This window comes from Engystomops pustulosus, chromosome 5, assembly GCF_040894005.1.
Source record: "Engystomops pustulosus chromosome 5, aEngPut4.maternal, whole genome shotgun sequence".
NCBI lineage: Eukaryota > Metazoa > Chordata > Amphibia > Anura > Leptodactylidae > Engystomops > Engystomops pustulosus.
In genome coordinates this window covers 74377443-74449531 of record NC_092415.1, presented here as the reverse complement: position 1 = coordinate 74449531, position 72089 = coordinate 74377443, and positions in this window count along the sequence as shown.

Here is a 72089-nt window from a genome sequence, read left to right as displayed (position 1 = left end):
TCATATTTGTATGCCGGAATTAATTGAGAGTGAGATGCGGGAGGCAGAAAGGGAGAACAAAGAATGCTTTTTGTCAGTTCTTCCAACTGACAGGGATAATTAGATATATGAAATTGAAATTCCTCAGCAGGGGGTTTCTGTTGACAATGAATTTTCTTTTGATTCCATTATGTTATTCTTTTATGCTGTCATCTGTGGCAATTTGTTATTCAGCTTGAAGCTTAAAAAAAGCAAAGCATTCTGCTTTTATGAGTAGATGATGTCAGTTTGTACACTGCTGGGAAATAGATATTAAATGTAATCTTTAAAGTGAGAAAAAAAACACACTTAAAGTGACAGTGTCATGTTTGCAATATTAACAAAAACCAAAAAGTTCACAGAAACTGAATAACTTTTTACAGGTGGCTTAAAAATCACATAACTAGGAATGAATTCAAAGTACTTAAAACTATTAGGAGACTAAAAAACTAATTAAAGCACTTATACTTTATAGAAAACTTTTTGGGTCACATTTATTGGGTTTTCTAATTGCAAAAGCATTGTATTAGGGTATTAATAAAAGTATTGTAAGCCTTTACATACATATTTTATGCAAGTTTAGTCCTGATAAGACTCAATTATCTTTGGTAAAGTTTGTTAAGTTGCAAAATCATATGTTTTGCCCAACTGCATGTTTTGTGTGGTCTGCATCCTCAAAGGTGGTTTTTCCTCAAAAAATATTGCTTGTATTAAAAATTAGGTTTGCCAAAAAAATGTTTGGGATTTGATAACTAAAATCTCATTGATAAGTTAAAGACCAGAGCACTTTTAATCTTGGGATCAACAGGTGTTCCAATGGTCAAAGTGTTAATATGTTTGATTCGTAAACCTGAGCTAAAAGTTTATTATCCACCTGCCATGTGCCTTTTACCTCTCAAATCACCTGCGTCAGCTCAAAGAAGACCACTGCTAGACCTCATGTCCTTAACCAATGCTGAGATCCCCCTATGGATACGTACAGATATGAGACTACTAATTAGCATACATTCAGACAGGAGTATTTTGTGTATTTGCAAAATAAACATCAGTTTCCAGTTCATTTTGTGTCAGTATTTTATCCGCATTCATTTTAGAGTTTTATGGGACCCATGAATCATTTTTTTTCTTGTCCACAGTAAAAACTGATGGTTTGCAAAAATTAGAAGGCAAAACAGCTGGTTCCCCAGCATCATCTAAGAAAAAAAATGGACATAAATGTCATCAGCTTTTTTCACAGACCCATTGACCTCTTTTGAAGCCCGTGGTCCACTAACATGAAAAAATGATGCATTCTCCAACTTTCCTCCAGTTGGCCACAGGTCAGTGAAAAAAAGACTTGTGACTAGCCACACTGACAATAAAGGGTCAGTTTTCTATCAGGGATCCCTACTGGCGTGAAAAATGGATGTGTTAAAAAGACCTTAGGCTCCTGCACGTGTATGTAACCCAGATTGGCCATGAAAAAAAGATGTTAATTGCAATTTTATTCAGTCTGACATCAATTTTTCACGGATACTTATGAACTATAGTCTATGAGTGATCTGTAAAAAAACCTGTTCTGACTAGGTCATGCTCTTCTTTTTAACTGAACTGTCATATGATCTGTAAAAAAACATCCTACAGTAAAATAATGGGGCACAATCCTATTAAAAACTATTGCTGTCTTATCAAAAAACGGATGGCACACAGATGATTTTTCACTTTTGTGTGCATCTGCCAAGACAATAATTCCTGGAGTAATCGAGAGGCCGCTTGCCCACGAGAAAGTTTGATGCGTCAAACTAGCTTAAAACTCACATCGTCTGCTTGCTACAATGTCCGGCCGACACACTCAGACACCAGAACTGAACTGACGTGCTGACTTTAGTTCAGGTTTCTAAGTGTTCGGGCTGGACATTTCCGCAAGCACACAATGCAATCAAACCTGCGCGTGGGCAAGCGGCCTAAATCAGAAGCATTTAGTATTCAGTAAAATAGAGATTCAGCACACAAGGTATTTCAGACTGTAAAAAAAGAATAAATGACTTACCACTGAAATAAAATAATCAAATTTTGCTATTTAATATCAAAATGGATGAAAACATTGTACACTATTTTTTCATTTGGGACATTCATTTTTTAAAGAGTCAGCGGTCAAAGATTTTTTTCTTTTCATAGGAGGCAGCCAAATATTGTTCTCCTGCTCTTATCTGAAACAAACATTATGTATATCTGTAATTTTATAAAATTCCCATTGATATTTAAAGGCTTTAGAAATAAAAAAGCATTGCAGTCTTTTACCCATCAGCCCAGGATGGTGGCATATTTACATATACAGCATCTAGTGAGAGTATGTAACCATTACCATCCGTATCATTCAATGAATTGTCCAATATATTAAATGAATTAGAGCTCTCCAAATCTTTTTGACTATGCGAGCTAATACTGAAATGTTGAAGATTGTCTGACTATGTTACAGGGCATTTTAAACTAATTACAACTACTGTTTATACAACCTAATTTTGCAAGGAAAATGTAGTAAATTAACTCATAATGTCAAGGTTAAGATCCCCCAATATGGTTTGTTTTAGTTTAATTGTTACAAATTGAATTCATTACAATTGTCACTGATGCTACAAGACACAGAAACTGCTTCCTTGTCAGAGTCTTTAAGCAAAAACTCTTTTGTTCTCCTATATAATCAGCCTAGGAAAAATATTTAAAGCAGCAGGGAATTAGAAGACACAATTCTTATTTTCAAATGGGAAACATCTAGAACATCTTGTAAAGCAATATGCTTAATGGGAAAGAGACATTTGTGAACTCTTTCACATTAGTACTTACCTAAAGCATACCTCCTAATTAAAGGGAATCTCGGGGCAAATTGCTGACACCTAAATAATTTTTATTTTCCAGAATTGTCACATAAGCTTTGTTTTCTACATTTACTCCATAATACGTATACAGCACCAGGGCACTTTAACTTGTGTGTAGTTTAGTAGCCACTATTGTCATTGACTTACATAGCTGAGAGTAGCTGTCAGTTATTGGATACAGTAACTCTATATTGTTTTATTATTAAAAATACTGCTGATTTGGGTAAATAATGGTGCCTAGAAAATATGTCAATATTACCCCAAAAACTCAGTTTCGGTTTGATTTTTCCATTCTACTATTTGACCTGTTGATTTGACAGAATCTTGCATTTGTAATGAAAGTCAGAATTCCTATATATTTATGAGAATTACATTGTCAGGCACCAGGGGTAGTGGACCCACTGGACCACCGGGGACAATAACGTAAGCTGACAACTGGTAGCGGAGTCTAAGTGGCATCCGGTTCTCAGCAGAGCCCGCTGAAAAGCAGGTTGGACTTGCTGCGTCATGGTACCACCAGTTTGCTCCACAGGCAAGACTTTGTCTGTGGTGGCAGCCAAGGCCTAGTACAAAGGGGTAAGGCAAGATTGTGGTCGAGAACAGGTAGGAGGTCGAGACAGGCAGCACAGGATCAGAGTCGGGGATGTAGCGGAAGGTCAGGACAGGCACCACGGGATCGAAGTCAATAACGGAACCAAGGTAACAACGGGAATTTAGAATATGAGCACATAGAATGAGACAAAGCTTTCTCTAAGGCTGTGAGGCACACATATCTGGCAGGGGGCAGAGGAAGATGCAGTTCATTTATTAGGGCAGAAGGCCAGCAACACCAATTGGCGGTGCGCTGACCCTTTAAATCTCAAGCAAATAAGCGTGCGCACTAAAGAGCGTGGACGCTCGGGCCAGAGCACAGAAGATGCCGTATTAGCCGGGACAGGTGAGAGAAGCCACGGCCGTGCTGCTGGGATATGAAGGGGCACACGGATGCGCCTGCAAACTGAGACATGGGTTGCTGGGGCACCTGTGACAGGCATTAAGCATCTCAGAAAAGAACTTGAGTTGAGAATCTGACTTCTAATACATTCATAAATGACTGTATAATTTAGAGGGTCAGAATTTGGGTCACATGGTATAAGAAAAAGACCAAATGGAATTTAAAAATATAGCATTTGGTACATTTTTGATGCCAATTGCTACATTACAAAACGGAAAAAATTCTATTAGTGAGCCTATCAGCTTGCAATCAGCTCAGAACAGCTGTCAAGAAAGGAAAGAAGTGCACGCCCCCGCCACCTCTGTACCTGCCTACCTGTGCTTAATTGCAGGCAACAGCTGGGCAGTGTTCCATACCCTGGGTTCTTGCACAGAATAGTAATACAAACAACTAAAAGAGGCAGACACATTACATGGTGTAAAATCTGTGCCTGCATCATCGTCTGTCTGTAAAGTACAGGTGAGGATGTGCTCATAGTAGATGAAGGGAGCCATAGCACCAAGGTAGTTAGGTTCCAATAAGTCTTTATTAGCACATCATCCAGGCATAAAAAAAGCAACATTTCAATTACCATTGAATCTTTCTCAAGCATAAAAAAACATGGTCAAGACAAACATATATATATATATATATATATATATATAGAGAAAACCAAAGTGACATAATTTCCCTTTGTGATGAAATAGCAGCTTCACATTTGTTATCCTTACACAAATTTATATTACAGATAGTACATAGTAATCCAATCCACGAGTATCAGAATATAGTATACATATCAGTGTAAAATAAATAACCGTTATAGTAAAAAACACCCCCACATGTGTATATTATTAGTATAACAAGCCTGTCTCCTCATTGCGGACCAACTAATCCAACTACACATGCATAGTAGTTGTGGTTGTCATGGCAGCCAAGTTCAACCCATGATGCTTCCGGACTTTGCGCCATCAACCTCTGTTCCGATCATGTGATCTCTGTTCCAATCATTTGATCTCTGTTCCGATCATGTGATCTCTTTGTTATTACCATGAGAAGATGGATCTCCACTAGAAAAGTATCAGATCTAAAAAAATTTAAAAAATGCAAAAATATATATTCGGAGGTCCATGCATTCATATTTAACACACATACTTAGCCTCAAGTGGTATCAGGGGGGTGACATAGATGGGCGATGCCACGTGGGCTGATCGGATTGAACGTAAAGGGCATATCCCAACGCTAATGCGAGACTTATCCGGACAAAATCAGTGCTCAGGTTTTGTGCCCACGTATTTGTACAGACATAAACGGCCACATCACCAAATGCCGAAGATATAGCCATGATTGCAGTGAGATAAGTCCCCCTTAAACTTTAAACTTTAAAGTTTAAGGGAGATTTCTCTCTCTGTATTAATATACTGTCAGTCATGTCATCACCTATTTTTAGGGGAACAGATTATTATACACAATATGGACACATCTGCCCTGAATAGAGCTTTTCATACCCATTAGATATCTTGATTAAGGGTGACCGTGACAGCTAAGTATGCAGAACAAGGGGGGAGGTTTCCATCTGTTGCCCCCATGTTTCCCTGCTGCTTGATCTTGGGAAATTATAAGGTTGCTTTTTGAGCCAGAGAGCAGCGATGGCAAACCTTTTAGCTGGCGAGTGCCCAAACTCCAACCCAAAACCTCCCTTATTTATTGCGAGGTGCCAATAAGCAGTAACTTATTGCTCCCTGTTCCTCAACAACATTCCATCATATTGGCCTCCTCAGGACAAGATGGAAAATTTGCAACATTTTAGCTTCTTTCCAGTGTCCCTCTGTACTCTGAGAATCGTGGGGCCAGCAGAAGATCCTCCTGTCTACTCATTCTTCCTCCTACATTCCCAAGTTGCAAAGTCAGTATCACTTTAATATATGACTGAAATCAGCATCCTGTAAGTTGCTTGGAACTGCAGGAAGATTCTTTGAGTCCTGTCCGGTGTGCTTGGGAGATGGCCTGGGTGCCCACAAAAAGGGCTCTGAGTGCCGCCTCTGGCACCCGTGCCATAGGTTCGCCATCACTGCCCTAGGGGGTCTGAAAAGTTGTAAAAAAACCTAAAAAATACCCTAAAAATTCAAATCACCCCCTTTCAATAGAACTTATATAAATATAAATAAACAGTAAAAATCATAAACATGTTAGATATTGCCACGTCCCAAAATGTACAATCTATCAAAATAAAATAACGGTTATTCCCAGCATTTAATCCTGTAATGGAAAATAACACCCAAAGTAAAAAATTATGCTTTTTTGCCATTTTGAAAAATAAAAAAATTCAATAAAAAGTTCTTAACAGTTCTTACAATCCTAAAAATGGTAGCATCGAAAACATCAACAAAAGTTGCAAAAACCACACAAAGCTCTATACACTGAAGTATGAAAATGTTAGCGCCAGAAGTTGGCAAAATGAAGAATTTCTTTTTTGTACAGGAGGTTTTCATTTTTGTAAATATATGAAAACATTATATAGATTTGGTATAGCCGTAATTACACTGACCCAAAGAATGAAGGAGGCATGCCATTTGGGACGCACAGTGAAAGCCGTAAAATCAAAGCCCACAAGAAAATGGTGCAAATGCATTTTTGCACCAATTTAGCTGCATTTGAAATTTTTCCCCAACTTCCCAGTACATGACATGGAATGTTAAATACTGTCACTACAAATGCAATGTTACGCAGCAGAAAACAAACCCTCATAGAGCTCTTTACATGAAAAAATAAAGAATTTATAGTATTTTGAAGGTGGGGAGTGAAAAATTAAAACACAAAAAAGAAAAAAAAGTACAATTTGTTACACAGAAGAAAACAAGGCCTCTCCCAGCTCTGTAAACAGAAAAATAAAAAAGTTAGAGAATTTTGAAGTTAGAGAATAAAAAATAGATTTGTATAAACAAAAAAGGGCCAAGTGGTTATAATCCCTTTCCCTCATTATCAATATTTTACACGAAAATAAAGCCATTGAAAAATACAACACTCCCTTATTAAACAAGTCCTCAAATAAAAAAATAAAAAGTTCTGTTTTGTGGAAGATGAACAAGAAAATTAATCACAAGTATTTTGTCCTGAAAGCCCAAATAGGTTGTTTCCATAAGGTGTTAATAATAATAAAAACTAATATATCAATAAAAGTAAAATTACATTTATTACAGATTTTGACATTTTTATAAAAAAGTGTATGATCATGATAAAAAGTATCATATTTTTTGTATCTAGCAAGAGATTATAAAGCAGTCTTTTTCTTATGATGCTCCTTTATGAACATGATGATTGTTCCCTAGTTATCCTTCCACTGCTATACTTTTCGTCCTTAGAAAACAGTGCTATTTTTAAGCTTTTAAAGTGTGACCCTTTAGCATATATCATCTTACACAGATTGAATACAACAGTGAAGGACAGACTGTGTGGTCAGTGTTTTCAATATCCCCCCTGCAAGCCATTACATCATTCAGCTACTCTCTAAGAGGATTTTCAGCAGGCTTGGCTTCGTTATTAAAATAGTAATTAATTTTTTCCTCTTCACAAAACCTGAAGACCTTCAAATGGAGGCCTTAGAACTGGGGCACTTTTCTTTTGAAAGTGGGCTTTCTGGGAGCCATAATCGGCTCTCCAACTTTACAGTACACATGTTCCTAAGTAAATGTGATTAAAAAGCCATACAAAAAACCCTTGCAGAAAATTAATTCAGTTTCCAGAATAAAAAAAGTTTGATAAAGTTGTGCAATGCTTCGATGACAGCACATAATAGAAGTGCAAAGTTCTATCCCCTTTAAGGATAAATGAGCGGCCAAAAAGGTCTGGTAGTTCCCAGAGTAAAAACATCTGCTGCAGCTAATTCACTTTAGCTTTTGATTGTAAAATTCATTAGCCATATCAGGCAGCTGTAGCTTCAAACATGTTGCTGGAAAGAGCATTTTTACAGGCTCAAATGCCATTTAATCTGCTGCTAAAGAAAATGCATAAAATGAATGTCTAATGAAGTATTATTCTATAAATTCTGGGTTATTTTGGGTAGGTAACAAATAGCAATAATAAATTAACGATTAAAATAAATTATTAGTGTAGAACATCATTTAAACCTAAAATTAAAAAATGGCCCATATTTCTATACTACATAGCTTTATTTGTTTTACATAAAACTTTTGTAAATACTGGACACTAATTAAAGGAGTTTTTAAACATAAATTAAAGTAGGATATTCCTTTTTTTGCCAGTAATATGTAGAATTAAATGGTGCTTTTGGGGTGTATGAAGAGACACCAGGAACTGTTTTATTGATTGGAGGTCATCAAAGGGCCAGGCATGGCAGCCACGAGAGCTATATAAAAATAAATAAACCAAAAATCATATAGGTACCTCTACATGCTGTATCTAAAAAACATTTATTGATATATCAAAATAATCATCTGTGCTGTAAGAGGCAAAAATATCCAAAATGTTATATGCCTTTTATCCAACCCTAAGAAACTTGATTTAAAAAGCAAGTTAAAATTAGGTTTGGTTAAGGTCTCTGGGTAAAACTTTTGGCTAGTCTCTCCATGTTGACTGCAGTTTTGTGTAACTTGCATCAGTGAGTCTGCAGTGTAGTGCTAACTCTGTCACCAATCAGTTTAAAGTCTATTCTAAACCCTGATTCTAGCCAATTCACAGGCAGCTGTATATGCTGCCACCAGGCAGTACACAGTCTAGTTTAAAAGTTACTATCAGTGAATCCTCACTATAGTATAAATGTTTAAATCAGTCCATCTTCAGTCTAGTATAAAAGCTAATTCCTGTCTCTTCTCCATCTGCAGTGTTATTAACTGCTGAATGCTGATACTAGACAGTCCTCAGTCTAGTGTATAGACTGCAACCAGTCCACAGTACAGATGAATCTCTGCCCCCAGTTAGTCCTTAGTCATCAGTCTAGTTTAAACACTGCCACCTGTCAGTCCTCTGTCTAGTGTAAATGCTATCATCAGACAGTCAGTATAGATTGATCACTACCACCGGTCACACCTCACTCTAGTATAAACACTTCTAACAGTCAGTCCTCAGTCTACTATAAATTATTCTTCCAGTCAGTCTACGGACTAGTGTAATCGGTCAGCATTCAGTCCGCAGTTTAGTGCACTTGCTGTCACTAGTCATTCCACAGTTTAGAAGAAATCTGCCACAAGTCAAGATGGCTGAATACTCATGGGGAAATAGTAGGTAAGCTCAGGGGTTCTTTGGAAACAGTTGGTTGATTGGGGCTAATGGGGAGACAGTAGGTGGGTGGGTGTCCTGGTACAAGCCTCTGCAGTTTTAGGACCTTTTTCCAGTCTGTACATAAACAATACTGAACAGGTCAGCACCACAGACCATTATTCACTAAGTATCAGCTTGGATTAGCGATGGTGTGTAATCCGCAGTGTTGCATAATAGCAGGAGGCAGCTGTACTGTATAATGATGCTACCTTATGGACATTAAAGTGAATGTCCAAGACCACCACAAAAGTTGCATCTAGAAAAACAAGGAAAAGCCCAAATCAGTCAAGCAGTGTTCAGACTCACATGAAGGAAACAGGAAAATTAACCAGCACCTGACTTAGGTCTAGGTTAGAATTTATTCAGTTAGTAAACAGCTGAAAAATATAAGTTGAGTGATCTCAGATTTGTGATCCTCTCCTGGCTCTCAGTGTCATACTTTCAGCACAATAGGAGCTCCACCAAAGCTACAAATTTGACAGGAAGTCAGTACTACCTATTAAAAAGTTCTTGATGCCAAAATATGAGAATGGAGGCATCCGGGGGATAACAAGAGGAAGTCCGGCGCTCAGTGAATCCTCAAGGGACAAACGTTAGTTAGGCTTTAGCGCGTCGGCTCAGTACGTGAGCCTTCGTCAGACATAATCTTACATGGTTGATGGCGTGCTAATATACAAGCTTAATGACAAGTACAACATGATTAGCCCGGGAAAAAACACTTGAATTACGTCATTATTCCTCGTGAGGACTTTTACAGATAAAATCATTTCAAATATACAAAATTTTATAAGGAAATACCATTATCAGAGTAATATAAAAAAAAGTCTACGGACTCCAAAAGGCACTGTTGTGTGTGAATACACACCAAACGAACCTTCTAAAAACTCCAGGTGCACGGTCCTCTGAGAGTACTTCTCTTCTCCCAGCAAACATAAACTTCAGAACAAATGAGGTCGACACTTTTTGCCCAGAAATCTTGAATCCTTTATTCATTTATGGTAACACAGCCAGTTACAGTTATTAACACATAAGTGCAGGAAAAAACATCATCACCGATAAGGTCCTTATGCCCCAAAAAGGGCATAAAAAATGTGGCCATAAGAATGCCCCTGTTGCGAGATGATACATTTTGGGATTTCATCCTTCAAATCGTTCTGCACCGGAGAAACTTTCCAAATTAAACAGGAGCTTTCTTGTGCTTCTGATTTTGTCATCTACGTAATTAACTGTACATGCGGCCTACGATATGTATGTGCTTATGCTCATGTCAAAAGGTGAGCGGCTTCTCTGCGGAATTATATTCTCTTCACGTTAACAAAACATACCTCACGAGGTCAGCGCCTCCTGCCTCTCTTTTTGCTCTCTTTCCATATTTGTTAGCCATATCAGTCAACATCTGAAAGCTCCAGAGAGTAGTGTTCCTCCAGATCTTAGCATCAAAATATGAGAATACAAGGAAATTGATTTCCAAATATTTTAATTTTGTTAAAATCCTAAAACTGTATGAAAGCATAAAAATATAAGCATTTGAGATCTCCCTTATACTTTTCTTACCCAAGGAAAGGAGATATGTTATAAACTGCACATTTTTAAAACAAAACAGGTAAGAAAATAGTGTAATATTTTTTTTTGTTTATTCCACTTGAAATGTTTTATCAGCTTTGTATGGAATATTCAAAACTGTCACCAGGAATTTGAAATCAGTTGGTTTTCTGTAAATCAATGAATAAAATAGTTAAGGTGTTTTGATGGCTCGGTTAAGTGGAAAGTCATAACAGTCTGCAGCATTAAAGGTGATGGCCACTCTTTAACATAAATTGATTATGTACTTTTACTGCCTTAACCCCTTCAAGCTAAGCATCCAATATATATCGGACACTGAGTGCAGTGACTTAGCGCTCAACATCCAATAAATCAGACGCAGAGCCGATGCCAGTTCAGCTCAAGTTCTGAGCAGAACCGCCATCGGGAAACACGGGGTTCCGGCTGTGACTGATAGCCGACACCCCAGTGTAACACCCGCGATCGTACTGGGCTCCGATTGTGGGTGTTTAACCGGTTAAATGCCGTGGTCAGTGCAACTGCTGCATTTAACATGCCTTTGGGGGGTCTTTCCCCCACGATCGGCCCCCCTGCACCGGGGTTCCGGCCTATCATTGCTATGGCAACTCTGGGGTTCGATCTGGACCACAGAGTTGCCTGTAAGAACTGCCTGTAAGATGGCGTCAGTGACATCATCGTACAGGCACAGTGTCAACCTATGCATGTGCATAGGCTGACACTGCTAATACCCTGCAATACATCAGTTTTGCAGAGTATTATCATGAACAAGCAATCAGATGATTGGTTGTTCATTTCTCATGGTGGAAACTGTAAAAAGTAAAAAAAAAAGTTTTTCAATAAAAAATAAAGTAAGACATCAATAAAAATGCCCATAAGCCCCATAACATATAAAGAGACATATAACGCAAAAAAAGGCTAAATCATAACACAAACCCCACATATATAGTATCACCGCGTCCATAACAATCCATAGAATAACAGTAAATAATTATCGAACTGCACAATGAATGGCGTTAAAAAAAAATGCTATAAAATTTATGATTTTACCTATTCAATCCCACAAAAAATGCTATCAAAAGTGATCAAAACAACATATGTATTCTAGAATGATACTGGTGCAAATTACAACATGTCCCGCAAAAAACAAGCCATCAACCAGCTCTGTAGCCAAAAAATAACAATGTTATGCCACTTGTGAGACTGCAATGCAAAAATGATAGATATTTCCCACATTAGGGTTTTATTTGACAAATTTATTAAAACGTAAGAAAAAATATTCATGTATGGTATCCCCGTAATCGTACCGACCCATAGAATAAAGATAACATGATTATTAGGCTATACGGTGAACACCAAAAAAAAAGTAAAAAATCCACTACAGAATTAATGCTTTTCTACTCCTGCCCTCAAAAAAAAGTTCTTAAATTTTCAACAATAGGGGATACCAACCCCAAAATGGTAACACTGGAAAAAGCATCTCATCCGGCAAAAAAAAATGCTGTCAATATGGCCCCACTAACGCAAAAGCTAAAATTTTATGGCCTACAAAATGGGCCAATGAGGAAACTAAAATCCTGGCAGCTGCAAGGTGCTCCTTCCATTCTGTGCCTCACTGTGCCCCCATAAAACAAGAAACAAGCACATGAGGGGGGTCTCTGTACTCGGGAGCAGTTGTAGAACAAATGGTGGGTTTTCTCTTTTTGTCTTTTGGAAATGTGTAAATTTTAGGGCTAAATGAACGTGTAACCGTCAAAATTTCACCTCCATTTTGATTCAATTATTAACTCAAGGGGTTAACAATCTTCCTAAAAGCTGTTTCTGATAGCTTGAAGGGTGCAGATTTGAAAATGGGTTGATTATATAGGGGGTTTTGATGCTAAATATGTAAAATTCCATTCAAAACTGTATTTATCCCCAAAATAGTCAATTCTGAAAATCCGGAAAATCGATATTCGATTTGTAAGCCGCATGACATCAAAATAAATGATTTCAAAGATTATGAAAATGTAAAGTAGACATATGGGAAATGTTATTCAGCAATTTATTAAGGTGGTAAATCTATCTGCCAGAAAACGCAATGATTTTGAATTTCAAAGATGGCAAATTTAAAAAAAAAACCTTTTTCTTTTTTTTGTAAATAAACGCAAAACTTATTAGCCAAAATTTACCACTAAAATGAAGCACAACATGTGGGGAAAAAAACAATCTCAGAATCGCTTTAATAAGTAAGTGTTCAAAACCATATAAAGCGACGCTTTCAGAATCAGAATCCAAAAATGCTGAATAATAATGAATGTTCACCAATAGCTTCAGTGCTATATGCAGACTCTCTGTACACTCTGTAGGATGTTTGTTTACATGTCTGAGCACTGATAAATAGGAAGGACCTGTAGCAGGACATTATGACTCATACTACTGCCCCCCTTCCCTCTCCCTGTGTATGTCATTGAGATGGACTGAGAGGGTGGCTGGATCGGAGGCTGCCATTAGGACCCACTGAAGGAGTGAGAAACAGGAAGTTGTGTAGAGATGTAAAGTGCAGCATGTGGAGAACAGGGAAAGGCTGAAGTCATCAATATGGGTTTTATTTTCCATCTAAAGTTTTAAATATTGAAGTTGTGTTTAGTCGCTACACAAAGTGATTTTAACCCCTTATCACCGACACTAGTTTTCAGCTCAATGACCAGACTCGATTTTTCAAATCTGACATGTCTCACGATAATTGGTTATAACTTCGGAACGCTTTAACATATCCTGGTGATTTTGAGAATGTTTTCTCATGACACATTGTACTTCATGTTAGTTATAAAATTTAAGTGATAAGTTTTGCGTTTCGTTCTGAAAAAAGTGAAAATTTGGCAAAAGTTTGTACAAATTCTTCATTTTCCAAGTTTGAAATGTTCTGGTTTCCAGACAGGAAGTAAAAATACCCAAAAAGTTTGATAATTAACATTTACAGAATATCTGCTTTATGTTGGGATGATATTTTATGCTTCCGGTCATTTTTCTAGGATGTTATGAGGTGCAGAACTTTAGGTGCGATTTTTCTTATTTTCATGAAAATTGCCAAAACTCACATTTTGAGGGACAACTCAGCTTCCAAGTGACTTTGAGAGGCCAAAATAATAGTAAAACCCCACAAATTACCCCACTATAGAAAGTTCACCCCTCAACATATGTAAAACAACTTCTATTAAGTCCATTAACCCTTTAACTGTTTCACATGGGTTAAAAAATATGGACCAGCGATTTAGAAACTAGAATTTTTTTGGAAAAATTCATTTAGGCCAAAACTGACATTTTCAGAATAAATTAAATGATGAAACGCACTGCAATGCTTGATGCCCAATTCCTCCCGAGTGTACTGATACCCCATATGTGGTGGTGACTGCTGTACGGGCGCACGGCCGAGTATAGAATGAATGGAGGCGCCATTCACAGCAGATTTGTATTGTCACATTGTACGACCTATACATTTTTATTTTTTTTGGTAATGCGATCATATGAGGGCTTATTTTTTATGGGATGAGATACAATGTATAAATAATTTATTTTGGGAGTCTAAAGCTTATTCATGAGATTTTATTAACTATTTCAAGGGGGACACAAACAAAATCATCAATTTTTATTTTGGATTGTTAGCATTTTTTTTCCCCCCGCTCACCGTAACGTAAAAATAATATTTTATCTTTATTCTCTGGTTTACTACGATTGCGGTGATACCTCATTTATATAGTTTTTCTTATTTTTGCTCAATTTTCCTGAGCAAAACCAATATTGGAGAAAATCGCATTGTTTTTACCATTGACAACTTTTCAGGGCCATAACTTCTGTATTTTTCTGTTGTCAGATCTGGTTGAGGGCTTATTTTTTGCAAAAACAGTTGTTCTTTTCAGTCGTATCATATTAGGTAACTTAACTTTTTTGATCACTTTTTAGAACATTTTTTGTGATGGTGTTTGATGAAAAATTGTATATTATGGGAAGTTTTTCGAGTTTTTTTTTTACGTAGTTCACCGAGCGGGTTCAATATTGATTTAGATTTATTGTACAGATTAATACGGACGCGGCGATACCAAATATGTACGTGTTTTTGTGTTTTATTTACTTTATTTGCATTTTATGTGTTACTGGGGAGATTATGGGACTTTTATTTTATTTATTTAATTATATTATAAAAAGATTTAATTTTTTTTTTTTTTTTTACTTTTTTACATTTTCTACTTCTTGGCTTGAATAAGCGATCATCCGATCGTTTATTCAAGCCTTTACACTGCAATACACTTGCTGAGCATGCTCAGTTACATACAGCCGGGTCCTGCCAGGAAGGCAGGAGCCGGTAAGAAGAGGAGCCGACAGCCCCGGGTCACACGTCGGAACCTGGGGCAGCGGCAGGAGGGATCGGATCCCCCGGTAAGCACACCGGGGGGTCCGATCCACGGGGGACACACTTGCACGCCGCGGTCATGCTTGACCGCGGCGTGCAAGGGGTTAAACACCAGGGATCGGAGTTTTTCCGATCCCGGGTGTTAGTGCCGGGTCTGGGTAGTGATATCACAGCCCGACACCGGCACCAGCGAGACCCGGTGTCCCGAAAACTTCTTCTGATGCGACGCCTTTCTACGGCGTACCCTTAATGAAGTACCCTTAATGACCGCCGTAAAAACCCGATAGGGCGGTCATTAAGGGGTTAACAACATGTTTTTTACTGGAAAAATCTAAATTAATGATGGGACAGAACTCATTACTATATTAAATTCAAAAGGGTCTCCTGCCTGTACTCAGTCATTCTCTCCTGCTATGTTGAAAGGACACAGTTTGCTCACACAGTGCATGTTGGCTGCTGCTGCCATGCTGCAGGTTTGTGGGATCTTAGAGCCAATACAAATGCTACTTATTAAGCAAAATTCCAATAATTGCAACCATTTACCACATAATGCTAGCTTCATGCCATGTAGGTGACCATTTCTGCCCCTGTCCTGCATACTAGCCATAGACTTTCTTGGGAGAAACTTTGACACCTTTATCTGGCAGTTGTTTTGGGGGAATATAATGAAAAAAGGGTGCATGAGAATGGAGAAGTTAGTTTTGTGGAGCAGAACTGAGGTGACGGTCATTTGGAGAGAATGGAGAATGGGGGCATGGGGTTTCTGAATAGAGAAATATGGGGTATGGGAGTGCAGAATGGAGAAGAGGGGTATTGAGTTGCATAATGGATAAGGATGGATGTGCAGAGAGGAGAAAGGGTGGTATCAGGGGTGCCTAATTGAGAAATATGGGGATGTAAAATTGAAAAAGATGGGTTATGGAGTTGCAGAATGGAGGAAGATGGGGCATGGGAGTATAAATGGAGAAGGGGTACAGAATGGAGAAGCGGGGGCCATTGGGGTTGAGAATGGAGAAACAGGTTTTGGGGTTGTAGAATGGAGATTGGGGAGACACAATGGAGAAGGTGGCATGGGAATGCAGAATATAGAAGAGGGGCATGGGGTGCAGAATGGAGAAGGAGTGTATGGGTGCAGAATGGAGAAGGGAAGCATGGGGTGCAGAATGGAGAAGGGAAGCATGGGGGGGTATAGAATAGAGAAGTGGAGAATGAAGGTGCGGATTGGATAAGAGGAGCAGAATAGAGAAAGATGAGGGTATGATGGTGCAGAATGGAGAAAATGGGGGCATAGTGGAGCAGAATGGAGAAAAGAGGACATTGGGGTGCACAATAGAGAAGAGTGGGGCATGTGGTACACAATGGTGAAGGGGAGCATGGGGTTGCAGAATGTAGGCGAGGAGCATGGGGTGCAGAATGTAGAAGAGGAGCATGGGGTGCAGAATATAGAAAAGTAGAATGTGGTGCAGAATGGAGAAGCGGACCACAGGGGTATAGAATAGAGAAAAGGAGCATAGTGGTGCAGAATGGAAAAGATGAGCAAGAGGGTGCAGAATTAAAAAGATGAGTAAGGGAGTGCAGAATGGCGAAGGGGAGCATGAGGGTTCAGAATGGGGAAAAGGAGCATGGGCGTGCAGAATAGAGAAATGCAGAATGGAAATGATGAGCAAGGGGAGCAATATTGTGAAGGGGTACACGGGGGTGTAAAATGGACAAGTGGACCATGGATGTGCAAAATGGAGAAGGGGAGCATCGGGCGTATAATGGAGAAAGGGAACATGGGGTTGCAGAATGGAGTAAAAAAGCATGGAGGTGCAGAAGGGAGAAGGGGAAAATGGTAGTGCAGAATGAATAAGAGAAGCATGAGGATGCAAAATGGAGCGTGAAGCTTTGTTTAAGATAGATATTGCTGAACCCTGGGGAGGTAAATAACCACTGGACAGCAGGTACTGGATTAAGAAATGTAATTATAACCCTGGTTTACAAGAACCCCTTAACCTCTTCTCTACCAATGATGCTATTGTGAAGAATTGATTTCTGAGTGGAGACACATTTTTTCCTGTCTACCAAGAGCACCAAAAATCCTTTTCCCGGCCCCAACCCCATCCCTGTTATAGCTACCTTTTTTATGACATTGGTCTGTGTTGCGTTTAGTTTTACCCACTATGCTCCCCTGTGTAATAGTTAAATAACTGTAGGTGGTCTTTGTGTATGCTGTCTGCTATGTGCCGATATATATAGTTGTTTTGTGCTGTAACATGTATATAGTACAAAAAGAAAAATATAGTTGTTTTGTGCTATAACATGTATATAGTATAAAAGGAAAAAAAAAGTTAGCACATTATTGATGCCAATGCATTGAATTTACAAAATATAAAGCTTATCTAACCTTTCAACAGAATTAAGAATTGAATTTTAAATGGAACTTCCCTGCCAGCACTCCAGAACCCATATATACTAAGAGGCTTTGGCCTCTTAGTAGATCAAGTGTAAACTCTGCCAGTTCATACCTGTGGACAAGGGCTCATCTGGTGGAGTTTTGTGCTATTGTCTTCGAAGGTTTTCTGTGACTGAGTTTACTGTGCTCCTTCCATGCTGGAAGTAGACATACAAGCTCTGACTCACTTCTCCATACAACCAACAGCTTCTACCTGATCTGTTTTGTTGCTAGCAAGACAGAACTCAAGCAGATTAAGAAAACGAAAAGAGAAACTGAGGTAAGTGTTTTGGGACACATTATTTGTAAATTATTTCACAAAGCTTTTCTATATTTTCATGTAATATTCATTTATGCAAAAAAGGTTACATTTTGATGATTATTTAAAGCTGAAAGATGGTGGAATTTTTGTTTTTCCACTTTTGCTGGGAAAGAGTAAATAAACATAAATAACGAGATTATAATTACCTAAAAATAGAACCTGCATAATGCAGTAACTCAAACATTTGTTTTAAAATTGAGCTTTCCTGAAACATTTAATTATGCCTAGTCCTGAAGTATTATAACCAAGATAATAATCTTTCCTATAATGTTATATTCAAACATGTGGCAGCCTGTTCAGACATACTGGTAGATCACATCTGGCTGGAGACTGCATCTACATACTATGGGTAACAACACCAGGGAACACTTTTATCATGCATTTTCTATAGGCCTATGAAATGCTACCAAGGAATGACAAGCAGGATGGCTACATGAAAAGTATGCCCCTCACTCGCATAGAGGTCCAGACAGGAAGCGGGTACCAAATGCCTACAAAACAGGAAAACCAAACTTTTTATAACAACAAGCACATAAAGGAGCAGTTTGGCCCTATAATAATAATAATAATTGTCATTTATATAGCGCCATCAAATTCCGTAGCTATGTTTTCCAAGCACATCAGGTAGAAGCACTTGCATAAAAATTGGGACACATTTACTTACAAGTTTACTGAAAATGCATTGTCTATAATGCAGAGTGCGGCGATTCACTAAGATCAAGTGCCAGAAATCATTAATCTGTCGCTTCCCCGCAATGGTCCGACAGAGTTCACCATCTTTTTTGCGGGCACCTTTAACATAGGGCATACGACAGAATTTGAAAGTTAAATACGGCGCTCGATCCGAATCAGTGGGATTGTCAAATGGCACGCCCCCTAATTTGTGTTGCATAGAAGGCAGCGCAGCCAAGCCACAAAAAGGTTGTGGGCAACACAATCCCAGCGTTGACACTTCTTAAAAACCTGTGCAAGCCGTTTTAGCCCTGAAGAACGTGCACAGTCTGACTAATGTGCAGCGACCCTAAGTAAATGTGCCCCTATATCTTGCTTTCCAGTGTACCAAACGTAGCATGTAGGTATTTATATGGGTGGGCAGAAACAGGCTTACATGGACTACAAGCAGGCTATTTATATCAGTGATATGGACCTGAGGGTTGGGAAATTTTTCTATATAAGGAAACATTAGTAAGGGTGAGGGTACCCCCAGGAATTTGAGTGGGACAGTGCACCAGGACAAAGCAGCGAGGCTTGAAGATGCAAAGTCTTTGTAGCCAGAGAGATTACCATGCTCATCCTGTGCTGAATGTAAGTTGGATTTGAACTAAGAGATCAGTTAGGGTTAAAAGGAGATTGTTTACAAGGAGGTATATTTTAATTCCCTTGATGTCAAGTTTGCTTCTACCTCAGGAGGCCCAAGGTTTTAGGACAGTAGAGGAGATATATAGAAACAAAGCATCGACTGGAGTCTCTTGTAAACCTAGATTCTCCCTAAAAACAACCTTTTAGACCTCTTAAAGAAAGTTTACCTCATCAGCCAGACAATCATAAAATGTTTGAAGATGGAAGTTCATGTGATCTTTAACTGTCCATGGGTAGGGATGAGCGGACCAATGTTTGGGATCGGAGTTTGGGTTTGACTCTTTTCTCCAAGCATCTTCTACAACCCTTTATATATGCTGCTCATTTGTATACACATAGATACATATTTTAAGAAAATTTACAGAAAAAAATATATATTTATGTTATATATATTATATTTAATATTTATATGGAAAGCCAGTATGAGCCTATTATCTTCTGTCTACCCTATTTAATGACTTGATGGATAACCATTAGCCTAAATAACTCTATGCAACTACAGAATTTACAAGGCAGCTATGATATGACTTTAACCATTGTCATTTCATCTCTTTTACTTATAAAACTATAATACACTGCCTTTTGTAAGAAACACTCAATCATCTTAAACACAGTGTAAATTATTATTGCCTGTGGATGTTTCTACTATTACAATAATGATTGCTAATTCGTTAATATAATGAGTGAGGACAATATGCTTCCTAGCAAGCTCCGTGCAACCTTCTCCATTTAAACTGAATGATTATCCGCACTTACCTGCTTGAAATTCCTCTAAGTGGTTTGAGCATGCAATGAATACAAGCCCATGAACAAAGATGAAATACATAATTTGCTCTATTGTAACATAGATACCTCTTATTTCACAGCATCTGAAGGGAACATATAATCCCCTTCAACATGTAAGAAACGCTGAATAATTCATATTTTCTCTCTAAACAGCATTTAATTGTTTGAATACCTTCATAAAGGAATAGACTTATTCGGCTGTGTATTTACAAAAACAGCGTTTTTCATTCTTGGGCAAAATAACCCAAACTCATTATTAGAAAATTATGAGCTATAACTTCTACAATTTGTAATACAAACAATGTTAAGTATCGAATGCTACTAGCAAAGTGGTACTGCAAACATAAGAATGGCCTTAGAAATTAAAAATATTTGGAGCTAAATTACAGAAAAAAGAACCATTGTCACCAACTTAAAACATATTAGGTAGTATAACTTAACTTGGAGGAAGGAGACATGTATTAGACACTCAATTACCGTATGGCTCACGCTATTCTTGATTTAATCTTATTTGAAATTTAAATGTTTTTCCGAGACCCTAACATAAGAGGAGGGGTCATGAGTTTACAATACACGCATGCTTCTTGTTACTTACACCCACTTTTACCCACTTTGGGCAGGATAAAATATACCTTATTTGAAATTATATAGACCTTTTTTCCCCCATCACTGTTTTGGTCAGTGATTTTTTTACCTGTGATTTTACACCAAAATCTTAAATTATGTGAGCATTTTTTGATATATTGCGACCATATTATCATCTTGCAAACCCTTGTTAAACATTTTAACCAAATTGCTGGATGACTACAGACTTGGACCAAAGCTAAAGACTCATAGATTAGATAATATTTAGCATCTGGGTCAGATAGTGTCCAGAAAGTGTTTTTAGCCCATCAAGGTGAGCAACAGGCCTTCATAGGGGTGGTTGGGTATTATGGGTGTTAAATAAAGGAACAAAAAAACCCTTCATACTATATAAGAACCATGATTTGAAAGGATAGAGAACTGAATCAAGAGATGGCCACAAGAAAGTGATGGCATGTGCCTTGTGGAAAAATTTTGATAAGCACAATTACTGACCATAAACTATTTAAAACTCATTGCTGACAAGGGAAGGATGATGCCTTTTGTCTTCACTTTATATATCAAGAAACCTGTGCAGAACTTTTCATAGAAGTACATTAGTAAATTACCTAAACCACCCCTCGCCCACTTTCATATACATTACAAAATACATGGGGTAAAGTGGCCAACCCCTTGATGTTCCTAAATGTGATAACACATTCTTGCATGATACCACACACGCATGATATCACACACACACACATCAAAATCACACAAAGGATGACTGGAACTGTTTGCTTTATAGGTTAGATGTCATGTTAAGCAGAGCCTGCAAAGCAGAAAAATTATAATAAAGATACGGTTCAACTCATAATATCATACATAGTGTTATTCTTCATGTAAATCACTACAATTATATTCCCGCTTACTTCTTCTTGGCTGGAGGTGATCAAATATTTTAGTCTACGTGTACTATATGCCTATTTTGTGAGATCCTCAGTAGTTTAGACAAGCCAGGTCAAACTGCTTTTATAGTATTATACCCATTCACATGTTGCAAGGTGAAACTATGTCAAGCAAAGGTACATTAATGAGTAATTTTATTAGGTTAGAGCGGTAGTGTGATTGTGGATGTAACTTGTCATTACGTGACTCCATTCTATGAATGGTTATGAAAGGTTCACTGCACTTCATTTCCTTGTGTCAAATATATTGATAAAATTGAAGTGAAAAGCATGTGGGAGATGATTTTTTCCCAGGCCAAAGGATGTGCTTCTGATTGTTATGATGGCTCCTCCTATAACAGGAATTCCCACAAGCTGCACAAACAGAAGCACTCATTGCCTCGACTGCTTCGATAAACTAAACTGCATGTGTTTGTGTATATATCATATCAGAGAAAGGATGCAAAAGGAACCAGATAAACCAATTCCAAGAGCTTAAGGAGTGTGATGATGATAAGGAGGACATGTTATGTTTTTTGAAAAATTTCAATTGTTTCATAATAATAATTCCTTTATTTAGATAGCGCACAAAGATTACTCAGATTGCACAGAGCTTGCAAATTGTTTAAATATTATTAGAGAATAGACAGACTAAAAAATGTCTTTCATTTTTACGACTATCAGGCTATTGAATGAGCAGATGAATAATAATGAATAGAAGTATTTTATAAATCAGTTCAAACCACATTCACACAGAGAAATTTGGGTTCTAAATAAAACACAAAGATGACTTTTACTACAAAAAAGCTAAGAATTAAAAAACTGCACTGCATGAACCTGGTCTAATGGTGTCACTAAAATACTGCATCTGCTTTGGTAAAGTTTAGCAAATAATGTTTATCTATTGCATGATAAATATTGTACATATCTTCTAAAATACTAGTGTGCTTTCCTTGTCCTAAGCTTTCTATATATATTCTTGCAGGAATATACAGATGTGCTCTTCCTTACCTTTCCTCTACAAATCAGATATGGGATTGAGTGACACAAGCTACTTTTGCATTACTCTACCTAAAGGTACACATGACAAAACGGCATGTGCCGGATGGACAGCATGGACCTTTGCTGCACTATTTGCAATTCTTTTTAATGCCTATGGCTGTTATTTTAACAGGTTATATGTTTGTTCCATTAGAAGAGCATGTCCTAGTCTGAACCATTTCACAGAATGGGATCACTCATATACTATTGTTAGAATAGATGCCAGAATGAAGCAAATAAGCCATAAAAAAAGGAATATAAGATCTGTTTTTCATTGCCAGGAATCTACTTTAATCCAGCTTTACTCTGTTGGGCATGTAAGTAATGATAAAAAGTAAGAATATTTCAGAAGTCTGGTGTAAGGGGGTATGAAAATACTGGTTTTAACCCCTTATCACCGACACTAGTTTTCAGCTCAATGACCAGACTCGATTTTTCAAATCTGCCCTGTCTCACGATAATTGGTTATAACTTCGGAACGCTTTAACATATCCAGGTGATTTTGAGAATGTTTTCTCGTGACACACTGTACTTCATGTTAGTTATAAAATTTAAGTGATAAGTTTTGCGTTTCGTTCTGAAAAAAAGTGAAAATTTGGCAAAAGTTTGTAAAAATTCTTCATTTTCCAAGTTTGAAATGTTCTGGTTTCCAGACAAGATGTAAAACTACCCAAAAAGTTTGATAATTAACATTTACGGAATGTCTGCTTTATGTTGGGATGATAATTTATGCTTCCGGTCATTTTTCTAGGATGTTATGAGGTGCAGAACTTTAGGTGCGATTTTTCTTATTTTCATGAAAATTGCCAAAACTTACATTTTGAGGGACAACTCAGCTTTCAGGTGACTTTGAGAGGCCTAAATAATAGTAAAACCCCATAAATTACCCAACTATAGAAACGTTACCCCTCAACGTATGTAAAACAACTTCTATTAAGTCTATTAACCCTTTAAGTGTTTCACATGGGTTAAAAAATATGGACTTGCGATTTAGAAACTATAGAATTTTTTTGGAAAATACATTCATTTAGGCCAAAACTGAAATTTTCAGAATAAATTAAATGATGAAACGCACTGCAACGCTTGATGCCCATTTCCTCCCGAGTGTACTGATACCCCATATGTGGTGGTAAACTGCTGTACGGGCGCACGGCCAAGTATAGAATGAATGGAGGCACCATTCACAGCAGATTTGTATTGTCACATTGTACGACCTATACATTTTTATTTTTTTTGGTAATACAAACATATGAGGGCTTACTTTTTTGATGAGATACAATGTATAGATAATTTATTTTGGGAGTCTAAAGCTTATTCTTGAGATTTTATTAACTATTTCAAGGGGGACACAAACAAAATCATCAATTTTTATTTTGGATTGTTAGCATTTTTTTCCCCTGCTCACCGTAATGTAAAAATAATATTTTATCTTTATTCTCTGGTTCATTACGATTGTGGTGATACCTCATTTATATATTTTTTCTTATTTTTGCTTAATTTTCCTGAGCAAAACCAATATTGGAGAAAATCGCATTGTTTTCAACTTTTCAGGGCCATAACTTCTGTATTTTTCTGTTGTCAGATCTGGTTGAGGGCTTATTTTTTGTGAAAACAGTTGTTCTTTTCAGTCGTATCATATTAGGGAATGTAACTTTTTTTGATCACTTTTTAGAACATTTTTTGTGATGGTGTTTGATGAAAAATTGTATATTATGGAAGTTTTCCGAGCTTTTTTTTTACGTAGTTCACCGAGCGGGTTCAATATTGATTTAGATTTATTGTACAGATTAATACGGACGTGGTGATACCAAATATGTATGTTTTTGTGTTTTATTTACTGTATTTGCATTTTATGTGTTACTGGGGAGATTATGGGACTTTTATTTTATTTATTTATTTAAATATATTATAAAAAGATTTAATTTTTTATGTTTTAACTTTTTTACATTTTCTACTTCTTGGCTTGAATAAGCGATCATCCGATCGCTTATTCAAGCCTTTACACTGCAATACACTTGTATTGCAGTGTATATTGTAAGTAACTGAGCATGCCGAGCATGCCAGGAAGGCAGAACCCGGCGGGGAGAGAAGCCGACAGCCTCGGGTCACTCGTCGGGACCCGGTGCAGCGGCAGGAGGGATCGGATCCGCCGGTAAGCACACCGGGGGGGTCCGATCGACGGGGGACACACTTGCACGCCGCGGTCAACCATGAGGTTAAACACCCGGGATCGGAGTTTTTCCGATCCCGGGTGTTAGTGCCGGGTCTGGGCTATGATATCACAGCCCGACACCGGCACTATAATAACCCGATGTCCCGAAATCGTACGCGTCAGAAGAAGTACCCTTAATGACCGCCGTAAAAACCCGATAGGGCGGTCATTAAGGGGTTAATAGATACCCGCCAATGTGTTTTGCTCAGTTGTGTGTTTACACTTATCAACTGTTCACTTGGTAAAAAAGGAACGTTTAAGTCTTTCGCCCAGAATGCTTTTGCATTCAGTTCCACTCTGTATTCGACTGGGTAGGGCTTCACATTCCCTATCTTAGTTTCTGCCTGGGACATGCTCACATAACATGACTCGCCGATGCATCAGTGAGAAAGTAAAATATTGAGCTATAAAATATTGAGTATTACAAATTTATTTCTTTTGTTGGGCTTCAAAGCTATTTCTAAAAAGCCGTTGTTGAAATACAAATTACATTTTCTAATTGCCTATTTAATTATTTGCCCCATTTCAGTAATTTCAAAAAACCAAAGAGAGCATATGAACAAATTACTAATGTTACCTAACATAGCTTACTGAAATGTGTGATCATCTTGATGCTTAATCTTTATTGGCACCTTCTCATAAACACATTAATGATGTCTCAAGTTATTACCTATAAAAACTGCAATCAGTACAGAGGCCATAAAACATTTGTTTCTGCCATACATATTTTCCCTTAGGCCTTGTTCACACAGTGCAGTTGTAATGCAGGCTTTTGTCTTCTTTAGCTGAAGTTGGAATTAATTATATTAAATAAAGACATTTAAGTAATATTATTATATCTGTGCTATCTTTAGAAGTCAGTCAGGCACCAAAACTGAATACCTAAACGGAACCTACTACATAAATTAACCCACCCTAAATAAATACTTTAAAAAACTATGATTAAAAAGCATTGCATTTAGCCATAAATGTTTCCTTTCCATGGATGCAATGTTAAAAAATCAGTTTGTAAACTTATATTCAACTCACATGCGGTGAGTACAATGATATTAATGTGGTCCTGCATATTAGATTTTACTTGCGTTGCCCCTCCTCCTTGTTCCTTATTGACAGGTCTCACTGCTAGGATATGCTGCTGTATGGGATTTGTACTAGGAGGCTGTCTGCCAATAATCAACTACAGACATATACAGATCTGTTCACTTATCATTAGAGGTAGAAAAAGCTATGTCAAATGTTTTGCACAGTGCCTTGTTGGAACATTGAGAGAGAGTTCTGTTAAATCATTGAGCACTTCATGTCATGTGACCAAGGTGATGTCATCTTAGGTCCGTTAACCAGTAACATTTGCTTTCCCCAGTAACATTAACCCTTACAGTACTCAGCGCTTTTTCATTTTTGCTTTTCTAAAGAAGCTGACTGGTGTCTTCGTGGATTGATTATATGCACATTTTTAACTGATTTTATTTGAGTGGAACCAAGAATAAAAGGTTTTTACTTGTTGAAAGCATCTATGCTATGTCAATACTTATTTCCTCTGAATAACAAAGCTGAATTACAGAGGATATTTGTGGAAAAAGAACTGCAGCAGTTTCGTGTCTGAACAGTTTATTCCCAACGAAATCTTTAGTTGGAAATATCTTCATTGACTGAAGGAAGACATGCACATTATATGCACATTCATTGGAATAGAAGATTAAAGCAACTTTGAGCTCTGGTCAGATTAAGAAAACTTTTTAAAATGTGCATGTTTGATGCTTGGTGGGTCCATCTGGGACCGTTTTTATTCGCAGCTCTTAATTTGTTTTTGGAAGGTGCAACATCTTTACTATTAAAATCTACCAGAAAGCTGGAAAAAAATGTGTAAGTTCAGTGAAATTTCTGGCATTTTCTTGTGGGCTTTGTTTTTACGGGTTTTATCTTGTGCTCCAAATGACACTTTCTCTTTATTCTTTGGGTCAATACGATCACAGTGGGTCTTATTAGGTTTTAATAGATTTTAAAAAAATTTAATCTTTGGTACACAAAATATAAATTTATATCAAATTGGGACCTACATTACCATTTATTTTTTTATTCAAATTAATTTTTTATTCAACTATTCATGGATGGAAAAATGGGGAAAAAGTGTGGATTCCGACATTTGGGCGATATTTTTCATTACAGTCTTCACGGCTGAGAATAATCTTTTTATACTTTGATAGAATAGGCATTTTGGGGCGTAGCAATACTTATCATGTATATGATTTTTACTGTTTTTTATTTTTATATGTCATCTAGGGAAAGGGGTTGATTTAAAACTTTAATTCTTTTACATTGTTTTTATATATTTTTTACATTTTTACATTTTTTTATCATTATTTCAGACACACCAGGGTACTTTAACCCTGCAGGGTCTGATTGCTCATGCTATATACTGCAATACAACTGTATTGCAGTATATAGCAATTTTTCTGCTGATCTCTAATAGCCTGCCATTTGCTGGCTATTAGACATCATCCCACATGGCAAGCCTACAAGTCTCAATGAGACTATAGGCTGAAATGTCAACTGATTGCCTTCCTCAAATGATGTTATAGGGGGGGAACGGCAGTCAGCTATCCAAGATGACAGCACCCATGAAATGGTAAGTTAGGTGTGGGGGTCGGGTTCGACTGCAGGACTTAACAGGTTAACTGCCACGATCAATGCCAGCACCGACCACGGTAGTAATAGATGGGTGTCAGCTGTCTTATTATCATGGGGAAGGGAAAGTAGAAGGGAAAGAGGTGAGCATAAAATATCAATTTTATTAAATATCAGTTAAAATGAACACTATCAAGTTCTTTGTGTTGCGGAAAATTATCTAAACATTAGGGCACTAAACTGTAGGTGGGTGACATTGAACACAGGAACTGTGGGAGGCGAGGGGAGTCCCCTTTAAGGATATTAGTAATATCCCCTCCAATCCCAACATGCATCTATTAAATTGATCCATGCACATTTCATATAATTTGGTTATCCATAGTCCATGTAGAATATGCCAAAATTTCAAACATTTAAAGCATGTGAAATAATTCCAATTTACATGTCAAGACAGGGTCCGTGAAAAAAAAAACTTCCTTGGCACCTGCCCTGGACCAGGTGCAGAATTGTGCCTAAAAAGTTGCAAAAATAAGCAAAAAAACTGAAACATAAGTAAAAAGTCACAGGGAACATCTGGAAAATAAAGATACATAGGCATACTGCACAAGGTTCAGAACAAGGTGTACTTTAAAAAACGTTTTTGATCCTATGCTGCCTGTCCTGACCTCCTGCCTGTCCCTGACTACGATTTTGCCCAACATCTTTGTACCTCGCCTTGGCTGCCACCAGGGACAAAGCCACACCTGGGTTATGACCTGGTGGCACCACGCCATAGCAAGTCCAACACGCTTTGCGGCGAGCTCTGGTGTAAACTGGGTACCACTCAGATTCCGGTCCCAGGTGTCGGCTTGTGTCATTGTCATCAGTGGTCCAGTGGGTCCACTACACCCTGGAGCCTGACAATTATGTCTATATATAAGAAACAGTACACTATTGAGACATTGCACCTACAGTACATCACTAGAGGGGTACCATATTTTGACCAAAGCCTGCCCTTTGTTTTCTATCTAGCAGGACTCTTTAATTTTGATTGATATGAGGAAAATAAGTTAGCAGTAGCAAGTGGTCAGAAGATGGGTGACAACCAAACCATAAGACAATTTGCACTCTTGACTCTAGACTCGTGTTAGGGACTGTGTTTCTGTGCAATACTTCTTGTATGGGAGGGTTCTACTGCTCTACCCAGGGATAGTGTACTAGTGTAAACTTAGGTTAACAAAACAAAATAAAAATTTTATTACATTAAAATATTTATCATAATTCTAAAACAGATATAAAACATGATTGAACATGTTGTAAAAGAGTATATAAATGGTACATTTATATAAAGCTGTAGGTTGGACACCAGACTCAGGCCTTTGGTGGCACAGCAATGTCACTAGCCATTTACAGTAGTCCCAGTTGACCACCACCAAATAATTTATTATATATACTGTATTTTTCCTGAGTCTTTTTGATCAGGAGGGAAATGTTCACCTCATGTTATAATCTCTGGGATTGGTAATTGAATTGGAGTCCTAGGCTATTGCTAGTGTGATCCAAGACTAATTGTTTCTTATGATCTAGACTTGGAGACTGATGTAATCCAGTAGCACATTCCAACAAATAAACCTTATTAAAGACAGATGCTTTTTGTTGCCTATAAAATTTTGTAAACAGGTTGAATTTATCTGTAAACCATGTGCCTCATAATTATAGCCAAGGTGAGAAAGAGAAAACTCTGCAAGTGACTATGACTACAAGAATTTTATTTTACTTCTAGTCATGATGACTGTTATTGGGAGTCACACAGTGTCTAAACGGAACTCTTGTTAAAAAAATCAGTCTCTTAAATAAGTCAGTAATGATTTGTATGTGAAATAAAAAGTGAGTTGTTTTTTAAGTTTTCTCTCGCAAACTAGTTGGTTTAAGAAATTCCTGCTATCCCCAGATTGCTCACTGTTAAGCATGCAATAACAATGTTATCTATTGAAATTAACCTAGAAGAGTAAAAATTGCACCAATGATTACTATTGATATTATTTATTAACAAGAATTAAGTATTTTCATGGGTCTTCCATCTGAAGTAAAACTAATACTAAGCTATGCACTCAAAATCCTGCTGGCTCCTTTTTGCCTGCTCTCAGACCTGGCAGCTAGTGGATATTATTGTTTGCATCGCACATATTAGTAACCTGCTGGCTTGTCAAAGGACCATAGAGTGGACCTGTGGTCAATGTGGTTCGGGCTATTTAAGCTACCTAAAGCTATTTATAGGATGGTGCCTAAGCAAGAAGGTACTATTATACTGCAATGGTGCACTTTGACCATCTTTTCATATCTTTGAGCTCTGCGTGTATTACATTACTTCATTCATGTTTAACCTGTCTGGACCTTGGTCTGTTCTTTGACCATGTCTATGTCCCCCCCCCCCCCATGGATGCCTTTCATTCCATTTCTTGACTGGCCTAGTTCAGCTTTCCTTAAACATACACCAAAAGGTAACCACCAGGTGTTAGCCCTGCTCTGAAGCCCAGATCCTCATGTGGGCTTTAAATGCTTTATACAAAGGGGCCATACTGACAATACCTTTAGGAGCAGCCTCCAATAAAATAGTAGGTCCTCACAGACAGTAAAACTACATTACCCCCACAGACACAGAAAATAATACGTGTTGCACAATTATAAATTCTATGCTATGCTTTAGGTGACCACGTCACAACTTTTATTTTTCAGAAAATTGAAAATGAGTGTATGAATGTATGTGCACATGAATTTTTGTAAATGTGTGTTTATATAAATATATTTAAATGTATGTGGGTTTATAAATGTGCATATTCACGTGTAATTTTTTTTTTTAAGTTTAAGGGGAAGAGGACCCCATGCAGAAGTCCTTCCTTTCCTCTCCTAGTTACGCCCCTGCATGTTACATCTATGAACAGAACCATGAGATAACTACAATATGTACACTTACTTTAATAGCATCATAGTACATAAGGCTACAAAAAGACGCAAGTTCATCCAGTCCAACCTTTAAAAATTAAACAAATGTTTTTTCCTCATAACCCTTGATATTTTTGCCCTAAATGTACATGGAGACCGTCATAACAACCTCCTGCGGCAGAGAGTTCCATAGTCTCACTGCTATTACAGTAAAGAACCTTTGTCTATGTTAATGGTAGAACCGCCTCTCCTCTAGGTGTAGAGGATGCCTCCTTGTACAAAATTTTACATAATTTTGTATAAATTTTACAATTTATATATTTTGCCCCTATCTTTCATTTTACATACATCTCCTCTTTAAAATTTATTCACTGGGCCCCATCTTTATAAATTATATACTGTGACCCCTCCATATGATTTATATGCTGTGCCCTCTCCTGATGATTTTATGTAGTGTGCCCATCTTCTTATGAATTATTTATTGTGCCCCCCTCTTATGATTTACGTGCTGTGCCCCCTCTTAATAATTTTATTCTGATGACTTATATACTGTGGCTCCTGAACTTTGGCTTAAATAAAATCACCTACTTACCTGAGCTGGTGCTTCTGCATCCTCTCTCCTGTGTTCTTTTTCTAGCAGCGAAACAGATGTGCGGTGGAGTGATGACATCATCACATGGCCACGCATCTAAGGTAAAAGTGTGATGTGTGCCTGGGAACTATTGCCGCCACAGGGACAACTAAAGAACTGTGTCTAAAATACAGATGCTTCCGTCAATCGCATACTGTTACTATCAAGTGGCCTCCAATTTTGACGGACAGATTCCCCTGCCTTGGTATTAGGTAAAATTTAAAATCAATGTATATTGGTAAATTCTTTCCCCCACACATTACAGAAAACTTGAAGTGAAGTGGCCAACCCCTTTAAATATCTTATTTGATAAGAAATATTTAGTTGATGTTACTACTTTTCCTATACATAAGCTTACCGAGTGATATATTTAGGTATGTATTTGTGCCATTGCTTATATATTAATCGAGACGAGGATAGTTACGAAATGTGTTCGGATCCTTTTTTTACCTTGTGGAATAACAGGGTGTCTCTTTTTCACTTCAAATTGCCCACAAAGGAAGGCAAGCTTTACAATCAAAACAATCAATTCTAAACTGCCTAAACTAATCAGTCTATGTTGAAAGTGACCCTTTAAATTGAGTGTGAAATTGAGAGATGGAGCGCCCTTTTCTCTCTCAAGTGTAGTGCACTGTACTTGTAGAAGCCATCACTTCCTTTTGTAAGTGGGTATGTTTATAATAGTGTTGTTCCTGCAGGTATTATGTGCTAACAAAACCATGTGTGCCTGGTTCTTTGGAGGGTTACTGGAAGGCAGAGCAAATCTTGGCCATCTGGCATCACCACATTGCATATATATTATCAAGATACTAATGCTTAACATACTTGTAAAGCGAACTTGTCTCTCGCTGGGTTTGATTTTAATTTGACTAATATTCCTGTTAATAATAACATCTAATTAGAACATCCATTAAAAGTTAGTAACATTAATTTAACAGGGAAACATCTAATGGAGTTCTTGAAACAGCATTGGCATGTTTCCATTAAATTAATGTTACAAACTTTTTTAAAGGATGTCTTAAACAGGAATCATTAGTGGTGGGAATATTAAACAAGTTAAACTCAGGCCCTTATTAAGAGGTGGGAGTTTTTTTTTTATTAATCATCAAAGGTGTCTGTTGTTTAAGATTCTTTAAACAAGTAGCAGGAAGTTAGTGTAGTTAAAACTGTGTAGTCTATTGACCTTTGCTTACGTGTCTTATGTTTTAAGATTTTTGTAAACACTTGAATGAGGGTTATAGACATAATTGGAATGTCATAGTAAATAATTGGTAAGTTGTAAGTGCAGCAATCTAATAAAATACGTAATATGTATAGTAAAACACATCTCAGAATCATTTAAAAAAACAAAAAGAATTTATATATATATATATATATATATATATTCATTTTTGACCCATGAAGATACATGTATAGCAAGATTTCACTTGAGTCTATGTATTGCTATGTTCTCATGCACACAGCTGAGGATTTAATCATAAACCAGAAAGAAAAAACTTTTAGCCCACATTAACATTTGGGATTTATGCTAGCCTATTGATTCAAAGACTAGCACATGCTCCCATTTACTTATATGGGCTCATGCACACATCAGTATTTGCAAATCAGTTGCTAGGTAACACAAAATTATGTGGTATTAGGGTTGGGACAAGCTAGTGACATCATTTGGGACAAACTAGTGACATCATTTGGAATCCTCAGCTTTTTTTGGATGACATACAGATGATTCATGGACAGCTAACATACTATAATGCAAGCTCTGGGAATAGACAATAGACAAAGACAGTAAATCCTAACACTAAACCCACTTCTCTTCAGTTCCTGTCTGATTTTCTAGCAAGCTGTAGTGGTTAGGGAGATCCAGGACAAGTTTCCTTCCTGTGCCAAAGTGCAAATCACAAAGACAGGACAAGAAAATACAAACAAAGAAGAAGAGTCAGCAGAGCCAGGTTGGAACCCAGCAGACAAACCCGTTACAAAATGACAAGAGCAGAGAATAGTCAAAACACAAGCCAAAAGTCAGAATACCAGGAGAATGAGATCAGAATTGCAAGAAAATATTGAACTTACTAAGAAACCTCTTTAGTAGGTACCCTGACCAGGGTGGGCAAAACTATTATGTGATATCAGAGTCCCGGACCAAAACAGTGATTGGGTCAGAATTTTGAAATCCAGGCAAAACAGAGGAACAAGGGAGAAAGGTGGTTAGAGGCAGAACCTCTAGAGTTAACTATCAATAAACCAGAGCCAAGCTGCCAAATAATGATAGATGTGGTGTTAATCAATCCAGAAAGCCAGCAGTTTTCAAGAGAGGCACAATAACACAAACAATGCATACTCAGCCGAACTCCATGGACAGAGGGTGACAACACAGATGTTACACATATACTTGGAAATCTTAAATATATTAAAGACTACCTTCTCAGCCAGTTTGGGCTGGTCCCATCTTTTCCAGTTTAAACTGTTTTTCGATCTACATGCCTCTTTGGGCATGTCAGCCCAGGGAGCTGGACAGGTGAGGGGCAGACAGGTATGTGAACAACCCAGACTCTTGTATTTCCTACAGTCTATGCTGTATAACCAATGGAGACTATAACAGAAAACTCTGCCAGGTCTTAGGAGCAACCTGGCAGAGATTGTGCCAGAGTCTAGTAAGTCACCATTCTTAATAAATTCCCTCCACTGATCACAAAAACATATCTAAGATCTATGGATGGCAAGCAGAGGAAAATGTTTATGTATAGGTAGCCTAAGAGTAAATGACTTAGTCAATGACAACACCACACCTTGGGCAGGACTAGTGGGGAGTCCTGGCTACAGCACCATCAGGCCTTAAGGACCCTGGCCCTTTCCTTTTCCTCATTTAGGCAATGAACAAGTGTGGCACTGAGTGATAGGTACTTGTAGGTCTGTTATATTAATGTTTAACCAGCCACAATACATTCCAGTCCTGTCATTACTGACTCATCTGGCAAAAAGTTGGTTTCTGGGTAATTTTGTTTTGCAATAAATTTTGAAAAAGTATTTCAGTTTAGTGAATTTAATAAAGTAGATAATTTTCTTCCCCATTATGGTATACATTACAATCATACATGAAGATATTGTTTGTAGTAATAATGAAGTACTCTCTTTATAATGATAAGACAGAGCACCATGTATGAGGGAGTATACTGAACTTAATGCAGAGTGAGCAGGGGTTTATATAATAACATTTTACATGAATGACAACATTGAGGTGAATTAAAACATCAGAGCACAAATGGACCAAATTTGAATGGATGGTAATCCGCTATGTTTGTGTGCATGAAGTCATAGCTTCTATTGTTATTCAATGTGAATCTACACAAACTTTATGCATATTTTAAATGTAGTTTCAATTTTTAAAAGTCCTCTACTTATTTCATGCAGAATTTCTGTATTGTAAGTTAAAGCAGTATGATATATTCCATTTTGTTGCGGCAACTGCAGAATGGCAATGTATTCCATACCCCAATCCTGTCACAATCTTCAGTTTGTGAACTTGGTTAAACTGTGTCAGGAATAGAAAATATAGCCATGGAAACTGTAGTATTGCCTTAAGAAGAGATTTCTAAAAGCATTGTGGAATATTGTTCAATGACATATTGTACAGTATTGACCTTTTCACATGAGGTTTTATATTCAGGAAGTAATTTACTTTTACGTATGATTGATTTGCTGTGATCTACAATACTGTGTCCTATCACCTTTTTATAACAAATCTGCATGACCTTTCTTTAACTATTGTGTTAGAGGACAACTTGCATAGCCGAGATATGTGATACTGTTCTGTAATTAATGGACTGTGCTTATGACAAAATGTTTCTATATTTATATGTTTATTTCTGTGTCGGGAGCACACTTTGTGTTAATATATGCTAATTTATGTGATTACTTGTGGTACTTAATGAAAGTTCCTATTCTCCATACATATACAGCTTTAAATATCTAATTATTTAAACATAGAAGCATTTTCTTAGAAGTGAGATTTCAGCGTATAAAGGACTGTCCCTTATACCTATTGATAGGACACAAATGTCAGATGATTGTGGGTGTGACTGCTTGGATAACTCACAAATTAACACCTTAACGCCAAAGCCACTTTTCACCTTCCTGACAAGGCCCACTTTTTCAAATCTGCCCTGTGTCACTTTAAATGGTTATAACTTTGAAACGCTTTAACATTTCCAAGAGATTTTAAAAGTGTTTTCTCGTGACACTTTGTACTTCATGTTAGTTGAAAAATTTTGGTTGTAAGTTTTGCATTTATTTATGAGAAAATAAGATATTTGGTGAAAATTTGGAAAAATTCTTGATTTTCGAACTTCAAAATGTTCTACTTTTTCCATACATAGTCATAACCACAAAAATACTTAATAACTAACATTCACTAAATGTCTACTTTATGTGGACATAGTTTTTATGCATACTCTTATTTTTGTAGGATTTTATGGGGCTTTGAACGTTAGGTGCGATTTTTCACATATTCATAAAAACCGCAAAATCCTGCTATTGAGGGACCTGCTCAGGTTTCAAATCACTTTGAGAGGCCTAAATAAAAGTAAAACCCCATAAATTACCCCATTATAGAAACTACACCCCCAAAAACAACCCCGTAAACAACTTTTATGAAGTTTGTTAACCCTTTAATTGTTTTAGAGGGGTTAAAACAAAATCGGATGCAATTTTGAAAGTAAAATTTTTTTGGCTAAATTAATGTGTTTTTAAAAAAATGTACAAATTCTCAGTGGATAAAATACCAAAACGCTCCGCAAAATTTGATACCCAATCCCTCCCACGTATAACAATACCTCATATGTGGTGGAACCTGCTGTATGGGCACACGCCAGGGCATTGAAGGGAAGCTGCGCCATTCAGAGCAGATTATGCATTGTCACTTTTTATTTGCTATATAATCTTTATTTTTTTGGCAATTTGGACATAAAGGGCTTATTTTTTGCGACATGAGATGCACTTTACAAATACTTCATTTTAGTGGGTCATTAGCTTATTGATGGGATTTTATTAACTCTTGAATGCATGGGTGAAAAGAAAATTGTCAATTTTGGTTTACTTTCTTTTTGTATTTTTTGGGGGTCGTAGACTAAAAATACTACATTATCTTCATTCTATAGGTCACTACGATTATGGTGATGTCTCACTTATATAGTTTTTCATTTATTTTTACACTTTTACTGGATAAAAACTAACATAGAGGAAATCTCATTTGTTTTTGCATCACCATCTTTTCGGAGACGTAACTTTAAAAGTTTTTGGTTGAGAGAGCTAGTTTAGGGTTTATTTTTTACATGCTGAGTTGTACTTTTCAGTGGTACCATTTTGGTGCACATAACGTTTTTGATCACTTTTTAGAACATTTTTGTGTAGAGATTTTATGAAAAATGTACATTTTTGGTGAGTTTTTTGGGTTTTGTTTTTACGGTGTTCACCAAGTGGGTCCAATAATGTTTCTGAGTTATTGTACCAATTGTTACAGACGCGGTGATACCAAATATGTGGTTTTTTTTGGTGATTTTGCGGGGTTTTTTTTACTTTATTGCACGTGTATAGGGAATATTTGTGTTTAGGGGACTTTAACTTTATTTAATTAATTCTTTTATTAAAAAATGTTTTTATTTAATGTTTTTAACTATTTTTATTTAATTTTACAGGTTAGCTTGAACAAGTGATCCACTGATCGCTTGTTCAAGCTATTCTTCACCTTACACAGTGTAATACAGATGTATCACACTGTGTAATGTAACACACTGAGCATGCTGCTGTAACACCCGCAGCTTCTGGCGTCGGCTCCGTTCAGGTTTAAACTGCGTTGCTCTTAAACTTACTCTTAAGTGGCATTTGTGGCTTACATGGTATTTGCGCTGTGTTTGTGGTGCCTTCATGTTTATGTGTAATTTTCAACAAGTTTACACTTCTGTGAAATTTCTGTTTGTGTTAAGATGATGCTTACACTCAAGTGTTGTTTGTGTCTGTATCACGCTTGCGTAAAAATTTACATGTACATGCATTTGCATTTACTGCACATTTGCATTATGGTTTACACTTACATGGCATTTGCGTTTATCTGGCATTCACACTTATGTTTTCTCACAATTGCGTGTATGTCTCATTTGCATTGCACTTATGTTGCGTTTGCCGCATTTAAACTTATGCTTATTTGGCATAGGAATATGTGTTTGTGTGCATTGATCTCTGTTCAGGGTAGCCAGAAGGTTTTCCCCCCAGAGCTGTGGCCAAGAAGTTGGTGAGTGAGATTTTCTGCAGGTTTGGACTTCCAGAGACCACAGAGTCCGGTCACGGAATCCATGTCACTGGACAGGTAACGACTGAAACCTTGTCCCTCCTGGGTGTAGAACACGCCCTACATACCCCTTACCATCCCCAAGCTAGTGGTAGGGTTTTTTAAGTTAGAGATCCAGAAGGCCATGGAAGCAACAGGGAGCCTTCCTGCTGCTCTCTATTCAGTCAAGACCACCCTCAACAGAAAGACGAGATTGTCCCCTTTGAGATACTTTTTGGCTGTGCACACAGACTAGGCCCCTATTTCCCACAGAGTCTATAGCTTATGGCAGGAAAACAGATAGAACATCCCATACAGTTGAGCCAGGCCTTGGAAAAGGTGCAAAAGTGTTTCTGATTCTTTTCTAGAACTAGACAGTGACCTCAGGACGCTTACCCTGAAGCCTGGAGACTACATGGTGGTAAAGAGAAACACCAGAGAGAGACTCTGGAGCCTCGCTACAATGGCCCTTTAGGAGTGTTGCTGAACCAGCGCCATGTCTGTGAAGCTAGAGGGAAGTCAGCATGTTTCCAAACTTTCTATTGCAAACTTACTTATTCTTCATGCTAGCTGGTATCTTCTGACTGACTCTATGCTCAGGGACACCCCAACCAGGACTATCACTGTATCTGTAGGGCTGACCAGGATGCCCCCAGGGTAGGAGACTTTACCTAAAGTTGGTGCAACAAGACAATGACCTTCTTTAACATTGACAGCACAGGTAACCATACATTGGTAGTGTCTGATGTGTGCTGGATTTGTGGGGATAGATTCAGGTCAAGCCTGCCTAGAGGCTAGAAAGGTGAGAGTGTTGTGATAAAATTTGTGCATTCCTTCTCGTGATCCTCAAGGATAAGTTTAATCGGACACACAAAGAAAAGATAGAGAATCCCAAGGGATTCTGGAAGTCAAAGAGAGAAGCACCTAGATGATAATGTTAAGATGCAGTAGAAGTACCAAGGGGGTCCCAGATGAGTTCAAGGCCCACAATCAGATATGGACACTTCTGGAGTCCATTATTCCCCAGATAGCTATAAACAAAAATGTTGATTGGGTTAACTGTTTTATTGTAATCAACAGAGATTTGTGAATTATATCCAAGATGCTTTCCAGAACTGTATGGCTTTGGACATGACCCTTGCTGAGAAGGGAGGAGTCTGTAAAATGGTGGGAGCAGCTTGTTGCATGTACATCCCGAATGACACTTTGTCCTTCACTTTGTGGTTGGGGAATTGGAAGGGTTTGTTTCTTGACTTAAGTGGGGGTGATGTTGGTGATTGTGATTGTCACTTATTACGTGTTGTGTGGTCCCCTTCATCAAGTCCACCATGTCCCAGATGGCCATCCGGGTGGTAAGAACCATGACAGGAGAAGTGCCCGAAGGGAGGATAATGCCCTGTTGGAGAACCAGCCTGTTTACAAACCTGTGAACTATTGACACTCAGTTATGTGATTTGAGTATGCAGACCTTGTAACCTTTTTAGCAACCTGAAGAGGTTACAGGTCTGAAAGACTAAAAAAAAGGGGGAATGTAAACACAGTGTTAACTGAATATTAGCTGAATGTTAACAGACTATATGTACAAACACAGCATGTAGATGAGCATAGAGAAATCACATACTGTCTGCCACTGATTGAACAGTATGAAAGATTAGCCTAACACATGCCTCCTCTTATTCTCCAGCTCCTCCTCTCTGACAATACAAATGATTACATTGGTCAAATACTGGGGGGGCTAAAATGAAAATTCAAAAAAGCCCCTACAGAAGGGTATGCTAATCTCCATATGAGTGATGTGTTGAAAGGTTCTCTTTTAATTATTAAATGGTGGAGAATCGCTATGATGGGGCCCCTCACTTTCAATAAAGAAAATATGGATGTTAGCAGTACTATTACCCTATTACAAGGACTATAAACCACAGAAAAACTGTAAAATAATTGTGTACTGACCTTGTTCAAATGTAATAATAATAATCATGTTACTGCTAATTATTAGTACCATACTTGTTATTTTATTGAAGGTATTCCGGGAATATGAACACCTGATACAAAAACCCATAATGCTTTAAATAAATGAACATAACAAAACTCAATGCCATTAGTTACAAAATGGAGCTTAAGTAGTTTGATTTTATGATTCACAAAATGTTATGGGCTTTCTATAGTATGCTGAGTTTTCTCCAAGATGGCTGCCACTTTGAAACTACAAGTCACATGATCCTTTAGCTCTCAGCAACTCCTCCTCCCTCTTATGCTCTGCTCCCAGTCATGATCTAACAGACTTTCTTGTTCTTTTATAATAGTAATAATGTGTAACTGCCATCACTGCACATTACTCCTGAGACTTCTCACCAAAACACTGACCATGCACTGCAACCAACCGACTGCAGCCAAACTTAGGGCTAATCAAATGACTTGCTCAGACTGGTAGGACATGTGATGTGGTCATGTGACTACGGAGAAAATCACTGGACTGATAAGGGTCAGTAGCATTTAAATTCTTCATTGCAGTGTATCTGCAATTTCTGCATAGAAGCAAAATTTTAAATAACAACTAATTACATATAAGATTATATTTTAACCCCTTAAGGACGGAGGGTTTTCCGGCTCATTTCTCGCTCTCCAACTTCAAAAATCCATAACTTTTTCATTTTTCCGTGTACAGACCTGTGTGAGGGCTTATTTTGTGCGTAACAAATTTTACTTTCCCGTAATGTTATTTATTTTAACATGCCGTGTACTGCGAAGCTGAAAAAAAATTCCAAATGTGGAAAAATTGAAAAAAAACCGCACGTGCGTCACGTTCTTGTGGGCTCAGTTTTTACGACTTTCACTCTTCGCTCCAAATAATACGCCTACTTTATTCTTTGGTTCGGTGCGATCGCGGTGATACCAAATTTATATAGGTTTTATTGTGTTTTAATACATTTTCAAAAATTAAACGAATGTGTACAAAAAAGAAAAAAAATTTTTTGCCATCTTCTGACGCTAATAACTTTTTCATACTTTGGCGCACGGAGATATGTGAGGGGTCATTTTTTTCGAAATGAGGCGACGTTTTCATTGCTACCATTTTGAGGTCTGTGCGACATTTTGATCATTTTTTATTTCATTTTTTATGTTATGTAAAAAGGTGTAAAAGTCGCATTTCGGACATTTGGGCGCCATTTCCCGCCTCGGAGGTCACCGCCGCCTGCAACCGTTTTTATATTTTGATAGATCGGGCATTTTGGGACGCGGTGATACCTAATATGTTTGTGATTTTTACTGTTTATTATGTTTTATATCCGTTCTAGGGAAAGGGGGGTGATTTGAACTTTTAATATTTTATTAATTTTTTTTATTTTTTAAACTTTTTTTTTTATTTTTTTTTTCACTATCTTTTAGACCATCTAGGGTACATTAACCCTAGATAGTCAGATCGCTCCTACCATATACTGCAATACTTCTGTATTGCAATATATGGCATTTTTGCAGCACATTCATTACAATGAGCCACTGGCTCATTGTAACGAATCTGCAGCTGCCAGATAGCCTCGTGTCAAAAGAAGACACGAGGCTACCATGGCAACCGATCGCCGCCCCCCGATGACGTTCGGGGGCGTGGCGATCGGAAAAAAGATGGCGGCGCCCGCGTGCCGCCGTCTTTTAAACGCCGCCGGCGACTTTGCCGGCGGCGTTGAAGGGGTTAATAGCCGCGATCGGTGCAAGCACCGACCGCGGTTATTAGCGGTGGGGGTTTTGTGCAATATGCAAAAACCCCCACCTCTGTATGAAGAGGACTCAGCCCGTGAGCCCTCTTCATACAGCCCTTATACCTCTGCGCCGTAGAGCTACGGCGCAGAGCGTTAAGGGGTTAAGGACCCATTTGTATATAAATTATGCTGATTCCTGGAATACCCCTTTAAAATAATAAATAGTCAACATTCTGTGTCTTTGAAAAGGTTAATAGAAAAAGAGAAAAAAAAGAATGCTTAAGTCTAATGCATAAGTAGTCTTAGTAACATGCACTTCTTCTTTTCCATACTGTGAATACAAATTAGTAGTAAATATAACACATCCATTGTTTTCATCAGAATATCTAGCTACAATCCTGCTTTTATGTGGAAAACAAGTAGAAGAATATGTCATAGAACAACATTTCCTAAACAGCTAGGTGACTGGTCATTTTCAGAGCCATATCTTTTGTGCCCACTTTTGCATTTTCAAGTCAAAGACCTTATCACAAGATAAGTAAAAACAATAAATTTGTTGGGGACAGATACCCAGACCCTGCACAATCAGAAGTGTTTAGTAACAGAGCCTCCAGTATGCACTAGATGGAGCCAGAAGCAGAAGTAGTGTACTACAGTGTACAGCAGCAGCACTTGAATAAGAGTTGATCTGCAGTTTCGCTGTGTTTCCACTAAGCAGTCAGTGCACAGCCTCCTGCTTCAGGCCTTGTTCACAGTATAAGGATCAGCTGTAGGGGGCTAGTAGAACATCTGCTTGGTGAGGATTCCAACATGTTGGACATCCCATGAGTTAATTCTAGTGATCCATCCTGTGAATAGTTCCTCAGTTTTAAAAATTAATAAGGAGCCAGAAAACCTCTTTAAAGGGGTTGTCCACTTTAAGCACATTCCAGCAAATAATTGATATTGTTTGTGTAATGAAAAATTATACATTTTTCCAATATAATTTTGGTATTAATTCCTCACTGTTTCCAAGATCTCTGCTTGTTGGCTTCTTACTGTCAGGAAACAGGAAGCTTCATTGTTTACTTCCTATAGATGAACACCAGTTCATGGTCACCGTGTAATAAAAGCTGTTTGATGCTAACAAACCATACACCTGTGTGATATCACATGACCAGGGATCAGTGTTTATCTACAGGAAGTAAACAGAGAAGCTTCCTGTAAAAAGACTGTAAGGAACTGATACAGAAATGATATTGGAAAATGCAATAACTTTTCATTACAGAAACAATATCAATTATCTGCTGCACTGTGCTTAAAGTGGACAACCCCTTTAAGTCATTTCTGAAAATTAGCTGATAAAGCATATAAATATTTTGATGCTTCTGGACCTTGATGCTAAATCTGAAACCCACTGTATGATGTGCCACTAGTACTTGTACTAGTATATTGATACCACATTTAAATGTTAGATAATGTTAGATTATAATCCTATGGGTTATGGATGTCTTTGTTTGGTCTTTGCCAAAGATATCTTTTTATTGTATTCAGAATGTGCTGTACATTAAAAAAGGGTTATAACTGTGTTGAGAACAGAGGTAATTTTTGTTGCAAATGTTCAACCCTTGGGCGTTTCCATGGCTTGCAACAATACAGCCTACAATATATCTGTTCTATGGAATTGTATCTTTTTTATCTTCTTGAAGTATTTGTTTCTTGCTAAGAGGGTTTATAGAGTATAATAGGTTTCATCTCTTTTAATATAACTACCTACAGAAATCTCTGGTCATGCTGTGCCCAAAGATTTTAATTTAGTTAATCATCAAAAGTAAATATGTCACCCTCGTGAGATGAAAAGTAAAATACACTGGGAATCATTTAGGTTAGTTACAGTCTCTTGGGATCTTTTAAAAAATGCTCTCAGGCATAAATATTTAATCTCATCAATCCCTTAAGAGGAGAGATTTCAAGGATTGAAATGAAAGTAACCCTGATATGTGATCAATGAACTCCTGGGATAAAAATACACCAAGTACGCACTGAATGCAAGTGTTCTCTGTATTCTCTTTGCAATATCACCTTGTCAATCAATCCCAAACGGAAAAAAGCAAGAAAACATTCAGACTGTACATTGTGTGCACAAATGGTGTGTGGATGCTTACAAATTTACATAGTTTGGCTAATAAAAGACAAATGTGTCAGGCTTCTGGGTTAGTGAACCCCCTGGACCACCGCCTATGATGACACAAGCCGTCACCTGGGACTGGAATCTAAGTGGCACCTGATTTGCACCAGAGCCATCTGCAAAGCGGGTTGGTCTTTCTGTGGCATGGTACCACCAGGTCGTTCCACAGATGCTACTTGTTCCATGTGGCAGCCAAGGTTGAGGTACAGAATCAGCAGGCAATCTGGTGGTCAGGGACAGGCATATGGTAAAGGCAGGCGGCAATGGTTCAAGGTCAAGGATGGAGCAGGAGGTCTGGGCTGGCAGGGAAGGAGCAAAGTCACGAACAGTTCCAAGGTCACAACAAGAGGTCAAAACACTGGTCACAGGTAACAGCTTTAACAACCAGATGGGAATCAGGAACGAGGAACAAGTTAAGACTGAGCAGTGAGGTGCTGGGGCACACGGTGGGTCGCGGGTGAGCAGGTGAGCATATTGCAGCAAACACCCACCACTAATAAACCCGCAATTGGTGCTAGCACAGATTGCAGGTACTAACTCTTCATATTCCGCCGATTGTTCCAATCGTTGCTCCTTGGGACATCATCAGGGATCAGCTATAGGTTGCCATAACAGCCTTGAGTCTTCATCAAACCTAAAGCTGCGTGGCATCTGTAGTTTTGTTACAATGAGCCATTGGCTCCTTGTACTGTATACTGTGTAAAAATTCCATATAATGCAATAAAGCAGTATTGCAGTATATGGTAGGAACAATCAGAGTGTCTTAAAAATAGTAAAAAAAAAGTTTTAAAAAGGTTTAATAAAATTAAAAATTCAAATCACCCCCTTTTTCCTAGAACTTATATAAAAAGTAATAAACAGTAAAAAGTGTTAGGTATTACCACATCTAAAAATGCCCTAACTATCAAAATATAATTTTTTTTCCCAGCTTCCCAGTACACGGCATGGAATAATAAATATTGTAACTGAGAAGTAAAATTGTTATGAAAAATGTATGTATTTTTGAAGGTGGAGAGGGAAAAATGAACAAAAATACCCTGCTTCCTTAAGGGGTTAAAATACCACTATTTTACTCATGTTAGGATGTATTCAGATAGGACTACACAATGACCTTGTCATTTAGGAAATTGTATATTGTGATTTTGATCTCCAGTGTACATGTATATATGCTTATGAATGCTTCCTTAATGAAAAAGGGCGACATTGGCACAAAATGACATTGATCAAACGTGCAAAATCTCCTGCTGCCAAAGTCACCAGCGGGGATTTAAACACAGTATTCAACACTGAGTTAGATAGGATGGGTTTGGAGAAACGGGAGGGAGGAACCATCATTGATAGGAGCTCTAAGTTGAACACTCTGTGTAAAGAACTTGGTCTGGTAGATGTATGGCGCACTAAATATGGCACTAAGAAAGCATTTTCCTATTTGAGTAAAACACATAATCTACTGATGCGCATTGACATTGTCTAGTAAACCAATCCTTTGTCCCTAACATTATTAAGATGCAATATGAACCAATAATTGTCTCTGATCCCAGCCCAGTGATGGTAGTGATAGGGCCAGAAGAAAGAAAAAATAAAAATTTTAGGCTAAATCCATACTGACTCATTATACTGGGGGACACGTTAGATGTAAAAAGATCAATAACAGCATTTTGGATGGCAAATGAAAATTCTGCAGACAAGTGGAACACTTGGGATGCACTTAAGGCTCATCTAAGAGGAGTGTTTAAAAAAGGTATAGTAGACTCCAAAAGGGCGTTCAATAAGGAAGAACGACAGTTTAAAACAAAGTACAAGGAAGCGGGAAATAACCTGCGTGACCAACAAGATGAAGAGAGGGGCAAAGCATTGTTGATTGCTAAAGATAATTATGAGAGGTTTTTGGAGGGAAAAGCACAACACAAAATGTTTTTCAATGGGAAAAGGTACTTCACGGAGGGAGGTAAAGCGGGGAAAATTTTAGCACAAATGATTCAACCCCCAAACAAAAATAGCTATATTTCTGCAATTCGAGGGGAGCGGGGTGCGATTATGAAGGAATCAGGGGAGGTGACAAAACAATTTAAATCTTTCTATAAAGACCTATACTCAAAAGCAGATGTCGAGGGATACCTAAGCAGAATAAAATTCCCCACACTCTCCGATCAGCATAAAAAGAAACTAGAGGCACCAATTACTAGAGGCACCAATTACTTTTACATCCTTTTTGTAAAAGGATGCACAAAAGATTCGTCTCCAGGGACAGATGGCTTACCTTTTGCTGTATACAGGAAGTATGGGGCAGAACTAATGCCGTTGTTTTTAGATATCTTGGAGGACCCAGCGGTGAAGGGGAGAGTTTCGGGTTCTATGTCAGAAGCAAACTAAGTAATTCCGAAAAAAGACAAAGATTTGTTGGAGGTGGGTTCTTATCGACCTATCTCACTATTGAACACAGACGCAAAGATTGTAGCCAGACTGTTAGCAAATAGACTGCTGGAGGTTATTACTACCATTATACACACAGACCAGAACGGATTTATGCCAGGACGTAGAATGAATGAATGCATCCACAGGTTGTACTTGGCAATAGAGATGGGGGAGGGGAAGCTCCGCTTTATCCTGTCTTTGGACACTGTGAAGGAATTTGACAGGGTGGAGTGGAGCTTCCTTTGGTCCGTATTGGAATGCTTTGGTTTTGGCCCCAATTTTATCGGATTCCAGAGTCTATATGCGGCTCCTAGGGCAAGAGTAGTGGTGAACGGATCTCAATCTGACCCGTTCCCTCTGTCTAGAGGAACAAGACAGGGGTGCCCCTTTTCCCCTCTACTTTATGCCATATATATTGAACCACTGGCAATCCTGCTGAGGCAGGATGGACAGATAGCGGGTGGGGGGCATCTAGACAAACTTTGCCTATATTCCGACGACCTGATTCTATATCTTCAAGACACTCCTAACACGGTTACAAGGGTAGTTGAGACGATTGATGAATTTTGGAAATGGTCTGGTTTACAAATTAACTTGTAAAAATCTCTTTTATTGCCTCTGGATGTGGGAGTAAGGGAGGAAATGCAGGATAAGAAGATCTCGATATGTGAAGGTAGTTTAGGTACCTCGGCATCCAGGTCTCAAGTAAGTTGGATAGGTTTGTGTAATTAAATCTAATCCCCCTCCTGGGGGCCATTAGAGGTAGAATCCACTGCTGGGACAGATTACCCCTTTCTACAGCGGATAGAATAGGGTTCATTAAAATGATCCTGCTACCCCAAATTCTATTTGTAATCTCCCCCAGTCCAGTATGGATAGAGGAATCATACTTCAAAGTCATAGAAGCAATTTTGAACGACCTCATTTGGGGGCGTAAGAAAGTCCGCATAAACTTGGGTTATTTGTATCGCCCCTTAGAGGATGGTGGACTGGGGATACCTTTCTTTTTTGGCTACTATATATCTGCACAGATGACTAGAGTACTGGGCTGGAGGGATAATCCAGTATATCAAAGGTTGATCCAAGCCACAAAAGGCTTAATGGGTTCAATTTTTGTGATACTGGAGAGTGATATCCTTAATACTAAGGAGATTGAACAGTGGGAAATCTCCAAGTTGTTATTTAAAGGATGGGCTGGTTTTAAAAAATTATTGGGAATCCATGGCTTTTTGGACATGACACCTCTAAGGCGTAACTATTTGATATCGGAATTAGCAAAAGTACCCGACCTAAGGTTTTGGGAACAAAAGGGGGTTAGGTATATAGCACAATTTTTTGTAGAAGGAAGGTTTAAATCTTTTGACCAACTTGCAGAAGAATATAATCTTAATATAGGAGATTTTCTGAGATATGGTCAAATAGTGCATGCTTTAGTGGACTTTAAGGAAAAGAAAAGGGTATGGCTTGAGGGTAGTATCACATGATTGTATAGAGATTATTAAGAATGGTAAAAGTACAAGGAAAATAACTTCTAAGATTTATAAATATTTGGTGAGGAGCACGACACTTAATAATAGACACAAATCACAAGATAGATGAGAAACATTAGTAGCAAAAGAGGACAATGTTCCTATTGTATGGAATAGAATTCACAGAAATATTAGACACTGTTCATTGGACTGGAACCACAGATTAATCCAGCATAGCATCTTACACATGATTTATTTTTCACCGGCACAATTATATAAAATGAAGGTGAGGGCGGACGACAGATGCCTGAGATGTGGTGGACAAGAAGCGGACTTTGCCCATGTCATCTAGTTCTGCCCAATAATGGGAGAGTTTTGGCACAAGGTTTTTGCTTATATTTCGAACATACTAAGAACAAAAATTACCCCAACAATATGGGTGGGGATCCTGGGAGATATGGAGAGATGTGGAGTAGATCAAGGGGCTCACCTATTGGTGCAGAGAGTTACGCACCTGGGAAAAGTGTACATTAAAGAAATTGGGGGAATGCAGGGGTCATTTCCATAGAAGGATGGTTTAATTTGGTGGAAAAAATTAAGAAGTACGAAAAAGTATGGTTTAAAAGGCAAGGATCGGAAGGAAGGAAAAAAATGGGAAAGTTTATGGGGTAAATGGAACCCTGAACCCTAGCGGCGAGAAAACCAATAAAAATGTCCCTTTTTTTTTTCTTTCTTTCTCTGGCGGTAAGAAGGAGGGGGGAGGGGGGATAAGGGGGGAAGGGGAGGAGGGGAAAAGAGAAAAAAAAAAGTCACTAGCGGCATTTAAATCTCTGTGAGCACTGAGATCTGTGTAATATCTCAACAACCATAGGTGCTGTTAAGAATGATAGGTTAACCCCTTTTGACCGACGCTTGTTTTCAGCATTGTGACCAGACTCGATATTTCGAATCTGACATGTGTCACAAAAATTGGTTATAGCTTCATAATGTTTTAACATATCCAGGAGATTTTCAGATTGTTTTCTCGTGACATATTGTACTTCATGTTAGTTGTAAAATTTAAGTGATATTTTTTGTGTTTCATACATACATATATGCAGGCCTCGTGCAAACTATACAGAAGACTGTAAACAGCAATAAATGCAAAATTCAATAAATTTTATTAATGATACAGAGATAACACATGAATGATCACTAGAATTAAAATCAACCCATAAAAAACAATCCCTGGTGGACAAAAAGTGCTTACGATGATAGATGGATACAATAGGGTATAGTTGTAAACAATAATATCACATATATATCCTGGCCATGTGAAATTAAGGTCATGTAAACGTCAAAGACCACAATGTAAAGTCCATAGTGCAAAATAATTCATATATACTGACCAGGTTGCATTGTAAACAGGAAATATGGCGATGGGCCACTAAACCCTGTTTCGTCGTCGCTTCCTCAGGGGGTAAGTTTTGTGTTTTGTTCTGAAAAAAAATGGAAATTTGGCAAAAGTTTGTAAAAAAGTTTGAAATGTTCTGCTTTCCAGACAGGAAAGGATTGATTTATGTTGAGATGATATTTTATGCATCCTGTAATTTTTCTAGGATGCTATGAGGTGCAGAACTTTAGGTGCAATTTTTCGCCAAAACTCACATTTTGAGGGACAATTCAGCTTGTAAGTGACTTTGAAAGTTCTAAATAATAGTAAAACCCCATAAAATACCCCACTATAGAAACTTCACCTCTCAACATAAAACAACTTCTATTAAGTCTATTAACACTTCAAGTGTTTCACAAACGACCTCCGATTTAGAAACTTTAGAATTTTTTGGAAAATACATTCATTTAGGCCAAAACTGACAGTTTCATAGTGAATTAAATTATGAACTGCTCTGCAAAGTTTGATGCCCAATTTCTCCCAAGTGTACACAGCTGGGCATAGAATGAAAGCAGCGCCATTCACAACAGATTTCTATTGTCACATTGTACAGGCTATAAAATGTTAATTTTATAATAATTTTATATAATTTTTAATGTGAACAAAGAGGGCTTATTATTTGCGGCAAGAGATACAATATATAGATAATTCATTTTGGGGGTCTATAGCTTATTCATGAGATTTTATTAACTATTTCAAGGGGGACACAAACAAAATCATCAATTTTTATTTTGGATTTTTAGCATGTTCCCCCCCCCCCGCTCACCATAACATAAAAATAATATTTTATCTTTATTCTCTGGTTCACTACGATTACGGTGATACCTCATTTATATAATTTTTCCTCCCTTTGCTCAATTTTACCAAGCAAAACCAATACTGGCGAAAATCGCATTGTTTTTACTATTGACAACTTTTCAGGGGCATAACGTTAGTAATTTTCTGGTTGAGGGCTTATTTTTTGCAAAAAGAGTTGTTCTTTATAGTCGTATCATAAAAAAGCGCATAACTTTTTTTAATCTTGTCCCCATAGTGGGACAAGTACGAATTTAGAAAAAATAAAAATAAACTGATACATTAATCAAAAAAAAACCTAAACCCTGTTATACATTACACTTACATATACAAAAAAAAAGTTACAATCACCATATAAACTACACATATGAAGCATCGTCACATCTGTAATGACCTGTAAAATGAAATAAAATCCTGATTATATTCGCACAATGAACACCATGTAAATAGTTTTAAAAACCATCAATACAAAAATGTTACTGTTGTTAAGCACATCATGTCCAGCAGAAAATAAGCTTTGTATTACTTACAGTTTATAGTAAACTTTTCTCTACAACCCCTCCACAAAAAAGTTAATGCATTTTAGGCATAGCCACCCCCAAATAGTACCACTGAAAAATGCATAACATCCTGCAAATAATAAGCCCTCACATGGCAACATTAACGGGAAATAAAAGTATAGCTCATAAAAGTGTGCCATGAACCAAAAAAAAACTACACTCTATAAAGCAAAACTAGCTAATGCATGGTCCTCCTTGCCTTGCTGTACGCCCCTACAACAAGTACCATCCACATGTCAGGTTTCTCCGTACTTGGGAGAAATTGCATAATAAATTTTAAGATGGTTCTTCTCTTTTTATCTTTTGTGAACATGTACATTTTAGGGCTTAATGAACGTATTGCCTACAAAATTTCACCTCCATTTTAATTGAATTACTATAAAGATCTGAAGGAGTTATCACTCTTCATAAAAACTGTTTCTGATAGTCTGAGGGGTGCAGATTTGAAAATGGGTTGATAAATAGGGGGTTTCTAATATAATATATTTCAAATTTCATTTAAAACAATGATCCCCAAAAAAGTCAATTCTGAAATCTCCTTGTTCGACGCTTGATATCAAAAATAAATTATCTAGACATTTAAAAATTATGAAAATCTAAAGCCGATATATGGGAAATGTGATTCAGCAACTAATGTTGGTAGTAAAACAATCTGCCTGAAGTCTAGATAATTTAGAATTTTTTCAAAATATTAATATTTTTTACATTTTTTCCATAAATAATGCAAAACTTATTAACCAAAATTTAACGAAAAAAGGGAGAACAACATGTGATGCTAAAACAATCTCAAAATTGCTTTGATGATAAAAGTGTTCAAAAGTTATGACCATATATAAAGCAACACATGTCAGAATAAAAAAATGGGACTGAGCCTTAAGTGATAAACTGGCTACACCCTGAAGGGTTTAACCACAATATTTCATAACTTTAAATTGGCTGCTATTAGAGAACCGATTCGCCAAACTTTTTGAAAAAATTTGATTGGACCTGAATCGAATCTAGATGAATCATGTTATAAAACAGGAATTTCCTGGCTGCAGAGAGCCTGTAGGGTTTTGTAGAACATTGTGCCATGCTTAAATATGCATAGGGAGCATGGTTTGGTCTTCAAAAAATGCTGTGTTGTAGTATGACACGCACACGACAGCCGCCGCTCTTAGAATCGCTTCACTATTCAATTCCATGGGCACTTACAGGGGCCAACTTCACCAAATAAGTGAAGCTGGAACAGAGCCTGACAAGGTAACGTCTGTTCCAGCTTGAAAGGACTGAGCTGAGGGCCAAGATCCCACTATAACATCAGAGTGCACTCTTTTTACACTGACATCAGATGATACACTCACCTGCCACTTTATTAGGTACACCATGCTAGTAACGGTTGAACCCCCTTTTGCCTTCAGAACTGCCTCAATTCTTTGTGGCATAGATTCAACAAGGTGCTGGAAGCATTCCTCAGAGATTTTGGTCCATATTGACATGATGGCATCACACAGTTGCCGCAGATTTGTCGGCTGCACATCAATGATGCGAATCTCCCGTTCCACCACATCCCAAAGATGCTCTATTGGATTGAGATCTGGTGACTGTGGAGGCCATTTGAGTACAGTGAACTCATTGTCATGTTCAAGAAACCAGTCTGAAATGATTCCAGCTTTATGACATGGCGCATTATCCTGCTGAAAGTAGCCATCAGATGTTGGGTACATTGTGGTCATAAAGGGATGGACATGGTCAACAACAATACTCAGGTAGGCTGTGGCATTGCAACAATGCTCAATTGGTACCAAGGGGCCCAAAGAGTGCCAAGAAAATATTCCCCACACCATGAAACCACCACCACCAGCCTAAACCCTTGATACAAGGCAGGATGGATCCATGCTTTCATGTTGTTGATGCCAAATTCCATCCGAATGTCGCAGCAGAAATCGAGACTCATCAGACCAGGCAACGTTTTTCCAATCTTCTACTGTCCAATTTCGATGAGCTTTTGCAAATTATAGCCTCAGTTTCCTGTTTTTAGCTGAAAGGAGTGGCACCCGGTGTGGTCTTCTGCTGCTGTAGCCCATCTGCCTCAAAGTTCGACGTATTGTGCTTTCAGAGATGCTCTGCTGCCTACCTTGGTTGTAACAGGTGGCGATTTGAGTCACTGTTGCCTTTCTATCAGCTGGAACCAGTCTGCCCGCTCTACTCTGACCTCTGGCATCAACAAGGCATTTCCGCCCACAGAACTGCCGCTCACATGTTTTTTCCTTTTTTTGACCATTCTCTGTAAACCCTAGAGATGGTTGTGTGTGAAAATCTTAGTAGATTAGCAGTTTCTGAAATACTCAGACCAGCCCTTCTGGCACCAACAACCATGCCACGTTCAAAGGCACTCAAATCACCTTTCTTTCCCATACTGATGCTCGGATTGAACTGCAGGAGATTGTCTTGACCATGTCTACATGCACTGAGTTGCCGCCATGTGATTGGCTGATTAGAAATTAAGTGTTAACGAGCAGTTGGACAGGTGTACCTAATAAAGTGGCCGGTGAGTGTAGATTACAACAAAACATGTTCTGTTAAACACAGATACATGTAGAAACTCCCAATAAGAGTGCAGAGTGTGTCCGCAGTAATTCTGCATTGACGTAATTGATCATTTTACCCTTCATTTCATCCATCATTGTCCGCTTTCAATCAGTCCACACTATGAGCGGACAAGCGGGCTCCCCTTGGGGTATCGATCACCCCCTAACTGAACACCCACTCTGATGCCACACTACTGGACAGCAGGACAGCCTCTTTAATGCAAACTCTGCAAGTTGTAGCCATACATCAAGTTTGGCTGCCCAGTAGTCCAGTGCATCCTCTACCTGGGGTGGTAGAGTGTGTCCAAGTAGGCCACCACCTGCTAGCGCAGGGTCTGCTCCATGTCCTGCTGCTGCTGGAGGTGGCTGCCCTCCTCACTAGGCGGGTGAAGGAAGCTGCTCAGCTGCTACTGCTCCTACCCCCAATCTCCCCACAGCAGCCACGGCAGTAGTACGTGAGTGATGACTGCCAGGAATCCCCTGGTCAGACCTGGGGATGGACAATGGCACACATAGGCAGGGGCCAACTGTCTGCCCAGTATATCTCTATAGTATGCCAGATGTTCCTCTCTCTCGGTAGCTGGAAAAAAGTCACCCATCTGGCCTCCATCTTCACTGTATACTGCCACAGTGCTTCTGGGTCATCTGCCTCGTCTTCTACCTCCTCCAGATGCTCTTGCTCCTCCTCTCCTGTCACCTGAGTAGAAAAAACACTAATTTCACCAGACTCTGCTTGTGCTCCAATGTCTTCCTCCTCCAGTTCTGCCCCCATCGGACTCATGTGGCCATGAGATGTAATCGCCACTTCTCCAGTGCCCTGACCAGACAGATTTTGCAGCATCTATTCCAGGACATGAAGCAGTGGAATGACATTATTTATCCCGCAGTCCTGGCGACTGACAAATAACGTGGCCTCTTCAAAGGGCCTGAGCAAATGGCAGGTGTCACGCATGAGCTGCCAGTGGCTGACATCAAAGTTACACAGGGGAGTACTCCTGTGATCAAAAAATCATTAATGGCTTTTCTCTGTTCATATAGAGGGTCTAACATATGGAGGCTGGAATTCCAACGGGTGGAAACATTGCATATCAGACTATGATGGGTGAGGCCATTCTGCAGCTGCAACTCAAGGAGGGTGTGCTTCACTTTGTAAGAGTGGTGTGCTTCACTTTCCTGGCCATTTTAAGAATGTCTTGCAGATGGGTGGAAGACTTGAGGAACTTGTTGACTACCAGATTGAACACATGCGCCATGCAGAGCGCATGGACCATCCCTCCTTGGTACAGCACGGACACCATGTTCCTCCCATTGTCTGTCACCATGGTTCCGTTGTCGCAGAGAAAGCCACACATTGATTTCTTGCATGACGTGGAGCAGTTCTTCCTCTGTGTGACTTTGTTTGCCCAGGCAAACCAGGTGTAGAACTGCCTGAACATGTGGTGTAATGGAGCAGCACTTACACTTGTGGAGGCTGAGGTGGTGGTGGAGAAGGAGGCGGACATTGGAGCAGGAGCAGCAGTTTGACAACATGGAGGAGAGAGCGCCGTCTCCTGTTCAAGTTGTTGGTGTGGCTGGACGGGAAGCAGATTCATCCAGTGGGCCATAAAGGACATGTTCTGGCCCTGACCATAGTACAGCACCACACGTCCGCTCTGGAGGAAGCTGATAAGCTCGAGAACTGGCCTATCTTCTGTTTTACGTATTTGTAAAGGGCTGGGACTGACTTTTTGGAAAATAAATTTCGGCTTGGAACTCTTCAAATCGGTTCGGAACAAGCCATTTGTTCTCTGGAGGGTGCAGAGTCCACAATTTGGAATGGGAGGGACTGCCATACCAATAACTTGGACAGGAGCACAGTCAGCTTCTGCACCTTAGGATTGCTGGACGCATAGAGTTGTCTCTTTATAATCGTCTTGCTCAACGAGCGAGGAGCAGAAGCATCTCGACAGTGAGACGATGTCAAAGACAAACAGCTCCCTTGAGCCGAGGTGTCGAAGCCTTGAATGGCTGAAACGGCATGTGTGCCACCAGGTGCTGCCGCTGTTGCTGCGCCAACAGGATGGACCACATCTGAGACCCGTTTCTCCAAGGCCATTGGATGGTGATGCTGCATCTGTTGAAGCAGGGCCGTGATGCAAACCTTAGCTGCTTGGCCAAGCTTCACTTTCTGCCCACAGATTTGACATATACACATGCTCGGCTACTGGTGTCTTAACAAAAAACTGCCACAATGCCGAGATGGTGATTTTACCACCAACACTCTGCACTGAGTGGCTACTACCGCTGCTGCCTCGCTGAGCCCCTGTGCCACTGGTTAATGGACCTGCGAATAGGGATTTGTACCCCGCGGCCATTTGGCTCCTGTCCTCGCACTGCTGTCACCCTGCTGACTCACAGCCACAGTAGTGACTTGCTGCCTGCTCCGCTGACACTCTCTTCGCCCAATGATGATGATTCCCCTGCTAAATCCAGCTCCCAAATGCAATCGGCTACATCATTGTCAATTCATGCTTCCCTGTCACTGCTCTTCTCCTCAACGGTGTCAGTATGCACAGCGAATGTTTGCCCCACCTCTTCACTGCCAAGCATCTGCTGACTGTCCTCAAACACTTTGTCATCGCTGTATAGTGGCACTGAGCCCAGACCACCTAGTTGCTCTCTGCCTGAGGAAAATGAACAGGACAGAGTCCGGTTAGGGCCGCTGACCTGCTCCTGGGCCATGCCAACTAATTGTTGTATTGACAAACCCATGGACTCTTGGCTGGGGTTGCCAGATGTTATATTTGAGGAATTGAATGACGTATGGTTATGCAGGACAGATTCTTCTCATGAATTGATTCTCCTATTATGAGAATACCATCTCTTGGATAATCTTTGATTAATATTCCTTGCTCCCTTCTCAAAATCTACTAGAGCACTACAATTTCTTTTAGAACTGACATTTTCTCCTACGAGTATTGATTTGATAGTATGTTGGGGATGTAAACTGTTGGCAAGTAGGATGGTATTGCCAGGAACTTTTTTCGTCAAGTAGTAGTATGAATATAGCCCTCAGTCACATCAATTTTTTATTTACCCTGAGTGTAAAACTTAGATTACAGTCATTTTTGTTCAGATAGGTTATACATTCTGGTATGGCATACACATCTCCCTGCCAAATAAATAGCAGATTGTCAATGTATATGCTGCATCAGAAGATCGTCCCCACAAATGGATCTTGGTCACAATACACATAGAACTCTTCCCACCTTGACATAGTCAGATTAGCAATAGACGGGTAAAAATTTCCCCCCTTTAGTTTGAAAACAGTACACATCATTGGAAATAATCAAATTGTTTGTCATTAAATACCCAGCCTAGAACATATGTCTTTGTATATAAATATATAAATGTGTGCATATATGATTGTATAAATGTGTCTAATTGTATAAATGTGTGTACAAATATGTTTATATTTGGGGGCCCCATACAGAAATCTGCTATGGGGCCCAGCATTTCATGGTAAGTTGTATATACAAGCCGCCATGAAGAGGATGTGAGGTGGAGCACTATTATATTCTCCTATTACACATCATTTATAAAGCTCTTCTGCAGGTGTTGGGAGAACATATAAGGCACTTACCTTTCATCGGCTGTGCTCTCCTTTCTCTTAAATTTTGATGTTGACATTTTTCAGCTATAATAATATTCATTTTATATATATTTGTGAATAGAAGATCCCCTTCTATCATTAACCTTTTAATTTCATAGCAGTAGTAGGTTAGTGCATATTCATATAATAAAGGCTTTGGCGACTCGACTTCTAATGCTGCATGTGCTGCTGGTATGAGCAGTGTAATGGTGAGGAAAAAATGAGGTTGCTGGACTATGCTAATTCTTTGTACTTAGGTCGATAAGTTACTGTTCCTGTGTTATAATTCTTTATTTTGAACATTGCTTTTTTAACGACATGTTTGTTTCCTGCTAATAATGCATAGGTCTAAGCAAAAGTATAATATCATGATAGTGGGGAGGGGACTAAACTAGTATGTTTTGTACAATATTCATTCCTCATTGTAGCCATACTTGGCTTTTGAGTATTTAATGTATTCCGTCACTGCAGAACAATGAGACAGAATTCATACACACGATCCGGCTCTCAGATACGGACATTCACTTGTATAAAAAAATCACCAATTCTTTATTTGGAGGATTTTCAAATACAGATTAATTCACATGGAGTCATCACAAAAGTCAAGGCTGAACTGCTGTGGTTTCCCATGTGGGTCGATCAAGCATGGTTTCTCTAGCCTCTTTTCTCCAAGGTTCAGTCTTGGCTTTTGTGATGACTCCATGTGAATTTCTCTGTATTTGAGAATCCTGCAAATAAAGAATTGGTGATTTTTTTTTTTCAAGTGGATGTCCGTATCTGAGAGACGGATTGTGTGTATGTGTGCTTAAACTCCAAAAGAGGCTAGAGAAACCGTGCTTGGGAAAAAAGTCTGCGCTCCAGGTGAGCTGACTAATAATTTGTTGTGGAATGAGACAGAATTAGTTTGTTTCTATTTCATATGTAACACAATGCCATTATTTCATATGCTTCAGTACCTATTGCTCCTATGGTCACGTCGTCACTAGGATGTCAGAACCAGCAAGTCCAAGAACACCACTAACGGTAATATTGGACCAGCATGGATCTATTCTTTATCTAAGACAATTCTTTTGAATATTTTTATTAATGACATTGTAGAGGGTTTGCAAGGTAGAGTTTCAATATTTGCAGATGATATGCTATGTAAAGTAATTAATACAGAGGTTGATAGTATCCTGTTACAGCGGGATCTGTGGAAACTGGAAGCCTGGGCTGAACAATGGCAAATGAGAATTTAATGTACATATTAATAATAATAATAATAATAATAATAATTTATTGTCCCCATTGCGGAAACGAGTATGATACACATATATTAAAAACATAAAAAATACAAATATAAAAGACTACCGGTTACAGAATCAGTTACCATAACATCAATGCCCACTGGATATCAGCCTTTAAAAAAAAAAACATAAATATAAGGTTATGCATTTGGATCAAGGAAACTAAAATTATAATTCTATTTTATATAATAAATTTCTTGGTTGAACTGATGGAGAAAAAGACTCGAGGATATTGCTGGATGAAAAACTTAATTTTAGTGACAATGCCAGTCGTCTAAAGCACATAAAATTATGGGATGTATCCGGAGAGGAATAAGGACAGAATTTTGCCCTTATACAAATCCCAGGTCAGACCACACATGGAATATTGTGTAGAGTTTTGGACACCATGGTATAAAAATGACCTAGTAGAACTAGAACGGATGCAGAACCATCTTTTTAGAGGAATGAAGAACTAGAATACAATGATTGATAACTAAACTTGGGGTTGTTATTAAGCTTAGAAAATAGACCACTGAGGGGAGACATTACAGTTTAAAAATTGTAGGAGGTTGTAATGGCAGATGATTTAGCATATTCAAGAGGGGCTGGAATCTCTTTCTGGAGAGCAATAATATTGAATTTTATGAGAATAAAACTTTCCGTAGGTAACTACTATTGATGCAGGGAGTTATAAGTGGTCGAAAAGGAATTTTTCCCTGCTTTGGGCCAATTGGCATCAACTTTGCAGGGTTTTTTTTTTGCCTTAATCAACACAGTATAATTATAGAGAAAAAGATATGTTTTCTCCAAAATTCACAGTCCCATTGCTAGATAAGTTGCCCTGTAATAGACATATTGGGGCACATTTACTAAGGGTCTGAATCGCATTTTTCCGCCGGGTTTCCCGAATTTTTCGATTTGCGCCGAATTGCCCCGGCTTTCACGCGACAGAAATCAGGTGGTGTGGCCATCGGAAAACCCGACGGATTTGGAAAACCTGACAAATTTTTTGAAAAAATTGTGTCGCAAGAATATCACTCACATACTCCGGAACGAAGCAGGTGAACCCTGGCGGACGTCGGCGCAGCGCAGCAGCTACACCTGGTGGACATCGGGGGCATGACCTTAGTGAATTGCCGGAAGACCCGAATTGGTCATTATTCACTGGTGAGAGAGATTAACAATTTTCTTTCATCATTCATTATATGTTAAGTTATAGTAGCAAAACTATCAGCACTCAAGTGTTAAAATAATAATTTTAAATCTCAAATACATTACTTAATCAGGAAAAGAATAAAACTAGAAAATTGTTTCTTTTTTTTATTGAGAGTAAACCCTAGTTATATTGCCTACATTTGTCATAATTTAAAATGTCATTCCTTTCTTCATTATTTTGCAATGGTTTTTGTATCTACATTTTTTGCAATTTCATACTTGTGCAGTTGGAAAATGAAAGCAGAATTGCAAGTATAATTTTATAGCAAAGCTCTTTTCAGTAGTTTTCAAAAAGTGTGAACATTGAATACAACATCATTTTGTAAATTTACTTTTCTACAATGTATGTTTATGCTATTCGTGTTATTATTTTCTCACATACACCGTCATTTCATGAAGTAATTCACCATGCATAGATATTTAACACAACATTACTTCCCTAACAAGTTATATCTTCCTGGATGTTAACATTTTTTAATTTAAAATAATGATTCCAATCTGCCAAAAAAGGATTATTTTGGCAAGATTTCTCTCATGTTTTATGAATAGATGGGATAAGGGAAAATGCTTTTTTATGAGTACATCGAGTGTTTGTTGTATATCAATTTTTGTAATAATATGGGTCATACTGAAGAACCCAATTACCTTAAATGTGGCTCTTCCCATACCACACTTTAGATTTGCCCCAGTCAATGGTAAGCTCTAATATAATAAAGCTGAAGCATCTAGACATAACAGAAAATGCAGCAGTAAACCCTCAGCAAAAATACCTACTGAGCAGGAACACATGGGGAAATTTATCAGAGCTTCTATGCCAATTTTCTGATGTACTAGCATTGATATAGTTGTGTTTCTTGAAGCACAACCAGGAATTGCAATTATTTCCCCCCTTATGCCACTTCCACACCAAGTGGGCATGGAGAAGCATTAAGGGGGATTATCGCGCTGCAGAGTAGGGCAGCGCAGGGCACAAATTCACCACCTATAGTCTGATTCAGGAACTTGTGCAGGCTACAGCACAATTCTATGAAAGACAGGACTTGGCATAGAATTGCCCATGGTAGGAGGTGTGTAGTTTACTTCATGTGCCAGCACACCATGCTTTAGCATGTGATAAAAACCCATCCTTTATTGCAGCACTGACTACAATGTTATGAAATTGAATACAATGTTAAAGGGAACCTTTTAATGGCAATTTTGGACACCAAACCACCTACATATCCTTGCAGACTGGTGCTTTAGTGTTCCAAATTTCCTTGTATGATTTTTACGTGAGGCTTTAAAATGAAAACCTTTGTGCACACCTCCTTCCTTGTCCCCTTTGGCACCTGAGTGTGGCTTACTGAAGCCAGCGTATTACACACTGGACTCATTGAGCAAGTGCCATAGGAACAGTGCATGCACAAGGAGGACAAGGCATTATCCCAGCTTCACTTGCCACATCACGAGAGGAGGTGCCACCAAAGGATCTGATGTGTTTCATTGGACACATATCTAGATAAGTATAAAAGTTTTCCATGTATAGCCCTCATACAGGTCAATTCGGGACCTAAAAACACAGGTTCACGAGGACCTGTATTTGGTTTAGGGTTCCAAATCGACCAGAAAGAGTGTATCATTTCAAAGGTGCTTTGTTACTAAATGTCTGATGTTTTCCATTATATGAAAAACATCTAGCACTCCTTCCCTTTTAGTAATTGGATATGACATATTCAAGCACTGATTTACAAATACATTCAAGCTGTTCTGTGACACAGCATAAAATGTTGTATTATGACACTTTATATTACCCTATCATTGGACCTCCATCAAGTTTGGATTATCAAAAAATAAAATGATACAACACCTTGGCAGATACAATGGTTGTAGGTCTTCCATTGTTACCAAAGCTAAACTTTTGGTAACATTTGCTAAACAGTTTCATAAAAACAATAAGCATCTTAAGCTACCAATAAATGTCTTTCATTTAGTGAACAATTGTTACTATGCATATAATGTTTTATCGATACACTAAATCCTGACAAAAAGAGCAGCGCAACCATCCACTGGCCACCCACTTTACAAATCTTTATACATCAGGACCTGTTCCTGCAAACCAGAGGACGCAGCAGCTAGAAACAATACTTTTTACACAACTCTAATATCTCTTCCACTCCCCTCTACCTCCTAGGAGCACGGTGAAACCCTTCTAATAACCATAAGCCACCATTAGGAATACAATGGCCACGACCGAAAAGCGATTCTTACAATTTTTCACTGTGCCTTCTTTTTAATTGTTAAACAATAGCCTGTCTGTCTCACCTATGGCATTTACCTTTATCCCTCAGCTTTCTGTATTTCTGCATTTCAGGTCCTTTTAAAAAATCATATAGACACAGGAAAGTCCAATTTTCAAAGTACATGATAAAGGGAAGCACACAAATCGTATGAACATGCTTCTTTTTACACTGATTCGTTGACTTGGTTTAGCATTTTGTATTTGACAAACCATTTTTTTCTTCAGAACCATGGTCCCAGCTTTAGTCTGAACAGACCAATAAAATGAATGAGTTACTATTCTGTCCATGGAAAAAAAAACAAAAAGAACAAACATACTGACTTATGATTGAGCCCCAAGATACAGGTTTGTTCTCTGTGGCTAACCTACAGAAATTACGCCCTGTGTGTCCATTGTCCATTATTGCACATTTTGTTCTAAAATCTATTCCCACAGATTCTGTAATAAGACAAAAATAATACAGCATCTCTAGAATTTGCATTAAAACTTTCATCAAAATAACCATTTATTTATTTATTTTTTTAAATATATTATAAATATTTAAGCAGTTCCTTTTTAAAAAAAATGCTACTAATAAATAACCTTGTTTTTTTATGTTGATGACATTATATTGTACAATTTAATAGCTGGTTTACCTTATTTCTCTGTTGTATTACATAGAGGAGCAAAGCCTGTAATATTGTTTATGCAGACTATTCCAAGCCGGAGACCACTCACATTTTGTGTAAGAATAAGAAGGGGCATCACCACAGCTGCTGACAGCCCAGACGTTGTATAAAATGGGTTTAGCCTGCAGTTCCCTTGTCAGTGGGGTGGCCATGTATAATTCAATCTGCATTCAAAAATAAAAGCTTTCAAAACCACACCAGCTATCACCTCTTACAAACTCTAAGTACCCTTTTGACTGCTATTGCTTTGCTGGAAAATAACACATTTAGTCATTTGTCATAATTATAAGAGTACCAACGACATGGAATGCAGTACCGCCTATTAATGCTGCCAAGACTGTTATAATACAGTCAGCAGGGGATTGCTGCTGTGAGCAAATCACAACCGCGGTGCCAGTTAAATTCCAACCGAAAGGTCATATATGACCTTTGTAAGCAGTTCATCTCCAATGATTGATCTGTTAGCAACAAAACTAATAATTACACAGCTCTTCATTTCCACTTCGTCTTTGTAACATAACATTTCTCTCAGTGTGGAGGATCCAGGCCACATAGGAGTAAATTGTTGTACCATAAACCCAGTAAAACCCCACAGGTGCATCTCAAGTTTCCGCTGCTTATTTTCTCCTCTCTGCAGGTAGATCACAAAGAAGGCTAAACAATGACACATTAATTTCTATGTTTCATTTGTAATTCCTCCCCTGTTAACACCAGTAATGTATTTTTAATGATTTTTCTCTTGTATGGCTATCGGCTGCTGCGTGTATTAACAATTCTTTGTTTTACGACTTACATTTCAATTGGGCTCTTACTTTTAGCAAATTGAGGGTAATTATTTTTTGCTCATGTATGAAATGCATTTTATGGAAACTTCATATCTCCTAGTTGTAAAAAAAAATCCTTTCTATGTTTTAAATTTCCTATTTTCTTAAAAACTGCAATAATTAAAGTAAAGTAGTGTTTTTCCATTATTGACAATAAATATGTTTCTAAAATGCACATAATTTGTAAAATTTTGAAAAATCAAATAGCACCATTTCCTGCATGATTTTACCTTTTTATGTCTAGTACACAATTTTTTAGGTCTCTGATAGAAATGTCATATAGCTATATAATATTAGAATAATTTCTTATGTGTTTCATAGAAATGTGTTTTGTACATTGATTCCTGCTTTTCTTCCCTAAATGCTTTTTTTCCTTTGTGTGGTCCATTGTCAGATACTGTCTGTATAAGCCAAGATGCTTTGAACACTGATGAATTTCAAACACTATTTCCATTATAGAATTGTGCTATATCTCTAGCATCTGTTGACCCAAATTGGGCAGCACTGTGGGCAGTTAGGAAAATCGTGTGCAGCAGACTCTTAGCATCTTAGGATCTATGGAAGCCCTGGACCTAGGAAAAGTACAATTTCTTACTATATTGAAGAAAACCCATACAAGGCAGATTCTTGCAAAATATATATTGGTTGCCTAAATGGTTGTATGAAGATATTTAGTGAACAGCTAAAACATCTCAATACTAGTCTTTCATTGTAATTTATTTTCTTCTGGAGGAAAACACATCTACCTTGACTAATGGGTCACAGTTCAGTAGGTAGTCGCCCTAAATAATTAAATTTACCCAACACCTTCTGCTCATCAGATGCTGTGCTAAGATAACACATTATGTTCAATATGATGATGAAAAGATGGTTGGCAGTCTGTTTGTACTTTTAAAGGGAACCAAAAAATGCACTAATATTCCAGTTCGGCATCCAGTTAGGGGGGTGGGGTATTCCTCCCAGCAGTCAAGGAGGTACTCTCTGTCCTGGCCACCGCGTGAGCTAAGAACACTATCTTATCTGCATGGACCTGCAGAAAGCAATGCCTCCTGACTCCTGCCTCCACTTTAACTCCCCTGTCTGGCCACTGTGTTGCTGGAAATTCCTTTGTAGGCGCAGTGTGTCCAAGTAAACACAGGGCACAGAGTGGGGATGACCGGAGCACTGCGCATGCGTGGGAATTTCAACAAGACACTGACCAAACCTGTACATTTTTTTATATAGAAGGATCTACCATGTAAATGTTTTAATAAGAAAATGATTCTGAGAATAGCTGTTTTATTCTGTTTCCCTCCAGAAATGGGTTAACATATTTTGTTACTTTTCTATTTTAACTTAAAGATCAAACCACTGAAAAATACATTTACTGTAAAATAACCACCATATACCTATGTCATATAAAAAAATGTCTTCTGAAATTTGAGCATGAATTTTTTTTTTCTTAAAAAGTCCTCTGTCCTGAAGGCCCAAATTTGCCTTGTCCTTAACCCCTTTGTGACGGGGCTTGAAAAGTTTCTAGTGACCGGGCATTTTCAAAAATTTTGTTATTGTAACATTTTTTGCAGTGTTTATTTTAAGCTAGTTAAAAACATAATAAAAGTTTAAAGATTTTTTTTATCTTTAGTGTTATTTGGAGTTAAAATTGGAAAAAAGGCTTTATTTGTAATTTATAGTAAAAAATTTTTTTAATTAACTCAAAATGAGCATTATTATTGAATTTCCCATTTTGTTTCAGTCATTTTTATATATAATTTGTATAGTCTTGGGCAAACGGGGCGACTGTGGCGGTGTTTTTTGTAGTGTAGCGGGAATTTTTTTTTTATATTGGGAAAAGACCTTGCATGCATGACCTTTAACACTCCATACACCTGCAAAAGCAGATACATACACCTACTTGTCCCATATCTATGCAGAGACTCTTGTCCAGTAACAACATTAATTTTCAATTACTGGGCATTACAAGGAAGTCACTCTTAGTACATATTGCATTGATATCTAGACACCCTGAAGATCAAAATTAGAGAACAACACACAATTTAATAAATGTTAATGTTATTGTTTAGTCCTTTGTGAATATATCATAACATTAGTAAAATAGCAATATTTTACGCTTATTTCATAAATTGCATATAATCTAAACTACAGGATAAAAGGTAAATGAGATCATTGTCAAAGAACACTGATCAAAATTAGAGAACACTTTCAGATACCTTCAAGTTATTGGTGTTAATCTGGCACCAGGTGCTAATTTCCTAATTAACTCCTATTTAACTGGTAGCCTACTTTCCAGTTTCACTGACTTTGCAAAAATGGTGTGCCTTTCCAAAGTGACTGAAACCAATTGACAGCAGGTTGTCCAGATGAAAGGCAAAGAGGTGACCTTCGCCATAGCAAGAGAAGTTGGTCACTCCAAGTCTTTGATTTCTAGAATATTGCATCATTACAACATCACAAACCCCTACAAGTTAATCAAGAAGACTTGTTGCTCCTTTGAAAGACAAAGAGAGGAAATTATAATGTGGAAAGTCTGCATAGGTAATTGTTTGAAGACTGCAGTTGGAATTGCTCACCAGTTCAGCGCTGAACAAGATAAGCATACAGTGTCTCAATGTTTAAGAACATTTGGACTGAAAGCCCTCTCTGTAGTGACCAAACCTCTCATTAGCATAAGGAATCAAAATGCTAGATTCACCTTTGCTGAGGAGCACGTAGTGTAAACAGAAAATAAGTGGTCAATAGTTCATTTTATTGATGAAAGCAAGTTTAATTTATTTGGGTCTGATGGAAAAATTGGGGCTTATTTACTAAGGATCACAGTTTTTGGCATTTGCTCAGCTTTGACTGGTATTTAACAGTCTGCATTGGCATTGTGTTACATGCAATCGTTTTTGGCGCAGCTGCGCTTGCTTTCATGTGACAGAGATCGGGCGTGCTGAGGACAATACGATAGATTCGGACTAAGCGCAGGATTTAACTTTTCGAATTGTGTTGCAACACATGCGCCAGGAAGAACAAGGTGAACTTTGGCGGAGCTGGGCGGGGAAGCGACAGATGCAGGATATCGGGCGGTAGGATCTTAGTGAATCGAGGTATAGTGCATTATCATCGGACTATGCACTTTCTGTGAACTCCGCGGACGGGTAAGTAAATGTGCCCCATTATGTTTGTCAACAAACTTGAGAAAGACTGAACCCAAAGTTTGTAAAGAAATGTGGAGGAAGTGTCATGGTTTGGGAAATGTTTTCTGCAACATGAGCTGGATCTCTCATACAGTTACATGGAAGAATGAAAGCAAGTGTGTATCAGAACCTTCTTGAACAAAATGCAATCCATTCCTTGCATTCATCACTCAGCCAGAAATGTTCAGGCAAAACACACATCAAAATGGGTAAAGCAGTTCCATTAGACAGAAAACATTGAAACAATGAAATTGCCAGTCCTGATCTTGACCCAACAAAAAACCTCTGGAAACTCTTTGGTTGCAAAATTATGGCCAAGAAATCCACAACAGTCACAGAACTGTGAAAGAGACTGGAATAAGAGTAGTCCAATATCATACCAGAACAGTGTGAGAGACTAGTGATGGCCTGTGGCTACAGATTTGCTTATATTATTCAAAGCAAAGGCCTGTACACTTCCTACTGATTAGTGACTGTTATGAGCTTCAAAAAATTTTGTTATAATCTTTCCCTTTGTTACAGTCATTGCTGTTGAGTATTTATCATAATCACGTTTTTACTAAATAAATCTTTTACATTGATATTCCTTGGTAATTTGGTAAAACATTGTTTTAGTGGTATTGTGTACCCCTTACAAAAAGGAGATTACAGTGGAGATTACATTCTTTCTGACAGAATTAAGTGATCACACATTGCCCTCTAATTTTGATCTCCAGTGTATGTGTGTGGGTGTATAAATGATATATATATACACACCATACAAATCAGAGGAAACTCATTAATGTGCAATTCATTATTTATTGGGTATTGTTTGACACAAATCTATTGTAGGCAAAATTATTGTTAAATCAATGTGGACATAATGAAATATATTAAAATGAAAGTTTCAAAGGAATAAAACAACAAATCTTATGCAAATATATATCGCAGTAGCTCAAAATGACTTCCAGTATGAATGTAGGTCATTCAGAAATAATAGTAGGATACTAGTCTCGCCAGCTATTATTTCGTTTAGACCTGTGATTAGATGACTCTATAGGTATACTTTTAGGACTTGCCCTCCAGCGACTGTTTCTGTACAGAAACTGAAATTAGCAATACCTGAAAAGAATAGAGATCAGACTATAGTATAAGATGGATTGCTTGCATTTTCCACCAATCACTGAGCAACACATTGGCTAAAGCATTGATTGATGAAGTATTTAAGTCATCAATCACACATCACAAGCCTTTTTTACAAATGGCTGCTAAAAAGGTCTGACATCTAGGTAGTATCAATGAAAGTTGGCTTTACTGCAAAATATAGGAGACCTCTGGCCCACAATTTGTTCACTTTTAAACCGTTCAATAACCATGTTGGTTGGCTACTTTCTGAGCAAATGTTTCACTTTAAATGTCAGCATGCTTTATCCACTGCTGTGTTGTACCTTTATTGGACTTGTTCTGCGGAAAGTTTACATCAACATACTTTACTTCTAGTTTTGCAAGACATGCATGTCCATATGCTTAGAGCTCTTAAGGCATACTGCACTGTGCACACTACACGAATGCAGTGCAAAATCACTTACAATTTTCCTTTGACTACTTTTTCTTTTTCAAGTATTTGCATTAAACCTTATCATTAACGATAGCTAATATATTATTTCTGATGACCTTCAATGATCAGGAGACATCAATGTAATCTACTGTTCCATCATTTGTCCTTAACCCCTTCCCGCCAATTCTCTTTTTTGATTTTGCATTTCCATTTTTTGCTCTCCTTCTTTAAAGATTCATAACTTTTTTTATTTTTCCATTTTAAGAGCTTTATAAAGGTTTGTTTTTCTGAGTAACCGATTGCATTTCTCATTGACAACATTTTATTTTCCATGCCGTGTACTGAAAAGCAGTAAAGAAATTCCTAATGTATTTAAAAATGCTTTTGCACCATTTTCTTGTGGGTTCTGTTTTTATGGCTTTCATTATGCGCTAACATGTTTTTTTTATTATTAATTTATTTTTATATCAATTCTTGGGTAAGGGGGGTGATTTGAACTTTTAGGTTTTTTAAATTTTTAAAAATGTTTTATTTATTTATTGTTTACTTTAGTTTTAGATTTCCTAGGGTACTTTAACCCTAGCTGGTCTAATCACTTATGGAATTTATTGCAACACTTCAGTATATTGTAAATTCATTTACAAATCCTTAGGGTCCTGGCTGTCATAGCAACCGACTGATGCCCATGCATAACATCATGGATAAAAGATGGCAACACCATCAACCAAGTTCTGGCATTGCATTTGATGACACCACTTCAGAGATTTACACCCGTCGGTGGGGATTACATAATGCAGATAACACCCACTGTGTATGGAGCAGGCTCAGCTCCTGAACGGGTTCCTTACATGCTTAACCAAGATGTAACGTGCTTAACCATGATGTAACATGTCGTTTAAGAGTTAAAGTCAAAATTTTTAAAATTTTTATGCTGGCAGAGATAGTTGAGGTTTTTCTTTTAGTGTGATGAATTGTTTTTACCGATACCATGTGCAACTTTCTGATTTGAAACTGCATTTTACATGTTTTATTACAGTACATACTAACAGAGATAGATCACATATTGGGGCACATTTATAAAGGGCTTTTTGCCAGTTTTCTGTAGGACTTTGCATGTGCTTTCTAGTATAAGCTGCTTGCACAGGTATTTAAGAAGTGTCTGCACCACAAATGTGTTGCATCCGACCCTTCTGTGGTGCTGCACTACCCACCGTGTGACACAAATAAGGGGGCGTTCCAGTGCTCAGTTGAATTGTGCACCAGATTTATCATGCAAAGTTTGTTGCACACCCTAAGTTAAAGGTGCACCAAAAAATTTTTTTTGAACATCCTTAAATTGGTTTTCCCACAACTAAAAGTTAATCCCTATCCATGGGATAGGGCCTAACTTGCTGATCAGTGGGCGTTTCAGTGCTGAGAACCCCAGAGATCAGGAAAACAAGGGGTCCGTGGGGCCCTATGTCCCTCCGTCCTGTGGGTAGGGCCTAAATTTTCTCAGTGGGAAAACCCTTTTAATTAATCTGGCACACTGAGCAATATACACAGGAGAGCCCTTTTACTGCAATTCCCTACATTCTTAGTAAATGTTCCCCTTTATATCTATATATTGGGTGGGTGAGGTTTTTATTTATTTATTTTTTAATTTATAACATAGTAAAATGGTTTTACTGGAATAAGGGGAATTTACATTTTTTTTAAAATTTTTTTGTTTGCTGATAATATTAAATATTTTTTACTTTTTTTTGTCCCAGGGGGCAACTAAAAGGGTTGACACACAAGTAAGTTGGGGCATTCATTAGGCTTCCGGCTGCCATTATACATATATACACTCTCAGGTCAATATTGATGACTCCTGAATGCCAAAATTATCATTTCTGCTGGATATGATGACGTAAATACTGATGAAGTGACGTGTCACAAAAGCAGGGACAGAAAAGTAGCAAGAAAGGAAAGTGGAAATTCTTGTGACAAGTTTTTTATTGGGGAGGGGAACATTTAAATAATTTCAGTATATTCCCTGTTAAGACTTGTGCAGAAAATTGTTGTATGCGGAATTCTTAATGAGGAAGCAAATCTCCACATGTAATACCCATGGGAATAAAAATATTTACTTCATTTATGATCCATTTATGACTTTAAATATACAATTCCAGTATAAAGTTGCATCATGGTCACGTGCATTCCTTCAGTGCTGCAATGTTCAAAAAATTCTGGATCCTATAAAGACACTTTTAAATGTCACATTCTGTGAAACCTCATAAAGTTCTATGTAAAAAATGAAAACAGTTTCCTTCCAAATGCTAGTTCCATTCTCGAGTACCACCTATATCAATTATCTTAATCTCTGTTACTTGCAGCTTCTCACATAATTGCTGTTGTGTTATGTAGTACCCTCTGCTCCTGTTGCATTCTTCCTGTGGCCTGGGTAATTTGGGCTAGAACCAAAGAGGAATTTTAAAGCTGCATGGAAGCTGTTTCTTATCTATGGATCCTCTTAAGTGTGATTAAAAGTGTCCTCATTTGTGATGAGCCTATGATAACAGACAGTGCAGATTCCTGTCTCATTAACTGACCACACTGCTGGCAAAAGGATTCCATGCATCATATTAATCTATGATACAAGGAGTCCCTTTTCCCTACTAAAAAGCAGTGTAAAGCGCTATTGAATGTGATGGTGCTATATAAATAAAGGTTAATATTATTGTTATATATAGTGTAACATGAGTGCTGTGCTGGTAGTATCACATCTAGAGATGGGCAAATATGTTAAAATTCGTTTCGACCCGATTCGCCGAATTTTTAAAAAAAATTTGATTTGACCCAAATCGAATCAAAGCGAATCACGTTAAAAAACAGGCATTTCCTGGCTGCAGAGAGCCTGTAGGGTGTTGTAGAACGTTGTGCCATGCTTAAATATGCATAGGGAGCGTGGTTTGGTCTTCAAACAATGCTCTGTTTTAGTATGACACGCACATGACAGCTGAGGCTTTTAGAATCGCTTCACTCTTCACTTCCATGTGCACTTACATAGGCCAACTTCCCCAAATAAGCGAAGCAGGAACGCAGTCTGACAAGGTAACGTCTATGCCAGCTCGAAAGGACTGAGCTGAGGGCCAAATCCCACTATAACATCAAAGAGTGCACTCTTTTTACACTGAGTGGCACAATGATATAGTGTGTTGGTGGCATCAAAAGCAGCAGGAGCCCACAGAGTGGCACAATGATATAGTGCGTTGGTGGCATCAGTAGCAGCAGCAGGAGCCCACAGAGTGGCAAAATGATATAGTGTGAAGGTGGCATCAGAAGCAGCAACAAGAACGGCAGAGTTGCACAATGATAAGTGTGTTGGTGGCATCAAAAGCAGCAGTAGCAGAAGCCCACGCAGTGGTACAATGATATAGTGTGAAGGTGGCATCAGTACCAGCAGGAGCCCGCAGAGTGGCACAATGATATAGTGTGAAGGTGGCATCAGAAGCAGCAGCAGCCCGCAGAGTGGCACAATGATATAGTGTGTTGGTGGCATCAGAAGCAGCAGCAGCAGGAGCCCGCAGAGTGGCACAATGATATAGTGTGAAGGCAGCATCAGAAGCAGCAGGAGCCTGCAGAGTGGCACAATGATATAGTGCGTTGGCGGCATCAGTAGCAGCAGCAGCAGCAGAAGCCCGCAGAGTGGCACAATGATATAGTGTGAAGGTGGCATCAGAAGCAGCAAGAGCGGCAGAGTGGCACAATGATATAGTGTGTTGGTGGCATCAAAAGCAACAGGAGCCCGCAGAGTGGCACAATGATATAGTGTGAAGATGGCATCAGTAGCAGCAGGAGGACCCACAGAGTGCCACAATGATATAGTGTGAAGGTGGCATCAGTAGCAGCAGGAGCCCGCAGAGTGGCACAATGATATAGTGTGAAGGTGGCATCAGAAGCAGCAGCAACAGGAGCCCACAGAGTGGTACAATGATATAGTGTGAAGGTGGCATCAGAAGCAGCAGGAGCCTGCAGAGTGGCACAATGATATAATGCATTGGTGGCATCAGAAGCAGCAAGAGCGGCAGAGTGGCACAATCATATAGTGTGTTGGTGGCATCAAAAGCAGCAGGACCCGCAGAGTGGCACAATGATATAGTGTGAAGGCGGCATCAGAAGCAGCAGCAGGAGCCCGCAGAGTGGCACAATGATATAGTGTAAAGGTGGCATCAGTAGCAGCAGGAGCCCGCAGAGTGGAACAATGATATAGTGTGAAAGTGGCATCAGAAGCAGCAGGAGCCTGCAGAGTGGCACCATGATATAGTGTAGAGGTGGCGGACAATTCCAGTCCCTGGTAAAGATGGTAGGAGGCAGATGGTGCAACTAGCAGCAGATGTGTGGCATCAGGCGGGTGGCAGCATCAGACTAGTACCTGAGGCAGGTAGTTAGAACCCCGACTCATTTCTCAACGCTTGGAGGAGGCGTCATGGCTGATCTAATCTGATGCATTAGGCATTGGTGAGTTGAAATCCTGGCCGATCCAAGCCTGATTCATCTTGACAAAGGTCAGTCTCTCCCCATTACGGGTGGACAAGCGGGTTCTCTGATGCCACACTACTGGCCGGGCAGGACAGCTTCTCTACTGCAAACTCCACAAGTTGCGGTCAGGCATCAAGTTTGGCTGCCCAGTAGTCCATGGGATCCTCTACCTCAGGTGGTAAAGTGCTGTCCAAGTATGCCACCACCTGCAGGTGCAGGGTCTGCTTCATGTCCTGCTGCTGCTGCCGGTGGCGGCTACCCTCCTCACTAGGCGGGTGAAGGAAATTGCTCATTAAGGAATCCAGACTTAAGCGACTGTTGATGGAACTGCTACTGCTCCTACCCCCCCAGCTCCCCACAGCAGCCGTGGTAGTAGTACGTGAGCAATGACTGCCATGAATCCCCCGGTCAGACCTGACAGAGGATGGACAATGGCGCACATAGGCAGCGGCCAACTGTGTGCTCAGTATTTCTCTATAGTATGCCAGTTTTCCTTCCTCTCAGCAGCAGGAAAAAAGTCACCCATTTTGGACCGGTAGCGAGGGTCCAAGAGGGTGGAGAGCCAAAACTCATCCCTATGCCGGATGTTGACTATTCGATTGTCACTAGTTAGGCAAAGCAGCATGCTGCGGGCCATCTGTGCAAGTGACTATG